Here is a 70,961-nt window from a genome sequence, read left to right as displayed (position 1 = left end):
AAGACTGTTAGGGCATCACACACACGCACACATACACACGCCCAGACACACCCGCACGCACGCACGCACACACGTACGCACATACGCACACACGCCAACAGCTGCGCGCGCGCGCGCACGCACCCACACCACGCCAAAGGAGGACTGAGGCAGGAATTTTGGCGAATATACCAATTTTGATTTCTCTTCACCATGGCAGGGACTAAAGGTTGGCGAGTAGGGGGTGGGAGGGGGGGGGTTGCGAGGGACCGTAGTAATCCGTCAGCGCAGCACTAACAGGCGCCCCCCCCCCCACCCAACACATTCCAGACTGCGCATTCCCCCCCCGCCCCCCGCCGCCCCCAATCAACTCTAAAAGGAGTTCCGCAAAAATATATATATAATAGCTATGTATAATAAACACAAAACCGAATAGGTTCAATCGAAAAATACAAAATACGCGAGAGCGACGGCAATCGGAATACATCTTTGCGGGGATTTTTGCTCAATCGGTGGAACGGCTCTGGCCACTTCCAGAGCGCAGCGTCCCGAGGTTCGCCCGACCGACCGCGCGTTGCCGCGTCGGCGGCGGCTCTCGGTCTCGTGTTGGTGCGCGGCTGCGCCGCACCACCACCCCCCCCAGCCCCGCTAAGTATGGTGCACAGCCCCGGCAGTACGGCCTACAGCCCGGCGTAAAGCCCGGCGTATAACCCGGCAGTACGGCGTATAACCCAGCAGTACGGCCTACAGCCCGGCAGTATGGCGTATAGCCCGGTAGCCAGTGCCCGGGGCGATGGTGTGGGCGCTAGATGGGGTTCTTGAGGATGCGTCCGAGACGAAAGTCGTAGACGCGACGGCACAGGTAGACGAGGCCGGGGTTGGCTCGGTCCGGCAAACAGCGGTGGGGGGGGGCGACGCGTGCCGGCAGTGCCGGCACCACACCCGCCGAGGGTCTCGCCAACGGATTCGCCCGCCGCCCCGACTCCTCGCGCTGGCGAACCTCGGCCTGGAACCTGCGAGCACGGGTCGGGGAGCGGGGGTCGGGGAGCGGGGGTTGGGGAGCGGGGAGAAGCGGGGAAGAGAGAACGGCGAGAGTGGTTAGACGTGGCGGGGAAGGGAGAGGATGGAAGGTCGGTGGGCTGAGCGACACGAGTGGGACGTTTTGTTTTTGTGTTTAGTTTGTTGTCCTCATTGCACCGCACCGGTCCACACGTAGCACTGCACTGCACCGCACAACGCACTGGTCTACACATTGTATTGCCCTACACAACACACCATATGGCACACGGCAGATTGACAGTTCTTTTGTGTTTCTTCCATTTGCGAATAATCGCACCAACTGTCGTCACCTTCTCACCAAGCTGCTTGGCGATGGTCTTGTAGCCCATTCCAGCCTTGTGTAGGTCTACAATCTTGTCCCTGACATCCTTGGACAGCTCTTTGGTCTTGGCCATGGTGGAGAGTTTGGAATCTGATTGATTGCTTCTGTGAACAGGTGTCTTTTATACAGGTAACAAGCTGAGATTAGGAGCACTCCCTTTAAGAGTGTGCTCCTAATCTCAGCTCGTTACCTATATAAAAGACACCTGGGAGCCAGAAATATTTCTGATTGAGAAGGGGTCAAATACTTATTTCCCTCATTAAAATGCAAACCAATTTTTTTTCTGGATTTTTTTTGTTGTTATTCTGTCTCTCACTGTTCAAATAAACCTACCATTAAAATTATAGACTGATCATTTCTTTGTCAGTGGGCAAACGTACAAAATCAGCAGGGGATCAAATACTTTTTTCCCTCACTGTATGTACGGCGTGAAAGAAGTTCGACACACATACCCCGTACATAGTGAATGGACGACCGTGGCCGACTTAGAAGGGAACGCAGAGCGAGGGAGAGAGAGGGAGAGAGATAAAAACGGGACAGACGTTGTCCAGACGGTCAGGCGAGGTGGGGGCAAGGGTCGTGTGGGCGTGCGGAGAGCCACCTGCAGTACTCCAGGTAGGTGAGCACGTAGCACTTGTCCTCGATGCAGGCCACGCTGTTCTCGTCCTGGTGTCGCGACGCAAACACCTCGTTCTGTGGGCGGCCAAGCAGAAGGGGGTGGGGACGGACAGCACTGCGTCGGCTGCGGCGTACAAGCGAGCAACTTTCTCCCGGCTCCCACTTCGTGTCGTCTGGGTTGTTGTTACCGCGCGCGCGCCGGGGCCGATTTTTCTTCGGGGGAACTGAAGAGAATTCTGGGGTGGGATCGGTGACAAGAAGCTCCCGGCGCATGGTGGCGGCGGTGTGGGTGGGTGGGGCGGAATGTCTCGACGACGGCAAAACAACCGCGCGGCGCGAAAACGCGACGGAGAGACACGTACGTACGGCAGAGGTCGCAACCGGGTACCCGATGCCAGTACCCTACCCGATACCCGGCTACCCGTACCCGGCCAGGTACCCGTTTGCGACCCTGGTGCGGACGGGTACGGGTAGGCCGTGAGTCACTGGTGAGTAACCGTTTGTCACTCATTTCCCAACGTCTTGTCTCTTCTCACGATTCAAGTTCCTAGAATCAACCCACCCGCGCCTGCAACATGGCTTCATCCCAGAGGTCGCAATCAGGTACCCGATACCCGTACCCGGCCAGGTACGGGTAGGGTACGGATACGGCCGGAAACGGGTACGGGTACCCGTTTGCGACCCTGGTGCGGCCGGGTACGAGTATGGGTAAGGAATCAAAACCCGTTTGCAAACTCTGAGGTACGGCAGCGCCGTGAAACGCTAAAAGGCCCTTCGGTCGCAATCTCCACCGCACATGGGCCCCGGGGGGAGAGAGAGCCTCTGGGCGCGCTCAGCGCACAATGGAAGGGGAGGCAGCGATACTGGGGGCATGACGGTGAAGGCGGCTGTACGAGTCGCAGGCGAGGAGGAGGAACGGCGCAAGGTCGTGCGCGGGGAGAGTGCGTGGAGGGAGAGTGGCGAGGAAGGGAGAGCGAAGGTGGAGAGAGAAAGGAAGGAGGGAGGAGGAAGATACGTAGGGAAAGTAAAGTCGAGAGAAAACTAAACTATTTACTAAATTGTTTTTATTTTTATTTTACGAGGCAAAGCCCACCGAGCTACGTAGCTATTTTTCAGAAGCGACCTGGTCATCACAAACGATAGCTTAATGGATAGACGACAAAATACTCGAAACGCGCGATGTTGATTCTAAATGTGGAGGGAAAAACCGGAGGACCCGGAGAAAAATCCACGCGACCACCACGGGGAGAGACACACGCAAACTCAAAATATACAGCAGGCGTCAGGGCTGCGATAAAACCCACGACTTCCTGTATACCAGGCGAGGTAGTTAACATCTCCTAGCCACCGTGATGATGATGATGAGAGAGAGAGAGAGACGCAGATTCAAAATATACAGCAGCAGGCGTCAGGGCCGCGATCGAACCCACGACTTCCTGTATACCACGCGAGGTAGTTAACATCTCCTAGCCACCGTGATGATGATGATGAGAGAGAGAGACGCAAACTCAAAATATACAGCAGGCGTCAGGGTCGGAATAGAACCCACGACGTCCTGCACACCAGGCGAGGCAGTGAACATCTCCTTGCCACTGCGACGATAGGAGGAGAGAGGATCAACAAGGGGGGGGGACGGACACAGACGGCAAGTCGAGAGAGAAGAGAGAGTGGGACAAAGCGTCAGGTAAGGAGAGAGTGCAAGGGAGAGAGACAGGGTAGATAAGGGAGAGCATAGACAGGAAGAGGGAGGTGGGGGGGGGAGGTGGGTAGGGGTGGTGCGGGGGGGGCGGCCGTACCTCGCAGTGCTGGCCAGGAACCCTGCCACCCTGCGTGTGCTCGGGGCGGTAGTACCACAGCAGGCTCATGGTGAGCTCCCCTGCACACACAAACAGCACCACGGTTCCCCCACTAAAGCCTCGCACGATGCGATCGGCACGGGTGCGGATGTCGGGTGCGAAAGACCTTCAACATACACACCATAAGTACGAGCAATCCTCAAGGGCAGAAAAGCACATAATGGTGTGTGGGTTTATTTGTGGCTCGCCTAGTTGTTTTGCCGTGGCCATAGCGCCAGTTTAGCAGTCACTTTAGTACCTGTTAAGCCGTGGTTATTTCACCGGTTTAGCCGTAGTTATTGCACCGGATCACTCCCGTTAGCCACGGCTACCGCACCTGTTTTGGGGTCGTCCCACAGCGCCGAGATCTTGGCGACGTACGGCAGGCACTTGCGACGCGGCCCCGACCTCAGCAGCACGCAGTCGCGCACCGCGATGACGTCACCGCCGCGTCGGACGGCGCCGTAGCAGCGCCTCGGCACCAGCTCCAGTTCGCCCTGCTCCCCAACGGAGGCACGGACCACGCTGCGTCATCACCGATGACCACGCTGCGTCATCACCGATGATCAGGGGCGGTTTCTTCATTAGGGCGATTGGGCGACGCACCACCAATGTCATTCAACCACAGAGTCACGCTAGCCGTCACTGTGCCACTGGATATAGTCCAATCAGCGTCATGTCACGTTCTGTAGAGTACCGCCTCTTTTTGGGCGATTTCACTCCGGCTGAGAATCGCCCCGAGTGGCCCCATAGACTTACATTCAAAGATGTTTTTTTTCGACCGGGGGGCGCTGCAATGCATTCTCTATGGCTTCCGGGAGGGCTCGCCCTAACGTGCTTACGTCATCATACGTAAGCACGTTTCATCCAACAATATAATTTGTCGCCACCTAGTGGAATCTTTAATAAAATAAACTTGAGTGGATTGTATTAATAGTGAGTATAGAAACAAAAAAGATGTATTGTAAGAGTCACTTTATTTTTCATTAATATTAAAGAAGTGAAGTTGCCTTTACATGCTTAAGCTGTTAATTTATCCATTGCATGGGTGGACCTTATCCTTATCAATCATCCAGACATTTGCCCCCCCTGAGAGAATTTGCAGGAGCCGCCACTGCCGATGACCACACTGCGTCATCACTGCAGCAGCAGCAGTGGCGGCTTTTGGCGAAGCAGTCGAACAGAGACGGTCGCCGCGTCGCGCGCCAACAAGATGCGCTGCTTCCGCGGCCGTCTGGAACGCTCTTCCTTCCGAGCCACTGGAGCTGTGCACTTCTAAATCATCGTCGAGATTGCCAAACTCATTTCTTTAGACCTGCTTCTTCTGTTTAGTTTATTGTCCTTTCCCCCGTACCTCTCCAATTAGCACCGTTGCCTACGTACGGTGTGACAGAAGTTCAACATACATGCTCTTGCAGGGGCAGGACGTGGCAACTTTCAGGAAATGCAGAGTACAGATCGTTCTCCTATAACGTCGCAACTAATGTACTTGGGAACGCATTTTTGTTATGGATCTAACGCGATCGAGTGAATGGAACTACGTCGCACGAGTAGCAACAAGCGTTTGTGCGGCTGCCTCGGCGAAGCATCATCACACGAGGCAGTGGGATGCTGCTGGATGCTTCTAGATGCTTCTAGATGCTACCCACGCGCCTCGCTCTTTGTTCGGCCTGCGTACACATCTCACGCGTTATGGCGGACTGTGCGCTTTACCCTATATTATATGTCACCTATTATCACGAGATTTTCCCACAGCGCAGTGTTCTCCAGGAGTGCAACTAATATCGCGTTATAGGTGTGCCAAGCGTTTAAAAGGCGATACCTAGGAGGGTGGGTAACAGTTCTGAATTCAATTACAATGCTGTCCTTCGTAACATATCGCAATTTCAACATTATTGTAATTTAGACCAATAAATCTGTTGCTCCAATCATAATTATACGTGAACCAAGGTCATGATCATGAATCGCATCGAACCGTGCACGCGCTGGAAATTTTAAAGTTTATTCAAATCGATGTAATAGCCGCCAACGCATACGGTTTTACCTCGTATACTTGTACAGGGAAATTGAGTTTTCATGTCCATACGGACTTTGTAGGATGAACGTTGAAATTTCTAAGGGCACGGGGTGACCAATAGGGTCTGACTTGGTCTGTAATAAGGTAGGCACTGATAAGGGGTTGACAGGTATGCGATATTGCATTTAGTTATACTGTAATTGAGTAGATGGCACTGCACTCGGCAAAACAAATATCTAATTGCTTGCTCAAGAAAGAATTCTGTTTTTGCAAAAAATGTGAAATTACTCAACTGACTTTAATGGAAAGAGTTGTTATTTCTTCATAAAGGAAAGCCCAGTCAATGTGCATGTGTGCAAGTAAATGATGCATAGACAAAGCTCCCCCGTATAACCTTAACAGACTGTTTGGGCAAGGGCCGTTAGCGAGCACCTATGAAGGCCGGCACGGCACACGAGGGGGTGTGGGTGGCCAGCACCACGCCCGGCCGCCTTTGTCTCCCCAGTGGCGATGTTCACTACACATCGCACCAGGTACGCATTTGAGGCCGAGTCGACCTAGGGGAGGCTCCAGGACCGGTTCAAATATTCGTCACTGGAGGGGGAATCGAATTCGGGACACCGGGTTCGTAGCGGAGCGCACTAACCGCTACGCTACCTGGTGGCCAGGCGTGGTGCTGGCCACGCAACTCCTCATGAAGGCCGGCACGGCACGGCACACAGGTGCTACTCGCTAACAGCACTTGCCCAAACAGTCTGTTATAAGTCTATTAAGGGGGATCCTTGTCTTGATGTGGCCTCAAAGTGCACCTGGTATGGCACAAACGCTGTCATGGCGTCACCAGTCGTGAAAGGCAGTTATTGTTGTGCGCGTGTGTGGGTTGCGCGCGAGGTGTTTTGTGGGGTGCGTGTGGGTGCGTGTGGGTGCGTGTGGGTGCGTGTGGGTGCGTGTGGGTGCGTGTGGGGTGCGTGTGGGGTGCGTGTGGGGTGCGTGTGGGTGCGTGTGGGTGCGTGTGGGTGCGTGTGGGTGCGTGTGGGTGCGTGTGGGTGCGTGTGGGTGCGTGTGGGTGCGTGTGGGTGCGTGTGGGTGCGTGTGGGTGCGTGTGGGTGCGTGTGGGTGCGTGTGGGTGCGTGTGGGTGCGTGTGGGTGCGTGTGGGTATGTGTGGGTGCGTGTGGGAGCATGTGGGTGCGTGTGGGTGCGTGTGGGTGCGTGTGGGTATGTGCGGGGTGCGTGCGGGGTGCGTGCGGGGTGCGTGCGGGGTGCGTGTGGGTGCGTGTGGGTGCGTGCGAGTGCGTGCGGGTGCGTGCGAGTGCGTGCGAGGTGCGAGTAGGCGTACCGCCACGTAGACGGCCTTCTCGTAGGCCTCCCCGACTGGCACCCAGCCGTTGGTCTGCCTCCGTGCCGTGTAGCTCAGCGCCACCTCGCACACCAGCGACGCCGCCGACGCCGACGCCGCCGCCGCCGCCGCGCCCCTCGCTCCCCGCATGCCCCCGTGCGAGCCCCGCTTGTCCGCACCCCGGCCGGCGCCCGCCCTACTACCGCCGACGGCCGGTACGAGCAACAGCCCGGTGCCCGGGTGGTCCCGGCCGCCCGGTGACGGCAGCTCCGGGTAGGGGCTGGCAGGGATCGACCGTGCCGGGTACAGGGCCAGCGGCCGCGGCAAACCCGACGCCGGGCGGGCACTGGGGTGCCGCGCTTGCGCCGCACGGCAACCGTAGCCGCCGTGCTCCTCCTCATTGTCCTCGGTGTCCTCGGGGTGCGAGTGCTGCTGTTTGTGTTGGTGGTGGTGATGCTGCTGGTGGTGGTGCCGGTGGTGCTGCTGGTGCCGACGGTGGCGGTGGTGGTGCTGGTGGTTCGTCCGCCTGCCGTCGGAGCTGCCGTTGGCGCGCGTGCCGTACACGACCGACTCGGCGTGCGGCAGCTTCACCAGGCAGACTCGCGCCGCCCGCGGGTCCACGGCGCTGCCGACCGCCGCCTTCCCCACCGGCCCCGCGCCGGCGCCGGCCTCCTCCCCGACGCGGCACCCGCACCCACACCCCCACTCACGGCAGGGCTCGCACGGCGCGTACGACGGAGCGGCGCTCGCCGACGGACGCGGGAACCGCACCGGCGACTGCCGCCGCTCTCCGGCGTGGCCGCCGCCCGCCCTGCCGGCGCCGGCCGAACCCGGGTTGGCGCGCGTCGCCCGCCCGCCCCGCCCGGCCGGCCTGCACGGCTTCGCCGGGGCGACGACCGAGGGGCCTGGATCAGAGCGGGAGCGCACGAGCTCGCGGCCGTTGGCGCCGCCGGCACGGCGCGGGCGCTTGCGCCGACTTGCGGCGCCGGCGTTCTTAGCTGTTCTGCTGCCGCGGGCGTCATTGCCGCCGCCGCCGCCGCCCCCGGCGCCGCGCCGCTTTGGCGCCATCCCCCCGCGGCCGCAGCCCCCCGCCGCGCCGGAGCCGTCCAGGCTGCACTGGCGGCGGCTGCGCTTGGCCGGCGGTTTCACCGACGACGACGACGACGACGCCAGGTTGGGCAGGTCGCGCTCCAGGAGGGCGGTGACGAGCGCCTCAGCGTTAAGACTCGCCAGACGGCGCTTGCGCGGCTCGAAGTAGAAGTGGCACGGAAAGAGGTCCCAGGAGCCCTGCTTGAGAACGAGGACGTCGCCCTCGGCGCCGCCGCCGCCTGCCGATCGTCCGCCACCCGGTTCCGCTGCCGCGCCCTCCGGGGCCGCCTCGCTCGGAGGCCCTCCTGCGCCCGTGGACGCGACGGCCACGGCCGTCGTTTTCCCGGGGCGCCAGGACGCGTTCCGCGCGCCGCGCCCGCTCGCCGCGGCGGCCGTGGCAACGGCGGCCGGCGCGGGCGAGGCCGTGGAGGCGGCCGTGGCGGCGGCGGGGGCGCGGCGAGGCGGTGCGGCGCGCCGGGCCGCCGGCGCCGCGCGGCACGGCGGGGCCTCCAGGCCCAGCATCGCGTCGTGCGCGCGCTCGGCGGCGGCGCTGGCGGCGCTCCCCGCCAAGCTCTCGGCGAACTCCAGGCCGGGGGCGTAGTCGCCGACGGAGGTGGCGGCCGCCGGGGCCGCGCCGCTCCTCTCGTCGCCTTGGGGAGGGGGGGGCCCCTCGCCCCCCCAGCCTGTCTCGCCGGTTGTCATGGAGACCGGGCAGTGCTGCAGCGATGCCATGCCTCATAGGAATCTGAAAGGACCGGCAAGAGGGTTTGCGGGCACAGGTGAAGGGCGTTCGCGCGAACGTGTGATAACAGCAACTTGGTATTATACGGCTGCCCCCTTGGGGAGCAGCAACTGACCCCCCCCCCCCCAGGGAGCAGCCACTGCCCCAGCCAGGGACCTCCGGCTGCGCTGTCCTTTGACCCTACGGAGCACGGTTGCTGCTGGAGGCGACACGCAGGTTTGCACCTCGGTGGCAGAACAAACGCCGCACCCTCTCTTCCCCTCCCCGCCAAAGAGAAGGGAGCGCGCGGATCGCTCACTTCTCAGGATGCTCGCTCCTCGCGCCTCCCTGCACGTACGTTGCCATGCGGCGAGTCAATTGGAGCACACCGGGGCTAGTGCTGACGCTGTTTCGTCAACGCTGTTCCAAGCTTTCGATTAGGCTGTGCCAGCAGTGCACTGGAAGCGGTCGATGGTGCTTCCGTAGCGGTGACAATTTTTGTTACGTCCCTTGTGGCGCTGGTTCTTAGAAGCTTCAGAAAGCTTCTACAAGCCACACATCTTCTGGGCACCTCGCTCAAAAAACACTAAAACGCCGGAGACAATAGCGGAGGAGCCAAGTCATGTGGGGGTGGTGCATCACTACCTGTTCCTAAGATTTATTAAATAACTAGCATGGATGCTATTAAACTATTTTTTATTTTACTCGGTAAGGCCCCGCTGAGCTATGGAGCTCTTTTTCAGAAGCGACCTGGCTATCACAAATGGTAGCTCTACGAAGTGGCTCATCAACACGTGGACATTTACAGCAGACAAATACTCTAAACGCGCGACGTCGATTCTAAACGTGGAGGGAAAAACCGGAGGACCCGGAGAAAAACCCACGCGACCACCACGGGGAGAGAGACACGCAAACTCCAAATATACAGCAGCAGGCGTCAGGGGTTGGGATCGAACCCACGACCACCTGCATACCAGGCGAGGTAGTTAACATCTCCTAGCCACCGTTGACGCCCCATAGGTGCCCAGCCACAGATCTACTTGCGATGGACTGGAACGTGTCGGGCGGCCACCATGTATCAGAGGTCGCAACCAGGTACCCGATACCCGTACCCTACCCGATACCCGGCTACCCGTACCCGGCCGGGCCGGGTACGGGTAGCCGTTTGCGACCCTGGTGCGGCCGGGTACGGATATTGACCCTGGCCAATGACCGAGCAACCCAACGTTCCTACCAGCTCCCTCCGCAGGAATGTGTTCAATACCGCTTACTTTGTTTGTTCTTCTTCCGTTAAGCTTTAACTCTTGTGGCGCTACGTTGTGGAAGCTGAGCAAATGCGATTTCAATTGTTTAAGGAAGCAAGTCCAAAAGCTGGACATTCAAATACTGAATCCCGAGCCCCACGTGCCGAGGGCACTGCGACGTCACTGCGCGTCACGTGTTGCCTGGGGGAATAAGGGGGCAGCACCTGAGGCGTCACCCACGTGCACACGTCACTTTTACTGGTGGAGAAGGGCTGGGTGGGGAGGGGAGGGTGGGGAGGGGCTGGTCACCCCGTGGTGCCCTTATAAAACTCAACGTTTAACCTAGGAACCACCTGGTTCCACCAGCCCACAGGGGATTATTGTGTCCGTCCGTCCATCGTGCATCCAAAAATGGGAGGGGTGGGGTTGGGTGGAGAAGGGCTGGGTGGGGAGGGGAGGGTGGGGAGGGGCTGAGTGGGGCTGGGAGGGGGGTGGGAGGGGTGGGGAGGGGCTGGGTGGGGAGGGGCTGGGTGGGGAGGGGCTGGGTGGGGCTGTGAGGGGCTGGGTGGGGAGGAGCTGGGTGGGGAGGGTGGGGTGGGGCTGGGTGGGGGGTGGGAGGGGTGGGGCTGGGTGGGGAGGGGCTGGTCACCCCGTGGTGCCCTTATAAAACTCAACGTTTAACCTACTCACGCTGGCTTGTGCCCGCCCTCACAGTCGGGCATATTTGCGGAGTACACCACGCCGCCGTTGACCCTGGCCATTGACCGAGCAACCCAACGTTCCTACCAGCTCCTTCCGCAGGAATGTGTTTAATACCGCTTACTTTGTTCGTTCTTCTTCCGTTGTTTGTTCTAATTTGCCCCAAAATGCACGCGTTGACCACCACTGGTAGGGCCCAAAATGTATGGGGAGGAAAAGACTGAACGGTGAATGCTAACAAAATAAGACTCTGTATTTGTGTTTTTATGTTTTACTGCGACAAACCCATACCTGTCAACCCCGTATCAGTACGCCCTACCTTACTACAGACTAATTCAGACCTTATTGGTCACCACGTGCCCTTATACATCTCAACGTTCATCCTAAAAAGCCCCATCACAAGGGAGAAACACAAACAAATAGACAATCACCACTACGACACTCACCACTAGTGCACTCAACACTACACTCACCACAAGTACTCACCACTGCATACCTGTCAACCCCTTCATCAGTGCCCTATCATACTACAGATCAATTCAGACCTTATTGGTCACCCCGTGCCCTTACAAATCTCAACGTTCATCCTACAAAGTCACATCAAACAAACGGACATAAAAATGTTTTGCCCGTATTAAAACGGCTGTACGCCCGTATGGACCTGCAAACTAAATTTCCCTGTAAACGAATACGGGTAAACCGCATGGCTTGCCAGGTATGTAAACCTATACTACGTACTTAGTTATATTGCGTGACCAGTACTTTGGTCTGTGTAGTCAAAGGGGTTGACGTCATCTCCAAGGTGAGTGGAGGGTGCCTTCGAGATGACGTCTTCACTAGAAGCAGCACAGCATCTGGCAAGTCTAAGGGACATTTGTTTTTGGCAGTATCAAAATGTTGACATTAGAAGAGTAGGCTTTAGCCTTTCTGGCACATGAAATAGGTGTTAAGATACTAATAGGGTTTTTCCCCTTTTTTTTCTGGCAACAAAACTGACACCTTTTGCATGGAATCATGTTTACATTAACCACAATACTTGCAGTCAAATGCAAACAAAAAACAATACTCTAATAACTTATGCATTGTCCTTGAAACTGATTGGTCCACACCAGAGACAGCTTTCTTTAGAGCCTAGTCTCAAATGGTGTTCGACCAGATGACGCCAAAAGGCACAGAGTATTGTTTTTGGTTTGCATTTGACTGCGAGTATTGTGGTTAATGTAAACATGATTCCTTGCAAAAGGTGTCAGTTTTGTTGCCAGAAAAAAAGGGTACAAACCCTATTAGTATATTTTGGTACTGGCAAAGGAGGTCCCATGATGAGGTGTTAAGATGTTCGAACAAATCGATACCTATTATAAGACATCAAGTCTGCATTAAACACACATAGCAAAACATGCAAACAAATATGATCTGATAATACATGCATTGTCTTTGGAATTGATAGCCCTACACGAGGAACAGTTTTCTTTATGGGATTGCCTCACCACCGGTGTTAGACCAGGAAACGCCAAAAGACGAACACTACAAAGGCAATGCAAATATTAACCCCATAACCTCGGGTTTGTCAAAAGAACCAAAGAGTAACCTCGGGTTGTTTGGATATTTTTGCCACATGTGTGGTGAATGCAGACTTGATGGCTTGCCATAGGTAACTACTTTGTATTTGAACATATTAACACAACTCCTGCTTTATTGCCAGAAAGGGGTAAAAACCTATTCTTCTTATTTGGCAAGTCCTGTAACCACGTGGTTCTATCTCTGCACCTCACTCCTTGTGCATCTGCTATCTCTCCCATCTTTCCTCAACACACCTCTCATCTCTGATAACATCACTCTCGTATCTTTTATATCTATTCCCCCTCCTATCTTACAGAGGTCGCAATCGGGTACCCGATACCCGTACCCTACCTGATACCCGGCTGCCCGTACCCAGCCGGGTACGGGTACGGGTACCCGTTTGCGACCCTGGTGCGGCCGGGTACGGGTAGACCGTGAGTCACTGGTGAGTAACTGTTTGTCACTCATATCCCAACGTCTTGTCTCTTCTCACAATTCAAGTTCCTAGAATCAACCCACCCGCGCCTGCAACATGGCTTCATCCCAGAGGTCGCAATCGGGTACGGGTACCCGTTTGCGACCCTGGTGCGGCCGGGTATGGGTACGGGTAAGGAATCAAATCCTGTTTGCGACCTCTGCTATCTTATCTAAATACCTCAACTCATTCTCATGTGATTATGTTTGTCACCTACATATTCTTCTAATTGCGTCTCCTTTCTATTCTACCTCATCTGGTTAGATCTATCTCCTACCTCTTTTGGATCTATTGTGAATATATCCCTCTCTTTGACAACTTTTAAAACACATCTATCTTCTACTGCTTCTGAATAAATCTCTCTCCTATCTCTTATAATAATACATCTATCCTAATACATTTTATTTCATATGAATGTATCAATATTCAAACGTCTTCAACATTGTCTGAAAATCTCCCATCACCTTCCTCTTGTATCTCATCTACTACTAAACTATAAACCAGTTTAACTCCTATCCTGATACATCTCCAACCATCAACTCAATCTTGTTTCAACAGATCCATCAATAATTATCGGTTCCTCTCTTCTATCGCACCCGGATACAACTTTTAACATATTCTTTTTTTCTGGTTAACTCTCCAATAAGCTCGCTATTTTCAACGCCATCAAAATAAACCCGTCACATCGTTAAATCACGTTGACCCTTCTTTGATCCCACCTCTCTAACCCACCTGTATATTTTCTCCCGCTTCACACACACATACACACATCAGTCTTTTTCCTTCGTCTGTAAATCGCCTTGACATCCCTGCGTATATGACACGAGATCAAAACGGATCATTATTATCTCTTGCGTCGCATGAAAAAGCTAGTGTTGCCTACAACTACTCTCATCTCACTACATCAGTACATCTCAATGACTCGCCTACACCCGTCGTTTTACAATTCCTCTTGCCGTGCGTCCACATCTCTCATTTTTGCATCTCTCTGCATCCATCCGTTGTCCACGTCTCTTGCAGATGTTGCCGCATCTGTCGTTTCGCTACATCCATCCGCTTTTCGCCTCTCTCGAAGATGTTACTGCATCTCTCATCCGGTGCGCCTTGTGACCATCACATCTCTCGATTCTCTTGTTTTCACCTCTCACCTGGCCGTGCCCGTATTTCGTCTTGGGGGTCAAATGCGACCAGATCGTTATTGAACGTATTAAGTATTTGCTTCGAGTGCACCCTTACAAATAACCACGCTGCACTCTAACCTTGAGCACCTCACATTTTATCCTTAAAACACCCTGCGCACAACTAACTCTGCAGCAACTTACCATTAACCCGTCATGCGCTTTAACCTTACAACACCCTGCACAACTAACTCTGCAGCACCTTACCATTAACCCGTCATGCGCTTTAACCTGACAACACCATGCACAACTAACTCTGCAGCACCTTACCATTAACCCGTCATGCGCTTTAACCTGACAACACCATGCACAACTAACTCTGCAGCACCTTACCATTAACCCGTCATGCACATTAACCTTACAACACCATGCACAACTAACTCTGCAGCACCTTACCATTAACCCACCATGCGCTTTAACCTTACAACACCATGCAATCGTTTCTTACCACCCGACCACTTGCCTCCTAAACCACCCTGCACCTGAAGCTTGCACCAACACGACTGGTCTTTTTACATTTCACTTGTACTCAAAACTCAAATCAGCCTCAGCTACCACACGGAAAAAGCACCCTGTATTTCACCTTAAAACACTCCGCGCTTGATCTTTAACCGGTACCGACCCAGTACGCAGAACCTGCTGGTGCCAACAAGTGTCACAGAGGCACCCAGCAGTGGCAGATGACGGTGGCAACACCGCCACCAACACCGAGTGCCAATAAAGACCCCACTGACCGTGGCAGTCTGCACCCATCCTGAAAGGCGTGCGTTGAGGAACCACAACCGCTCTTTGGTAAATAAAACCCATAAAACTTGACACACCTAGTGACACTAACCCAAACCACCACCCACCCCCTCGCTAACACCGAGGCATCGGAACTAATTTCAAACCCAGCATTGCCATGGGACGTGTCAACAATCATTTAGCGGCACAGCAATTTCGGCCGGGCAGCTATTTCACGACAAACGCTCCCCACACGCACACAATTTACGAACACGCACGTTGAGCGAAAACGAACCCGTCTCGACTTGCATCGGTGGTGTCACAATTTATCTTTTCCCAACTCACTCCGACACGCTCTCTGCATCACACTCTGTGCCACTAATGTGCAACTACTGAAAGTGTGCGTGTGGGTGGAAAAATATATTTAACAGCTCATCGGATTCCGACAGGATGAATAAATATTCCGATTCGAACGATTCTGATTAAACACACGGCGTCAAACGCTGTGCTCCTGAAAACTGTCACCCCCTAAAGACTGTATCGTGTCACCCTCTGTGTGTCGCCCTCTGTGTGTCACCCTCTGTGTCACCCTCTGTGTCACCCTCTGTGTCACCCTCTGTGTCACCCTCTGTGTCACCCTCTGTGTCACCCTCTGTGTCACCCTCTGTGTCACCCTCTGTGTCACCCTCTGTGTCACCCTCTGTGTCACCCTCTGTGTCACCCTCTGTGTCACCCTCTGTGTCACCCTCTGTGTCACCCTCTGTGTCACCCTCTGAGTATCACCCTCTGAGTGTCACCCTCTGTGTGTCACCCTCTGAGTGTCACCCTAACCCTCTCTACACTCCTGATCCTGGCAGTGTCACCCTCTGCCGCATTTCTATCTGTCACCAACACGACTGGCCACAACTCCGCGCCACTAACACCGATAGACACACAAAACACACACACACACCCCTCTAGCTTGGCTAACGATGTCACCCACAATCTGTGCCACTAATACTGCCGGCACGTGGCTTGCCACCGTTCACTCCGCACCATTCTGCCACAAAGACAAAGACCCCCCCCCCTCCACCGTGTAGCCTCAACAGACTGTAGGGGCAAGTGCTGTTAGCGAGTGGCAGCACCTACGAAGACCGACACGGCACACGAGGGGGGGGTGGGTGGCAAGCACTACGCCCGACCGCCTTTGTCTCCCCAGTGGCGATGTTTACTACCCACCGCACCGGGTACTCACTTGAGGCCGAGTAGACCTAGGAGGGGGGAAAAGGGAGGCCCAGGACCGGTTCAGATATTCGCACGCCGATGTTGACCGCGAGCTGAGAATCGATCTCGGGTTCGTATCTCGCAACGCCGCTTACACCACCACACCACCACCGCTCCCCATACTCTTGCCACACGTACCGTGTCACTGGAACACGCTCTTACCTCTCCCCCACACACAATCTGTGGTATCGACAGGCAACACTGTGGTATCGACAGGCAACACTGTGGTATCGACAGGCAACAGTGGTATCGACAGGCAACACTGTGGCACTGCCAGAGCATCACTCTGTGTGCCGCTAACACCGTCAGTGACGACGCCCTTGACAGTCCACCAAATCTGGTGTCACAAGTGACACACGCTGCAAGCACCGTCACAATGTGCCACTACCACTGTGCCACACTCGCCCCCAAGTCTAAATTACTACCAGAGTCAAGTCACCGTGCCACACTCACACCATGTGCCACACCGTGCCACACTCACGCCATGTGCCACACCGTGCCACACTCACGCCACGTGCCACACCGTGCCACACTCACACCACGTGCCACACCGTGCCACACTCACGCCACGTGCCACACCGTGCCACACTCACGCCACGTGCCACACCGTGCCACACTCACGCCATGTGCCACACCGTGCCACACTCACGCCATGTGCCACACCGTGCCACACTCACGCCACGTGCCACACCGTGCCACACTCACGCCATGTGCCACACCGTGCCACACTCACACCATGTGCCACACCGTGCCACACTCACGCCACGTGCCACACCGTGCCACACTCACACCACGTGCCACACCGTGCCACACTCACGCCACGTGCCACACCGTGCCACACTCACGCCACGTGCCACACCGTGCCACACTCACACCACGTGCCACACCGTGCCACACTCACACCATGTGCCACACCGTGCCACACTCACGCCATGTGCCACACCGTGCCACACTCACGCCACGTGCCACACCGTGCCACACTCACACCATGTGCCACACCGTGCCACACTCACGCCATGTGCCACACCGTGCCACACTCACGCCACGTGCCACACCGTGCCACACTCACGCCACGTGCCACACCGTGCCACACTCACGCCATGTGCCACACCGTGCCACACTCACGCCATGTGCCACACCGTGCCACACTCACACCACGTGCCACACCGTGCCACACTCACGCCACGTGCCACACCGTGCCACACTCACGCCATGTGCCACACCGTGCCACACTCACGCCACGTGCCACACCGTGCCACACTCACGCCACGTGCCACACCGTGCCACACTCACACCACGTGCCACACCGTGCCACACTCACACCATGTGCCACACCGTGCCACACTCACGCCATGTGCCACACCGTGCCACACTCACACCACGTGCCACACCGTGCCACACTCACGCCATGTGCCACACCGTGCCACACTCACGCCATGTGCCACACCGTGCCACACTCACGCCATGTGCCACACCGTGCCACACTCACGCCATGTGCCACACCGTGCCACACTCACGCCATGTGCCACCACTGCTGCTGCGCCACTCCCACCACCAATAACTACGGCGCGTGTGGCCACGTGAACCTCTCTGTGCCACCGTCACCGTGACACATTCACACCGTGTGCCACACCATGTGCCACGGCATGTGCCACGGCATGTGCCACACCATGTGCCACGGCATGTGCCACGGCCTGTGCCACGGCATGTGCCACACCATGTGCCACGGCATGTGCCACACCATGTGCCACGGCATGTGCCACGGCCTGTGCCACACCGTGTGCCACGGCCGACTCCCGTGTCACGGTGAAGCCGCTACCGTCCAAGCCGCCTTCGTCCCGGGCCCTGGGGCAGAGCCGCCACCACCACCCCCCCTACACCCCCCCACACCGCCCCCCCACACCGCCCCCCCACACCACCACCGCCCCCCACACCACCAAAACCACCACCCCCACACCACCCCCCACACCGCCCCCCCACACCACCCCCCCACACCACCACCGCCCCCCACACCACCAAAACCACCACCCCCCCTACACCCCCCCACACCGCCCCCCCACACCGCCCCCCCACACCACCCCCCCACACCACCACCGCCCCCCACACCACCAAAACCACCACCCCCACACCACCCCCCACACCGCCCCCCCACACCACCCCCCCACACCACCACCGCCCCCCACACCACCAAAACCACCACCCCCCCTACACCTCCACCACCCCCCCTACACCCCCCCCACACCACCCCCACATCACCACCACCACCCCCCCACACCACCACCCCCGCAAGCCCCCCCCCACACCACCACCCCCCCAAGCCCCCCCCCCACACCACCACCCCCCCAAGCCCCCCCCACACCACCACCCCCCCAAGCCCCCCCCCCCACACCCCCCACACCACCACCCCCCACACCTCCATCACCACCCCCCCTACACCCCCCCACCACCGCCCCCCACCACCAGCCCCGTGTCTCCCGCCCCCCTCTCGGCCGCGATCATCACCAACCACCCACCACCACCATCATCATCGCAACAACACCCCCTGCTGCTAACCAAGCCGAAGCCACCGCTGCTGACGAACAACAACAACAAGAAGAACAAGAAGACGATGTTAACGATGTTAGACAACCACAACGACGACGACGATGATGATGATGTTACCCGCACCTCATCGCTCAGCGCTGCCGCCCGCCCGCCATGTTGTGTCGCGTACAGTGGCGTCACGCGGCACCACCACCCCGCTCCGCCCTTATATAACAACAATAATAATTATATAATGCACACACACACACACACACATCTTTATTTAGTTTTATTCTTCTTAGTCTTCTTAGTCTTCCGATTACCGCCGCTAACTCGCCAACACTTGGCCATGAGACACGGCGGCCGTGTGCGAGGTTCAACACCTACTTGGGGTGATGATGATGGTGGTGATGGTGGTGGTGATGGTGATGATGGTGGTGGTGATGGTGGTGGTGATGGTGATGATGGTGGTGGTGGTGGTGATGGTGATGATGGTGGTGGTGATGGTGGTGGTGGTGATGATGGTGGTGGTGATGATGGTGGTGGTGGTGGTGCTGATGGTGGTGGTGATGGTGATGGTGGTGATGGTGGTGGTGGTGATGATGGTGATGGTGGTGATGATGGTGGTGATGATGGTGGTGGTGCTGATGGTGGTGCTGATGCTGATGGTGGTGCTGATGGTGGTGGTGATGGTGGTGGTGATGGTGATGATGGTGGTGGTGATGGTGATGATGATGGTGGTGATGATGCAGATGGTGGTGCAGATGGTGGTGCTGATGGTGGTGGTGATGGTGGTGATGATGGTGGTGGTGGTGATGGTGGTGGTGGTGCTGATGGTGGTGGTGATAGTGGTGGTGGTGATGATGGTGGTGGTGGTGCAGATGGTGGTGGTGATGGTGGTGATGGTGGTGGTGATGGTGGTGGTGGTGATGGTGGTGATGGTGGTGGTGATGGTGATGATGGTGGTGATGGCGATGATGGTGGTGATGGTGGTGATGATGCAGATGGTGGTGCAGATGGTGGTGCTGATGGTGGTGGTGATGGTGGTGGTGATGGTGATGATGGTGGTGGTGATGGTGATGATGATGGTGGTGGTGATGGTGGTGATGATGCAGATGGTGGTGCAGATGGTGGTGCTGATGGTGGTGGTGATGGTGGTGATGATGGTGGTGGTGGTGATGGTGGTGGTGGTGCTGATGGTGGTGGTGATAGTGGTGGTGGTGATGATGGTGGTGGTGGTGCAGATGGTGGTGCTGATGGTGGTGGTGGTGATGGTGGTGGTGGTGCTGATGGTGGTGGTGATGGTGGTGATGATGCAGATGGTGGTGCAGATGGTGGTGCTGATGGTGGTGGTGATGGTGGTGCTGATGGTGGTGGTGATGGTGGTGGTGGTGCTGATGGTGGTGGTGGTGATGGTGGTGGTGATGCTGGTGGTGATGATGGTGGTGGTGATGATGGTGGTGGTGGTGATGATGGTGGTGGTGGTGGTGGTGATGGTGGTGGTGGTGATGATGGTGGTGATGGTGGTGATGGTGATGATGCTGGTGGTGGTGGTGATGGTGGTGATGATGCTGATGGTGGTGCTGATGGTGGTGATGATGGTGGTGGTGATGATGCTGATGGTGGTGATGATGAGAGCGGGCTTACGACGCCTTGGAAAAGTCACGCTGCTGCTGAGGCTTCTGCTTCTTATGCTCCTCCTTCTTCTTACACTTCTGCTGCTGCTCTTACTGCTGCTGCTGCTACTTCTGCTGCTGCTCTTACTGCTGCTGCTACTTCTGCTGCTGCTCTTACTGCTGCTGCTACTTCTGCTGATGTTCTTACTGCTGCTGCTGCTACTTCTGCTGCTGCTCTTGCTGCTGCTGCTACTTCTGCTGCTGCTCTTACTGCTGCTGCTACTTCTGCTGCTGTTCACTCTCCTGCTCCTACTTCTGTTCCCTCTCCTGCTGCTGCTGCTCCTCCTTCTTACACTTCTCCTGCTGCTCCTTCTCCTGCTGCTGCTTCTTCTTGTTCTGCGCCTTCTCCTGCTGCTACTTCCTCTTCTGCTTCTCCTCCTTCTGCTGATTCTGCTGCTGCTCCTGCTGCTGCTCCTGCTGCTGCTTCATCCTTAACTGGCACGCCGAGAGCTACTCTTCTCTCGCCCTCTCTCTCTCTCTGTTGATATATTTGTTATATTATTCACATTTACGTACTCCTGCTGATCCAACGACTACTTGCAACTACTACTACTGCTTACAACTACTTACAACCATTAAAACTTGCTCCTGCCGTGTTATTACTGTGGCCACCAACGCTTTGAAGTTGCACGCATCTTGTGTTTTTTTTAATGTAGCGTATGTGTATAACAATACCGTGTTAATATAAAGAGATCTAATAGCAAACGAGCATGCTTGTACATTGAATATCACGGCCACGTATCGAATCATACGGTCCTGTACTGAATACTACAATCTTGTATTGAATACAGTCCTGTATTGAATACTAGTCTTGTATTGAATGCTACGGTCCTGGATTGAATACCAGTCTGGTATTGAATACAATACTGTATTTAATACTCCAGTCCTGTATTAAATATCACAGTCTGGTATTGAATACCAGAGTCATGTATTGAATACATCAATGTATTGAATACTACATCAATTTATTGAATACCACAGTCCTGCCTTGAATACATCAATGTATTGAATACTGCAGTAATGTATTGAATATTACAATCTTGTCGTTAAAACTCCAGTCCTGTACTACCAACTGCAATGTGCCCTGAACCCACGTTGGCACCATGCACTTTCAACACAGTACGTTTGTATTCAAGTTCATTTATTAGGTATAGCCCTGTGAGCCATTCAGCTCTTGAATCGGGGGCAACCGCAACAAACAAAAAACAAAAACATGAACAAAAACATCTTAAAGTGAATATGTGACCAAGTGCAAACAGAAAATCCAAGAAAAGACAGCAAAAATATTGCAGAAATAACACCGTACACCAACGCTGTGTGCAAAAATCCCAGTGGGATGCAAGTCAAACAACAACAGCAACCACAAGACAGCTTAGATTAAGGCCATCAGTCTAACTCTGTACTCTGTTACCACCATCACCACCACCACTAACTACCACAACTCCTGCCGTGTTACCATCACTACCAGTGTAAAATGAACGCACTTTGCAAGGTTTTAACAATACATTTTGTTTGAGTGGTGACAATATTTTCAGGCACTAAATGCCACTTAGGTTTACTATATGCATGCGGTCCATAGTTTGGGTTGCATGTCCACAACTACACGACTATGGCTTGTCTTTAATGTATCTCTGTGGCTCTCTGTGTCTCTATGAATCTCCAGGTGTCTCTATATCTCTTGATTAGTATTATCTTTTTGTCACTATGGGCTTGATATGCGGCCCATAGTTGGTTTTGCATGGCCGAAATCGCAATGCGTACCCCATTTTCCATTCACGCAGTGGATGTGGGGAATCGTGGAATGTCAAGGGCAGGCGATGTGCCACGTTTGTTTGGGGCTCCAACGAGGTGTTTATTCTGCAAATGCATGGTTGCCGCAGTGGCTAGGAGATGTTAACTACCTCGCCTGGTATAGAAGAGGTCGTGGGTTCCACCTGCTGTATATTTGTAGTTTGTGTCTCTCTCCCTGTGGTCACGTGGATTTTTCTCCGGGTCCTTCAGTTTTTGCCTAAAAATTTAGAATAAATATCACGCGTTTAGAGTATTTGGTTGCTATACATTTCCACGTGATGATGATGATAAGCCACTTCGTTGAGCTATCATTTGTGATAACCAGGTCTCTTCTGAACAAAAAGCAACATTGCTCAGTGGGTCCTCGCTGGTAGAATAAAATCAGGTTTTAGGTTTATTCTGGACGTACCTGTTGATCCCACTGATCGCCAAGCAGCGTTCTTCCGGATCTGGGTGAGATACAAATGCTGGCAGCCAAGGGTCAAAGTTGACCCCCCATGCACTTGCATAATAGTGTAATATCTGTAACTGCTATTAGTATGAAATGAACGCCTTTTAAAGATGTAATGGAAAACGACATTTGTGCATGATCTAATGCCACGGTTTAACACGTATAGGCTTTCGTGATCACTTTAAGATGTTTTCTTGTTCATGTTTTTTGTTTGTTACGGTCGCACCCGAGTCAAGAGCCACATGGCTCACAGGGTTATCTTATATATATCAAATAAATGAAAACTGAAACTTAAGACCGATATAGGACTTCTTCACAATTCTGCCTAATCGCCTGACGAAGCTGGTTGTTGTAATCACCATGCACGGTATTCGAATTGTAAATGGTGTGGGTTTACTCTCCAACACACCAGTTTGCAGAAGTATTAGCTAATGGGCACGTTTCGTTTACGTGACAAACCTCACTTCTATTTAAAGCTTTCGTGACTGCAGGGATTCATATTCTTGGTTCTTTCGGTAAAGTCACGTCGAAGGGAAAAAATAAAAATAAAACAAAATTCTCACGACGTTTCGATTGCAACACAAGCAATCATCATCAGGTGTGAAATCCACAGCAAGAAAATGTTCTTGATGCAGTCGAAACGTCGTGAGAATTTTTATTGTTTAATATTTTTATTATTTTATTATTTCCCTTCTACGTGACTTTACCGAAAGAACTAAGAATATAAACGTCACTTCCTTCCTTAAATAGTAGGTGCGATGACGTCACTTTGTGTGGCGTCATCACGTGACGTCACGCGGTTCCTGCCAAATGTTCCCAATCATTGCGACCCAGCGGTTAAATCGACTTGTTTCGCTCATTGAACAATGCCCTTTTTTTTACACACACGTAGAGTTATACATTTCTTCAAATCTTTATCCGACGCTTGGGCTCGTCATCGGTGAAGCGAGTACGCTTATACCCTACACAGTAATTCGCCTCCGGTTGAGTGTGACGCCAGAGCGAATAGAAAGCGGGCCAGACCCCGGTACCCCAGTTAGAAATCTTGTACTCTTAGGTTTTTTCGGTAAAGTCACGTAGGTAAAACGAAAAAATGATAATAAAAAATAAGAAACATGATAATAGAAATATATATAATAAAATATTCTATTTTAATTTTTATTATTTCTTTTTATTTTTACCTACGTGACTTTACCGAAAACACCTAAGATTATGAATCCTTGCAGTCACGAAAGCTTCAAATCTAGAAATCTCGTGACCGCGATTCTCCCGCTTATGTTGTCACCATCATGGTCACCATCACTCAAAGCTCACACAGAGCCCGGAGATCGCTCGCAAACGGTGGAACCAACGCGTTCCGACCGTCCAGATATAAACACCCACATTCGAGACCCACAATCCTCGTCCCAGTGCCGGATTAAGCTAATGCGGGGCCCTGTAGCAAATGTTATAAAGGGGCCCTAAATTAAAAAAATATTATAACACAAATGTTTAACTTGCATAGTAAAGTAATTGCGTGTTTTCGTTTGCTATACAGCCAGATATACGGCAAATCGCTAACCTTAAACACGCGGTCGTTCATAAAAGTTGAAGGCGGTATAGTACTGTAGTAATAGAGCAAGTGCAGAATCACTGAAGCGGAATTTATAGCTTGAGAGCATTTAGCAAGTGCCGGGCCCGTAGCTACATATGTAGCTACTTTTTCGATTTAAAGCTTTCGTGACTGCAGGGATTACTCTTCTTGGTTCTTTCGGTAAAGTCACGTAGAATGGAAATAATAAAATAATAAAAATACAACATAATAACATTTATTTTTATTATTTTACTACTTGTGCTACGACGACAATTATCCGGCAATGCCTCCTCCATCTCGAAGTGGTGGTTTTAACCACCAACCCCATCAGAACATCGTTGCCATCATCAACGTCAAACCAGGCCAATTAATGTGCACATCTCCCTTGATGAGTGGACAATGAAAGACGCTAGCCACAGTCGCGTGCGAGAATGGTCACGTAGCCCAAACTACGGGCCACATAGTTACATCCTTATAGACACATATAAATCTTTAGACACACATAAAGATATACATTGAGAGACTAAACCTCGGAGATGGATACGTTTCGCACCGTACGTAGCCAACAGGAAAGGACAACTACACATAAAAAACACTTGTAAAGTTGAGTTTTAAATCTGGATTTAAAATCGCATATCTCTCGAGACCCATAGAGATGCATAAGTAAAAGTACTGTACTGTGATTATCGCCATGAGTTCTAGATTTGAAGCTTTCGTGACTGCAATGATTAATATTCTTGGGGGTTTTCGGTAAAGTCACGTAGGAAAAAAATTAAATAAACGTCGTGATTTTTTCTTTTATTTTTTCTTTTAATTAAATTTTTTCCTACGTGACTTTACCAAAAAAAACCAAGAATATTGTCGCCATGGTCCGGATATCTTGTGACCCCCCCCCCCCCCGGACATTTTAATTTTAATCTCTAAAAACGTAATGTTTTATAGTAATGTTTATTTATAATTAAGCGATCTAACACCCAAAAAAACAACCTATATTATGTACAGAAAGTGACACTTTAATATCTCTCTTTGGTTCTTTCGGTAAAGTCACGTGTAAAGAGAAAATTATAAATGAAATACTAGCATACGACTTTAATATCTCGCAGGAATTGTCAGATGTGACGGGGTCAACTTTGGTGGAGGGCCTTAGTGCAGCAGTGGATCGAACACGGCCAACGACGATACATTAATAACTTGTATCGAGTTAAACTTGTGCTACTATAAGGAACGAGAGCGAAATAAACATTACTGTTTTAGTGCTTAGGTTAACAATGACATTGGTAACCAGAGTGGGCCATCCCTGCCCCTTCCCCCCTCCTCAACCATTATATATACGGAGTGGTATCTCCTGCAATCTCTCATTTACTTGATACAGCTGTCGGGATGTGACGGTTCCACCTGAAGACGGAAGCTTGTGTTGCTTCCGAAACGTCGTGATTTTTATTTTATTTTACTTTTATTAATTTTAATGTTTTACCTACGTGACTTTACCGAAAAAACCTAAGAATATGAATCCTTGCAGTCACGAAAGCTTCAAATCTAGAATTGGTAACCACTTAACGCTTAGCCTACGTTACTTTAAAGTGTGGTTGAACGTTCACTGCGCGTTACATTTCGCTTCGCATTGACACATCACCACCACCGTGTTACTACAATCATTAGATTCGTTCGAATGTGATTATTACAACGGGTGTTTTAATACTATATAATTTCACGCTTAAATGTAACATTTTTATACTGTTGTATTTATCGTTGGCGCCAGGCTGTATCTTGGCGTTAAGCACTCACAGTATATATATAAAAACACAATACATCAATATTATTGCGTATACTGTGATTTTTTTTTTAAACACGTGTTTTATAAAGTTTTTTAACACGGTACAATAATTATACATCTAGGTGTAATATTGATATAATTGTTTAACGCGCGCTGAACATTAACATTCATTGCGGTACAATTATTCTTATTTGACAATAAAAGTAAAATGTTAATTGTTTATGCGTTTTAAAATATAGTACGATATATTGCTAATACAACTAAAGTACAGGAATATATGAAAAAAATCACACTGAATATTTTATATTACGTTAGTAGCTGGCGTCGTAGAAACCGACAAACGCCTCGCAGATTTAATCTATTACATTTGTTTAAATAATATCAATTAAAACTAGTTAGCATTATTAATTAAAAGTAAGTATTTTACGTATTTGTTTTAACGGTGCAGGCCGCTTTATCATCAAATAACATTTACCACCCGTTATCAATACAATTATTATTACCAATTTGCTATTAATACATTGATTTAATTCTTTACGTTTTACCTTTATGCATTTCGTGTTTTGACAATTAAAACACATTTATTTAACGTCAACACGACATGCATCCAGAAGGAACACCGCTTCACAGACCTGGTGTAAGATTACGACGGCACTCGACTACAATGATAAAATGTGAAGTTATATAATTAACCATTAATTAAATTAGTACATCGAGTGCAATTATTAAATTACTGCGCAAGCTCCAGTAACGTGACTCAACGCGTTTATATTCGATTGTAAACTGCACCGTCATCCTGAAGTTTATCTTAAATTTGTTATATTTATAATTTACAACTTTAAGGCTATATTTAATTACGTGGATAAATCATTTACTATTTGAATAACGTACCTAATGGCGCGCCGCACACCCCTGCAAAGGTTATGTTATCAGTAACACTTTATTGAACATTAGGATTACAGTTTTACTATTTTATTAAAAACCTTCTTTATTTAACTTAATTTCGTGATTATTGAACAAATTTGACCTCTTAAATTTGCGTGAAACGATAAAGCCCCGTCACCTCACGCCTCTAGTAAATTGTATTGCTATATAATACATTACTATATGTTACGAACTTTATTAACCGTATACATTCACCTTTTGAGTCTCTTTAATTCTGTTGCAACATTATAAAGTGCATCTTCTTGGTTCTTTCGGTAAAGTCACGTAGAAGGGAAGTAATAAAATAATAAAACATAATAAAATAATTCTCACGACGTTTCGGCCACAACGCAAGCAGCCGTCTTCAGGTCTGTCGGGAAGACAGAGTCTGAATGAACACCACCAGGCTTGGAGCGTATACTTAAGCTGGGTTGGAGCGGGAAGAGCGCCTTGACAAAATAATTTTCATATCAATAGGAATTTAATGTTTTATTTTAATGATTTTAATATTTCCCTTCTACGTGACTTTACCGAAAGAACCAAGAAGAATTAAAAGCTTGGTTAAATTTCTTGGTTCTTTTGGTAAAGTCGAAACGTCGTGAGAATTGTATTGTTTAATAATTTTATTATTTCCCTTCTACGTGACTTTACCGAAATAACCAAGAATATGAATCCCTGCAGTCACGAAAGCTTTAAATCGAAACTTGGGTTACATTTGTTCATTTTGTTGTCCTTTGCTTACCCCTAACCATACTCTGTACCCCTATCGTATAGTTTGTAGGTGTGCATTCTAGATTTGAAGCTTTCGTGACTGCAAGGATTCATACTCTTAGGTTTTTTCGGTAAAGTCACGTAGGGGAAAAAATAAGTAATAATAACTAAATAAAAACATTTCTAATAGAAATAAAATAATAAATCACGACGTTTCGGAGGCAACACAAGTCTCCGTCATCAGGTGGGACCGTCACAGCCAGATTTACTGTATCAAGTGAGCTTACTACGACACTCACTTGATACAGCAAATCTGGCTGTGACGGTCCCACCTAATGACGGAGACTTGTGTTGCCTTCGAAACGTCGCGATTTATTATTTTATTTCTATAATTTTATGTTTTACCTACGAGAGTTTACCGAAAAAGCCTAAGAGTATGAACCCTACATGCAATCTAGTTAGTAGATACTACATTAGTGGCTACTGCTGCCACTAGACAATGGCAGATACTGCCATTAGCTGCTACTAGTTGGTAGATCCTACAACAGTGAGTAGATACGACTGCCAGTCGATACTACTGCCACTATCGTACGTAGGGTGTGTAGGTATACAGGGTGCTTCAAAAAAATGTGAACACTTCGGAGAATTTGCAACACCACCACATGTGCCTCCGGGCTCTGGAGACCACCTGGAGAAGATTCCAGGCGTAGCGTTGACAATGATGGCGAACAAGTAGAGACTGACTTTTTGAATCCATTAACATTACTTTTGTTATCGTGATTCAGTGTATCATGCGTTCCATTAAAAACGATAGTCCCATATAAGTGTTACCATTTTACTGGTAGGAACCTCCTGGTTACACCAGCCCACAGGGGATTATTGTGTCCCAGGGAGGGGCTGGGTGGGGAGGGTGAGGCTGGGTGGAGGGGCTGGTCACCCCGTGGTGCCCTTATAAAACTCAACGTTTAACCTACTCACGCTGGCTTGTGCCCGCCCTCAGTCGGGCATATTTGCGGAATACACCACGCCATCGTTGACCCTGGCCATTGACCGAGCAACCCAACGTTCCTACCAGCTCCCTCCGCAGGAATGTGTTTTGGAAGCACCCTTTACATGCCTCCAACATTTTGGAACCCTGTTGAATCAACTTTTTACCCCCACATCTGGTGGTGGGGGAGGGGGGTCCACTTTCTATAACTTTTAGATCCAGGCCCTTCTGAAAGGCTCTCATAATTTAGTTTGACGGACAAACGGAACGCCGGTCTTTAAAAAAAATATAGATGCATTGTGAGTATTTTTAAATCCTTTATATTAAGTTCGCTTGCTTGCTTGCTTGCGTGCTTGCTTACGACCGTGCAAATCTTTCGGTCGTTTTTTAACCCACTTCCCGTGATCCAATCGAGCTGACATTTTGCACACAGACTCGTTGTGCGAGACAGTTAATGTTCTTGAAAAAAAATTCCAAAATTTTACACTGTTTAGGGAAAACAAATTAAATATTTAATTACCAATTGCTTAATACTGGCAGACAATCATCTGACCCATAGGTGGTAGCCATCTCAAGCCAGAGGACGAGAGGACACTAGCCGCCACGCATATAAAGGATTTATAGTGAAAAATGTTGTTTTTACTGGTTATACTTATTCTATTATGAATGTCCATATGATGGGGGCCACTTTGTTGAGCTCATCATTTGCGGTAGACAAGTCGCTTCTAAAAAATAAATAAATATCCGAGTGGGTTTTGCTTGGTAGGATGGGGATGGTTTAGTATTGTCTTTGTTTGTGTTTGGGTGATTGGTTTACCTTTCTTGTACTCTGCACTAATATCGTGTTTGTGTACTGTTTGTTGTTGGAACGCTCTTACCCTGTGCCCCTACTGGACATTTGTGAGAAAAAAAAAAGCTCATCAGATTCCTCCTGCAGTGTAAATATGATTCTGCGAGCGAGTGAAGACTGACTGTGTGGTGGTGGTGGGTGGTGGGTTAAAAATCGACACTATTGTTGACACTTTATTTCGCCGTTCTCAAAAAAAAAAAAATCTCAAGACAACTAAACGCATTGTGTGTTGAACAGCACCACGTAACAAAACAAACGAACACAAGGCAGCACGGACACACGCGAGATGTGGGCCACGACAGAGCAGCAAACACGTGGAAAATATTAGCATCATAAACAAAGTTACCCATTTTTTATAGACAAAGATCCCCCCCTCCCCCCGTATAGCCTTTATAGACTGTTGGGGCAAGTGCTGTTAGCGAGCACCTATGAAGGCCGGCACGGCACACGAGGGGGATGGGTGGCCAGCAACCACGCCCGACCGCCTTTGTCTCCCCAGTGGCGATGTTTAAACACCACACCGGGTACTCGTTTGAGGCCGAGTCGACCCTAGGGGAGGCCCAGGACCGGTTCAGATAGAATCGTCGCCGGTGTTGGCCGTGAGCGGGAATCGAACTCGGCTCGCTGGGTTCGTAGCGCTAACCGCTGCACCACCGCTCCCATCTTCACACGCACATAAACAGAACGTCACGCGAACTCGACTAAAGTTTCCAAAGTCTTAAATAGAAGTGCCTTAGACATACAATTAAAACTCGTCCTCTTTCTTTACATAATTCACATCATAAGTATAATTCTTTGAACAATTAATTTTTATATCCATTTTCAGCCCTCCTGTTAATTCACTGCTGGATTGGTCTTCTAATGATGCAGTCTTTTGGCGAATGATGGGCGGGCGGGCGGGGGGGGGGATAGGCAAGCCCAGGCAACCGGTTCAAACATCACTCGCCACTGATCTTAGCCGTGACTGACCACTACACACCCCCACGACGCTCCACACAAAACAAAAATAACAATATCGTCTCGTGGAATATTTTTTTGTTAAAGGTGACACATATGTTATAGCCATCAAATGTAGAGATCATCTTCTTGGTTCTTTCGGTAAAGTCACGTAGAAGGGAAGTAATAAAATAATACAAATAAAACATAAGAAAAAAATTCTCACGACGTTTCGGCCACAACGCAAGCAGCCGTTCACCTGAGGACGGCTGCTTGCATTGTGGCCGAAACGTCGTGAGAATTATTTAATGTTTTATTTTTATTATTTTATTACTTCCCTTCTACGTGACTTTACCGAAAGAACCAAGAAGATGCACCGATGTGACCCGCTGACAAAGGAGTGGACGATGACCGCGTACGTTTTTTTCCATAACGTCATTTTTTTAAATCTCTACCCCTCTATTGCACCCCCTGCAGTGTCGGAGACACGGGACCAGCCTCGTCAAGTCTCCGCACACGTTTACTTTCGTGGGGGGGGGGAGGGGGGTTACGCTCCCCCCTCCTCATTTCAAAGACATTAACCCTCGCCCTCAACTGGGCTAGGCAGGTCTCCAAACTATTTTGTAAATTCCACATCCTTTGTGACGTGGGCACCCCCCCCACCCCCTCCCTGAGTCTGTCCTCAAACGAACCACCGCCACGTCAATTCTCGCAATGGCTGGCAGGCGGATCGCCACTCCGGTGCGAGTCAACTAACACGCGAATTTACCCCCGGGGGGGGGGGGGGGCATGATTTGAACATCGTGACCTTGCCCAGCTGCATGTCAGATATTAAAAACGCGGCACCGTGCGCGTATTCTCGCTCGTACGCAGAATTTTCACTGCGACGGACGCTCAAAATGAAGGCAATTAGCCAAGCGTACAAGTAAGCGGACAAAACGTTCTCAAGACGCGAATGACGAGATCCTTCGGAAGGCCCAACACGCCACCACCACCGCCACCGGCTTCACCAAAATAAAAGCCAGGGGTTGTTATTTTTGTTTTGCCGTCGCCAAGAGAAAGTGCTCAACATTCGCCCCGACTTGCCTCGGGCCGAGAGGTCTCTCCCAAGTCAAGCAAATTCTCGTCAACTTTGCGTTTGTAGAAAGTGCGACAATTCTTTAGCAGGCTGCTCTTCAAGACCTTGACATTTCAGCTGGCATCTGCTTTCTTGCACGGAGGCTGACCTCGCGAAAGAATGCAAACATGTTTTTTGCCAAGCGGCCTTCCTCAAGAAACTCTATCCTTCTTTAGAACGCTTTCAAAGAAACGCTGACCTGGTGGTTGTGTTATGATGACGATATGCATGTTCGTGAGTAGCGTAACAATGGTGTAATGGTGATGCAACGAAAATGATGGTGGTGGTGGTGATGATGGCGACGATGATGATGGTGTTGTAGTGGTGTGATGATGGCAACGGTGGTGTGTCCGCGATGATGTTGTGATGGTTTGATGGTGGCGATGTGTTGGTTATGTTTGTGGATCTGTGTTGACAAACGTGTGCACGTCTGTTTGGATGTGTGCGTGTGTGCGTGCGTGACGTGTCTGTTCTACAGACGTCACTGCATCTCCACGCGTGTAAAAATACGACCGTGCAAACCCCACAGCAAATACCGCACGCACACAAATATAAATATCCCCCATATAACCATTAACGGATTGTCGGGGCAAGCATCAAAAGTCGGAAGGGCACAGGAGGGGAGTGCTAGAGTGGGTGGCCAACACCACGCCCCAACGCCGCCGCCAACACACTGCACCGGGTACCCAATTGAGGCCGAGTCGACCTAGTGGGGGGGCCCAGGACGAGGTTTAGAAGTTTTGCCGCCGCTACTGTCGGGGTCGCGAGCGGGGAAACAAGTTCTGGGGGTCGTGGCGCAGCGCGCTAACCGCTGCGCCACCGCTCGTCGCCCCCCACGTCCGTCGTTTAACGCCGGTGCCGCTTGCAAGACCACGCACGCCGCCCCGTCACGGCGGGGCGCCGTCGCAGACGTCGACGGCGCAGAACTTGAGGAAGCGCGAGGCGTCCAGGGCGGGGCACTGGCTCACGCCGAGCCACGCCGGCGCCGAGAACTTGGTGTAGGAGGAGCGCAGGCGCGACGACTGCGCTGCCAGCACGAGGCTCGACATGCGGTGCATGCAGCGGTACAGCAGGCGCTCGCTGGTCACGTGGGTGGGAGCGGGGGGGAGGGGCACGGGGTCGGCGGAGTTACGGCGGACACACGGAGAGGGAGAGACGGAGAGAGAGAGACTCTCCACAGAGAGGTGTCCGTGAAAGACAGGCACAGCAGGCACAGTAGGTACAGCAGGTCACATGATGCACGGGCAAGGTCACCGTTAAGGTCAGATTCACTACGGAGAGGTGTCCATAAAAGACAGGCACAGTAGGAACAGTAGGTACAGCAGGTCACATGATGCACGGGCAAGGTCACCGTTAAGGTCAGATTCACTACGGAGAGGTGTCCATAAAAGACAGGCACAGTAGGAACAGTAGGTACAGCAGGTCACATGATGCACGGGCAAGGTCACCGTTAAGGTCAGATTCACTACGGAGAGGTGTCCATAAAAGACAGGCACAGTAGGAACAGTAGGTACAGCAGGTCACATGATGCACGGGCAAGGTCACCGTTAAGGTCAGATTCACTATGGAGAGGCGTCCATAAAAGACAGGCACAGTAGGAACAGCAGGTCACATGATGCACAGGTCACATGATGCACGGGGGTATGGCCAGAGTGACCATCGACACAGCGAGACACAGGCACAGCAGGTCACGTGATGCACGGGTCACATGATGCACGGGGGTATGGCCAGAGTGACCAATGACACAGCGAGAGACACAGGTACAGGTCACATGATGCACGGTCACCGTAATGGTCAGTGGCCACGGAAACAGAGAGACGTTCTCTGGAGACGTGTCCACGACACGCAGGCACAGCAGGTACAGCAAGCACGGCAGGTACAGCAATCACAGCAAGCACAGCAGGCACAGCAGACACAGCAGACACAGCAGGCACAGCAGACACAGCAGGCACAGCAGGCACAGCAGGCACAGCAGGTACAGCAGACACAGCAGGCACAGCAGACACAGCAGGCACAGCAGGCACAGCAGGCACAGCAGACACAGCAGACACAGCAGACACAGCAGGCACAGCAGACACAGCAGGCACAGCAGGTACAGCAGACACAGCAGGCACAGCAGGCACAGCAGGTACAGCAGACACAGCAGGTACAGCAGGTACAGCAGGCACAGCAGACACAGCAGGTACAGCAGACACAGCAGGTACAGCAGGCACAGCAGGTAAGCAGACACAGCAGGTACAGCAGGTACAGGCACAGCAGACACAGCAGGTACAGCAGGTACAGCAGACACAGCAGGCACAGCAGGTACAGCAGACACAGCAGGCACAGCAGGTACAGCAGACACAGCAGGTACAGCAGGTACAGCAGGCACAGCAAGCACAGCAGACACAGCAGGTACAGCAGGCACAGCAGGTACAGCAGGCACAGCAGGCACAGCAGGTACAGCAGGCACAGCAGGTACAGCAGGTACAGCAGGTACAGCAAGCACAGCAGGCACAGCAGACACAGCAGGTACAGCAGGCACAGCAGGCACAGCAGGTACAGCAGGCACAGCAGGCACAGCAGGCACAGCAAGCACAGCAGACACAGCAGGCACAGCAGACACAGCAGGCACAGCAGGCACAGCAGACACAGCAGGTACAGCAGACACAGCAGGCACATCAGGCACAGCAGGCACAGCAGACACAGCAGACACAGCAGGCACAGCAAGCACAGCAGACACAGCAGGCACAGCAGACACAGCAGGCACAGCAGACACATCAGGCACAGCAGGTACAGCAGGTACAGCAGACACAGCAGACACAGCAGGCACATCAGGCACAGCAGGCACAGCAGGCACAGCAGGCACAGCACGTGCTCTCTGGCACACGCAGACATGAGACAATCGTAGACACATCCATAAACACTGGCACACACACACACAGTATATATTATATATACACACAGTATATAAACACGTGTCCATAAACACACACACGCAGGTGATGAACACAGGTAAACTTGGGTCGACAAACACACACGCAGGTGATGAACACAGGTAAACTTGGGTCGATAAACACGGCTTCACGGAGACGCTCGGAGACATGTCTGTAAACGCGGCCATAGAAACACGTGTCAATAAACAAGCACACAGATATATACGTCTCTCACCTCTACGAGTGTTTCACTCGCTCACCTCTACGAGTGTTTCTCTCTCCCATCTACGAGTGTTTCACTCGCTCATCTACGAGTGTTTCACTCTCTCACCTCTACGAGTGTTTCACTCGCTCACCTCTACGAGTGTTTCACTCTCTCACCTCTACGAGTGTTTCTCTCTCCCATCTACGAGTGTTTCACTCGCTCATCTACGAGTGTTTCACTCTCTCACCTCTACGAGTGTTTCTCTCTCCCATCTACGAGTGTTTCACTCGCTCATCTACGAGTGTTTCACTCTCTCACCTCTACGAGTGTTTCACTCGCTCATCTACGAGTGTTTCACTCGCTCACCTCTACGAGTGTTTCACTCTCTCACCTCTACGAGTGTTTCTCTCTCCCATCTACGAGTGTTTCACTCGCTCATCTACGAGTGTTTCACTCTCTCACCTCTACGAGTGTTTCACTCGCTCACCTCTACGAGTGTTTCACTCTCTCACCTCTACGAGTGTTTCTCTCTCCCATCTACGAGTGTTTCACTCGCTCATCTACGAGTGTTTCACTCTCTCACCTCTACGAGTGTTTCTCTCTCCCATCTACGAGTGTTTCACTCGCTCATCTACGAGTGTTTCACTCTCTCACCTCTACGAGTGTTTCACTCGCTCACCTCTACGAGTGTTTCACTCTCTCACCTCTACGAGTGTTTCTCTCTCCCATCTACGAGTGTTTCACTCGCTCATCTACGAGTGTTTCACTCTCTCACCTCTACGAGTGTTTCACTCGCTCACCTCTACGAGTGTTTCACTCTCTCACCTCTACGAGTGTTTCACTCTCCCATCTACGAGTGTTTCACTCGCTCATCTACGAGTGTTTCACTCTCTCACCTCTAAGAGTGTTTCACTCTCTCACTCTACGAGTGTTTCACTCTCTCACCTCTACGAGTGTTTCACTCTCCCATCTACGAGTGTTTCACTCTCTCACCTCTACGAGTGTTTCACTCGCTCATCTACGAGTGTTTCACTCTCTCACCTCTACGAGTGTTTCACTCCCATCTACGAGTGTTTCACTCGCTCATCTACGAGTGTTTCACTCTCTCACCTCTACGAGTGTTTCACTCTCTCACCTCTACGAGTGTTTCTCTCTCCCATCTACGAGTGTTTCACTCGCTCATCTACGAGTGTTTCACTCTCTCACCTCTACGAGTGTTTCACTCGCTCACCTCTACGAGTGTTTCACTCTCTCACCTCTACGAGTGTTTCTCTCTCCCATCTACGAGTGTTTCACTCGCTCATCTACGAGTGTTTCACTCTCTCACCTCTACGAGTGTTTCACTCTCTCACCTCTACGAGTGTTTCACTCTCCCATCTACGAGTGTTTCACTCGCTCATCTACGAGTGTTTCACTCTCTCACCTCTACGAGTGTTTCACTCGCTCACCTCTACGAGTGTTTCACTCTCTCACCTCTACGAGTGTTTCTCTCTCCCATCTACGAGTGTTTCACTCGCTCATCTACGAGTGTTTCACTCTCTCACCTCTACGAGTGTTTCACTCGCTCACCTCTACGAGTGTTTCACTCTCTCACCTCTACGAGTGTTTCTCTCTCCCATCTACGAGTGTTTCACTCGCTCATCTACGAGTGTTTCACTCTCTCACCTCTAAGAGTGTTTCTCTCTCTCTCACCTCTACGAGTGTTTCTCTCTCTCACCTCTACGAGTGTTTCACTCTCTCTCCCCTCTACGAGTGTTTCTCTCTCTCTCACCTCTACGAGTGTTTCTCTCCCTCTCACCTCTACGAGTGTTTCTCTCTCCCCCTGTCACCTCTACGAGTGTTTCTCTCCCCGTCACCTCTACGAGTGTTTCTCTCCCGTCACCTCTACGAGTGTTTCTCTGTCTCCCCGTCACCTCTACGAGTGTTTCACTCTCTCACCTCTACGAGTGTTTCTCTCTCTCCCCGTCACCTGTACGAGTGTTTCTCTCTCTCCCGTCACCTGTACGAGTGTTTCTCTCCCCCCTCACCTGTACGAGGAGTAGTAGCCGAGCGTGTCGTTCCACGCCGTCTCCCCGTCGACGATGCCCATCACGCCGTGCCGGTACTCTAGCGTCACGTGCCGCGCCAGGCACAGTGCACCGGCCGCCAGCTGCATGGCGCCAAACGTCACCGAGTCGACGTCGCTCAGCGACAGCTCCATCAGGTACGTGGACAGGAAGGTGATCTGGCTCGTGTGGTCAGGGGTCAGAAGTGGGTGGGGGGTGCGGGAGGGGTGGGAATCGCAAGGTCAGAGGTCGGCACTTATAAGACCGTCCTGACGACGACCTCGTTAACGACTAATCGCTTAACGACGGGCCTCCACAGAGCACAATGTGTAGTGTATAGTAGTGTATAGTGTAGTGTACAGCGTAGTGTACAGCGTAGTGTATAGTGTGTAGCGTAGCGTATAGTAGTGTATAGTGTAGTCTACAGCCTAGTGTATAGTAGTGTAGAGTGTATAGTGTAGTGTATAGTAGTGTATAGTGTAGTGTACAGCGTAGTGTACAGCCTAGTGTATAGTAGTGTAGAGTGTATAGTGTAGTGTATAGTAGTGTATAGTGTAGTGTACAGCATAGTGTACAGTGTGTAGCGTAGCGTATAGTAGTGTATAGTGTAATGTACAGTGTAGTGTATAGTGTAGTGTACAGTAGTGTATAGTGTAGTGTATAGTAGTGTATAGTGTAGTGTATAGTGTAGTGTATAGTGTAGTGAAGAACCAGTGGTATCTATATTTGCAGAACGTGAAGAACCAGTGTGGCATCTACATCCACAGGAAGGAAAGAGCGTTTCAGACGGCCGCAGAAGTGCATCTGAAAGCGGCGCGCGACGCGATTGGGGGATCGTACGGAGCAGCAACTTAACCGCGCGAAGATAAATGACTCCCGACACTCAAGCGTCAGAACAACAACAACGGTTTGCTAGCCGGCGCCGTGTAGCCTCAGCAGACTGTGGGGGCAAGTGCTATTGTTGAGATTATTTAGATATATTTTTCACTAGAAATGTCCAAATGATAGGGGTCACTTTGTTGAGCTTATCATTTGTGGTGGCCAGGCAGCTTCTGAAAAATAAGTTAACACCTCGGTGGGCTTTGCCTGGATGGATGGGGATGGTTTAGTTGTATCTGTATGTTTGTTTACCTTGGACTTTGCACTCCTATCGTGTTTTTGTACTTTTTATGCGTTCTGACCCCGTGCCCCTACTGGACATGGGATTCCTCCTTCAGTATAACTACAGATTCCGATTACGTTAGCGAGTAGCACTTATGAAGGCCGGCACGGCACATAAGGAGGGTGTGGGGGGGTGGGTGACCAGCACTACGCGCCCGGTCGCCTTTGTCTCCCCGGTAGGCGTTGTTTTTACGCACCTCACCCAGTCGACTCAGGGGAGGGCGCCAGGACCGGTTTTGGAAATTATCGTGGTGTCAACGGTTGTTGGCCTGTGAGATCGGACGGACGGACGGACAGGGGGATCGTCGGGGTTCGGGGGGGTCATTGTGTCCGTGGGTTCGGGCCTGAGCGCGTACCTCCTGGCAGGCGTCCGACAGATGCAGCAGCACCTGCAGCAGGTGCAGCGGCTGGACATAGTAGAGGCTGAACTTGAGCCGCTCCAGCAGCAGGCGCTCCATGCGCAGCAGCTGCTCCTTGCGGTAGGTGTGCTCCATCAGGTAGCACAGCATGTGCACCTGCCAGGGGTCAACACGGGGAGCGGTGGGGGGCTCAGCCGAGGGGGTCGGGGGTCAGGGGTCAACGACGCGCCTATCCGCGGGATTCGTCGCGGCTCGCAGGGTCCGTGCCGCGAGCTGCTACGAACCCGGCGACCCGGGTTAGATTCCCGCTCACGGCCAACACCGGTGACGATTATCTGAAACGGTCATGGGCCTCCCCTAGGTCGACTCGGCCTCAAATGAGTACCTGATGCGGCGTGTAGTAAACATTCGCCACTGGGGAGACAAAGGCGGCCGGGCGTGGTGCTGGCCACCCCACCCCCTCGTGTGCCGTACCGGCCTTCATAGGTGCTCGCTAACAGCACTTGCCCCAACAGTCTGTTGCAAGCTACACGGGGGGGGGGGGGGGGGGGGGGTGTTTGCCTTGCCTCTGGCACGGAGCTCTCCTCCACCTTGCAGGCCACGTAGAGGCACGTCATGCCCAGCAGCTGCAGCGTGGGGACGTGCAGCTCGGCGACGCGCAGGTACGCGTTGAGCAGGTACACGGCCAGGTACAGCGTCTCCTCCGACATCTCAAAGTACACCTGCGCTCACCGTTGCGCGCGCACGCACGCAGCCACGCGGTTACACGGTCGGGCAGCCTTCACGCGTCCCCGTGCCGTCGCGCGCAACCACCTGCCCCGTGCGCCAGTCCGCAAAGGACGCAAGCTGTCAAATGCGTCGTGAACCACCGGGAAAAGCCGTCAGCGCGGGTGCCGGCTGTGCAGGGCGCCAGTGGTCAGCCGGCCCCCGTCACGCGTGCGCTCACCTGCACCTGCACGAGCCAGTCGACGAGCAGGCCTCGCATGCGCTGAGTCAGCGCCTGGGGGACGTCGGAGACGCGGAACTGCTGGTGCTGATGGCGCCGCTGTAGGGTTGGCGGGGGAGGGGGCGGGGGGCGGGGTGGTGATGGTGGTGAGGTGGCGCTTGGGTTAGGTCGCTTAAAAATATACAGTGATACCTCGGTTCACGAACTTAATTCGTGAACTGACTCTGGTCGCGAACCGAATTGGTCGTGAACCGAGGCACATTTTCCCATAGGGTTCAATGTAAATCCGGTTAATCCGTTCTGACCTTTTTTTTTGGTTTCTGAAGCACAAAACTATGAAACAAATTACAATACACATTAGTACTGTACAGTATAGTAATGTATAAAGAGAGAACACTAACCTTGCTTGAGATGACTTCAGTAAGCACTCAAACGGGTGAACTGTACAATACAGTAAGTACAGTATTGTACAGTACAGTACAGTAGTACAGTACTGTATGTGCTAAAAAGCACACCAAAAAGCAAAAAGTCACTTAAAGTGTCTTCACAGTACTCACAGTACTTCTTTCTGTGTCTCTTCTTCTCTCCACGATCTTCCTACAGGAAGTCACGACCACGTGACAGCCTGGAAATAGCATTAAAATGGCCGCGGCTCCTGTTCGTGAACCGAAGCGGAGTTCGTGAACCGGAGCATATTTTTATGAACTTTTCTGTTCGTGAACCGAGTTGTTCGTGAACAGAAGCGTTCGTGAACCGAGGTATCACTGTAAATGTGTCGTTAAAACCCGCCACCACCCAACACAGCCAACTAGAGTAGAACCTCGGAGATCGAACGCACCAGAACTCGAACAAATCGGTGTTCGAATGATCTTTCCGAAAAAAATTTGCCCCGGAAACCAAACGAAATTCGGAGGTCGAACGGGCAATCGCGACTTGAAAGAACCTGTACGGCTGAGACGCGTATGGCCAGCGTGCATGACGCTTGCCTAGACAAAGGTTTTACCACCTCCTCCTCCTCACCACCTTCCACTCAAGCCATCAACTCTCCTTACTACAGGTAAAGTGAAGTTCAATGTTCTTTTATTTCATTTATTCCATTTATTTATTGTTTCTTGTTTTTTTGTATGATTTTATGCATGTAATTACTGTAAACTTCGTGTAAAAAATGCTTTATAATGAGAGATTTCTTGTGTCTGGAACCAATTCATGTCATTTACATTAATTCTTATGGGGAAAATTAATTCGGTGTTTGAACAAATCGGTGTTCGAATGGCCTTCTGGAACGAATTAAGTCCGATCTCCGGGGTACCACTCTAGTAAGGTTTGTCACGTAAACAGAACGTGCCAATTTGTCACTAGTACAGGACTAGTGTGTAGTGTATAGTGTAGTGTATAGTGCAGTATACTAGTACAGCACTAACCGGTGTGTTGGAGCGCAAAGCCACAACATTTACAATCTGACTACTACGTTTCGCCAGTAATTACAACCGGCATCATCAGACGACAGCCAGGTCTGCATGTCTCTCTCTCTCTATCCCCGTGGTCGCGTGGATTTATTTCTTCTCTCTCCGGGCCCTCTGGTTTTCCCCCCTCCTCGATCAGAATCGACGTCGCGCGTCTCGAAGACTATCTCGTCCGCTCAGAAATTTCCACGAGACGACGATGACGACGGCGGACGAGCCACCTGGGTGAGCGATCGTTTGCGATAACCAGGTCGCGCTTCTGAAATAAGTAATATTTAAAAATACTTTTTTTTTTAACTCGCTTTAATGAAATGCACCGTACGAGTAATGGCAAAACTCCACGACTCCAGGAAGTGGCCCCGAAGCTTGCCATAACGTAAGGGGCGTGGTGATTTACAGCCAACGTCAGTTGAGCGTGGACAATTAGACCCAAGCCGAAACATATGATATAAAAAAAGATTGCTTCAAAATATACATTTTATTTTTAATGGTAGAATATAGTATTGTCAGCAGTACGGCATACGTATACGAAGTTTGCAGTCGATACGATATTGGGAATACGGTTCGAATTGAGTTACAAGATTTTTGGATACGACAACACACAGAGCAAGCAGTATGACATCGCTATTTCCAGTTTGCAGTCGATAGCACATTGGGAAGTGTGTACAAATTGAGTTACAAGATTTATTTTTTGACGACAGCGTGGCGAGGGTGGCGCGGCGCACCATCATGTAGAGGTAGAGATCGTTGGCGTAGTTGGCCTCGGAGCACATGCCCAGCTGCTGCAGCGTGAGCGCCAGCTCGCGGTGGCGGTCGCGCTCCTGGGGCCTCCCGCCTGGCGACGTGCGAGCGTCGTTGAGCGTCAGCAACTGCATGCGCGCCAGCGGGTCGCTCCCACCGCCTACACGCGCACGCACACACGCACACACACATGGACACACACACAAGGGGACACATGCACACACGGTAAGACAGCGGATGGGTCACACTGCCTACACACACAGGGACACAGACGGACACACACACACGGGGACACACACACGGACACACACACACGGACACACACACACGGACACACACGGACACACACACACGGACACACACACACAGACACACACACACAGACACACACATAGACAGACACACAAGGGGACGCATGCACACGGACACACGGTAAGACAGCGGGTGGCCCACACCGCCTACACGCGCGCGCACGCACGCACACAGACAGACACACAGACGGATACACAGGGACGATGACAGTGCACGCTCGTCGACGAGGTCACCGAGAGGTGTCGCCGTTCATCAGCGGCGAGCGGCGGACACCGCCCACCTTGCGACGACGACGACGACGACGCGACGGCGGCAGGAGTGGGCAGCGGCAGCAGGGGTCGGAGGTCGCGCGACACGGCCGAGTGGGCGTCGCTGGACGACACACGGCGGCTGCATTTGCGCGCCGGCGCCGGCGGGGCCCCCGCGTCCTGGGCGCAGGCGGCGCCGCTGCCGCCACCGCCGCCGCTGCCGGCGCTGCTGCCGGCGGCCTGCAGTGGGGGCCCCACCATGGGGGTGCAGAGCTGCCGATGGAGAAGAACAAAAAAGTCCGGGGTGGGGGGAGGGGGCAAACAGGCGGGGGGGGGGGGTCATCCCGTTGGTCGTTGTCCACACCGAGTCGAAACCAAACCGCGATACGTCCGCCTCGTAGCACTTCTGAATTTGGCTCGGTAGGGAGGGGGCCAAGCAGGGCCAGGCTAGGGGCAGGGCTATATAAGACACATTCATTGGCTTCCGTAGTGGAATCCAAAAAAACCTGGAGGCTCTTGACCCATGCCAGGGTGGTTGGGCACAGCCCCCCCGGCATGGGTCGGCTGTGCAGTGGAAAAAAAACGTGAAAGATCCTCGGTGTAGTTGGATAGAAGGTTGTTGGGGCGAGTGCCGTTAGCCCTTTCCCGTTTTGAGGCTGCACGTTGCAGGGTGGGGTGTCCCGTTCACCGCCGAATCTCGGAACGTGGGAGCGGCTTGGTGAAAATTGTATTTAGGGAGGCGTAGCGCCATTGTTTTTTTAAAGACATTTTACTCAAGACTTGAAGTTTTCGTGACTGCAAGGATCCATACTCTTTGGTTCTTTCAGTAAAGTTACGTAGGTGAGAAAAAAAAGATTTCATTTTATTATTTTTATTATTATTATTTTTCATCTACGTGACTTTACCGAAAGAACCAAAGAGTACATTTTACTCACCGCAGAGATCCAATATTTACAAGACCGCAAACTGTGCCAACATGGCCTCCAGCGCATGGCCTTGTGGGAGCCTCGGTACGGATTTAATTTTTTCTTCCGGTTTTCGTTTTTATGACGTACACGTACGTACACGTGTACGTCATCGGAACGGGAAAATGTTAACGTGTGTGTGTGTGTGTGGGGGGGGGGGTTCCGAGTGTCGTGCCTGCGTCTTCTTGGGACGCCGTCTCCGGTCCTGGCATCGTCGCCTCGCTGCGACGCTGCCAACGTTGCTGACGCTCCTCAAGGCCACGCGCCGCTGACCCTGCACACACAACGCACCGTTACCCACGACACACACGCGTGCACATCAGAGGTCGCAACCGGGTACCCGATACCCGTACCCTACCCGATACCCGGCTACTCGTACCCGGCCGGGTACGGGTACCCGTTTGCGACCCTGGTGCGTCCGGGTACGGGTAGGCCGTGAGTCACAGGTGAGTAACTGTTTGTCACTCATTTCCCAACGTCTTGTCTCTTCTCACAATTCAAGTTCCTAGAATCAACCCACCCGCGCCTGCAACATGGCTTCATCCCATAGGTCGCAATCGGGTACCCGTACCCTACCCTACCCGATACCCGGCCTGGTACGGGAAGCCGGGTATCGGGTAGGGTACAGGTACCCGTTTGCGACCCTGGTGCGGCCGGGTACGGGTAAGGAATCAAAACCCATTTGCGACCTCTGAAAGACCCCGACCACCGGGGTGGGTTTCGGGCACTTGGCTACCGCTGGCGACAATGCAACCTTGCTGCCTTGTTGGGCTCTTTTGTTTGCCTCCCGTGGCCAAGACGGGGGGGGGGGGGGGGGAACCCTTCGCGCGCTGGAGTGCGGTCATCACAGCACCACCACCACCACCACTGTCGTCGGGGTGGGTGGTCGTCACTAACACAACCCCGACCATGCGCGCACTTTGAAGTGCGCAATGATAAAATGAGTAATATTTTAAAAACTTTGTTTTAAACACGCTTTAATGAAATGCACCCTACTCGTAATGGCAGAACTCCACGACTGCAGGAAGTGGCCCCGAGGCTTGCCACAATGTAAGGGGCCCGTGGTGATTTACAGCCAACGTTAGTTGAGCGTGGACAATTCGACCCAAGCCGAAACATAGCATATAAAAATGAATGTTTAAAAATACTTTATTTTTTTATTTTTATGTCATCAGTATGACATACGTATACCAAGTTTGCAGTCGATACCACATTGGGATGTGGGTTAAAATTGAGTAAAATAAAAGCGTAAAAAAATTTGACATCGGTGGAACGACGCCGGAGGTTTTTTTTCCTTCTCTCGCATATCTGCACACAGACCGCAAGCCAATTCACGCGGACGTACACACACACACAATCATAATTATACACACATGTCCAGTCATGGGCACCGGGGGTCACAGAACCAGCAGTCCAGCAGCACGTGCACCACTCGTGCACACGCGGTAACAAAGACAAAGATGCCCCCGTATAGCCTTAACAGACTGTAGGGGCAAGTGCTGTTAGCGAGCACCTATGAAGGCCGGCACGGCACACGAGAGGGTGTGGGTGGCCAACACCACGCCCGGCCGCCTTTGTCTCCCCAGTGGCAATGTTTACTACACCAGGTACTCATTTGAGGCCGAGTCGACCTAGGGGAGACCCACGACCGGTTCAGATAATCGCCACCGGTGTTGGCCGTGAGCGGGAATCGAACCCGGGTCGCCAAGTTCTTAGCGCGGCGCGCTAACCGCTGCACCACCGCTCCCCCACGTGGTAACGCACGCGCACACAAAAACAAACATCCCCCCATCGCCACCACCACCAACAAATCCGTGTTGAGCGGCTACCTTTGAAGACGTCACCACGCGTGGAGGGGAGGTGGGGGCTGCCCTTCCGTCTGCCCAGTGGTACCCGTTAACGCCACACGCATCGCGACCAGGTACAGGAACTCATCTCAGGCTTGAGATCTACCGCTCGAGGGTCGGCCTTGAAGAGGGGGGGGGCCCGGACCGTCGACACAACAGCGTCGGCCCCGCCAGCGGGAATCGAACTCGGATTTGTCGCCGACACTGCCATGCGCTAACTACTGCGCCACCGCTCGCGTAACCACCCCAAGACCCCCTTCCCCCCCCCCGTATCGCCTTAAACAAACTGTTTAACGCGTAGTAGACTTTCGCGACCAATATCCATAATATAGGTTTGTTTGGGGGTTAGATCTCGTAAATGCGTCGTTCAACCCGCCACCACCCGACACAGGCAATCAGTAAAGTTTGTCACTTAAACAGGTATGTCGTTCAACTCGCCACCACCCAACACAGGCAATCAGTAAAGTTTGTCACTTAAACAGAACGTGCCATCATAATACGAGCTTTTTTTGGGGTTAGATCAATTAATAGCGTCGTTTAACCCGCCACCACCCGCCACAGCCAATCAGTACGGGTTCATCACGTAAACGTGCCAATTCATTACTAGTACAGCAACACCGGTGTGTTGGGGCAAGGGCTGTTCGCGAGTAACACATCTCAATTCCACGCCCGGCCGCCTTTGTCTCCCTAAGCGGCAGAGTTTTACACACCGCACCAGGAATCTCGTTTAAGTCCAATCGACTTAGGGGAGGCCCCTGGACCGGTTCAGATAATCGTCACCGATCCTGGCCCGCGATCGGGAATCGGAAATTGGAGAGTTTAGCGCGCTAACCGCTATACCGCCCAACCACAACAACAACCGCCATCCGCCACTAAGTGGCGGTGACGTCACGCTTGTGCCAGGCTATGTGCACACACACACACCACGCACATGGGGCAAACACGCGGCCAACACCACACCTTTCCGTCCTTGTAATAAGTCTGCTCGCTTGACCACTCCGCGTTGAAATTCACGGCGTCCATGATCCCGCGTGCGCGCGAACGCGTTTCACAGGCCCAATGGCATATCCAGACGATGTCCGTGGTTCTTTCCCCTCAATCGGAACCACCCCCCTCGGTGTGTTGCTATTTATTTATTTGTGCAACTCAGGTCGGCGGGCGTCCGAGTCTTGGTTTTTGCTATTACGGGACGCCACGTGCTCGCCACGTGGGTGGGGGGTGGGCGCCGCCATGATGGCGGCCATAACCCCACGCTTTATAGAGGCGAGGTACGGAAGCCGGGCCCGGTGGGTGAAGCGCGATTCGTTAATCGGGCTGATGATCAGCACCACGCTGGCAGCGTTTGGGGCCATCCATTTAGTCGGTACGCAAAAATCTGTCAAAACTTGACCCCTTCTCCCCCTGCCTCTGTACGCACGCGAACTCTTTACACCGCCCCCCCACCCACATGCGTACGTACGCCTGACGCACCCCCCCCCTCCCGAATCCTATAGAACGGCCGATATTTAATTTACGCAGAAACGATCAAGGATTAATAATATTAACGTGTTTAAGCAAACGGATAGTCCACCGCCGGACTATTTAACTCGTTTGAAGGCCAATGTAGACAAATTATACTGGTAGGAACCTCCTGGTTACACCAGCCCACAGGGGATTATTGTGTCCGTCCGTCCGTCGTGCAGGGAGGGGCTGGGTGGAGAGGGTGGGGCTGGGTGAGAAGGGGAGGGGCTGGGTGGGGAGGGTGGAGAGGGGCTGGGTGGGGAGGGTGGGGTGGAAGGGGAGGGGCTGGGTGGGGAGGGTGGGAGGGGTGGGGCTGGGTGGGGAAGGGCTGGTCACCCCGTGGCGCCCTTATAAAACTCAACGTTTAACCTACTCACGCCGGCTTGTGCCCGCCCTCAGTCGGGCATATTTGCGGAATACACCACGCCGCCGTTGACCCTGGCCATTGACCGAGCAACCCAACGTTTCTACCAGCTCCCTCCGCAGGAATGTGTTTTAAGTCGGAGTTTTATCAAGATTGGGCGAGGCGGCAAAAATGTCAACCAAAACGGTGCCCAGAACACGCCAAGATAACGCCACACAGCAGTGGAGCCTCAACAAAGTAACACGTTTGCTCAGCACTGTCGGTATGGAATTTTATTTTGACATTAATATCTTACAGAAGAAGACGGGGGTTTTTTTTTGGCGTATCAGTGGCTCCTATCCCATTTGGGCGTGCGTTCAGAAACGCAATATTGGTTATTGGAAGAAAAAAAATCGAACAGTTGAGCGAAAAAATGCGTGGTGCGATTGCGCTGATATGAGAGACGGAGAAGAAGAACGAGTGGATTGGGGGGCCCGTCCATAAATGACGTCACGCACCTGGGGGGGGGGGGGTGTCAGAAATTTGTGACGAGGAGGGGGGGGTTGAGAAATGTGACGTCACATCAAAATGCGCAACTTTAAATAAATATAGACAACACGTTCTACTTAATTAAATAGACTTTTTAATAAATGTTTTCTCCTACAACATCAGAGTGCAGCGGCATATTAAATACGCATTACAATGACAATAGTTTAAGGCGATTTGAAGCTTGTATTTTATTGGGGGGGGGGGCAGAGCTTTGTGACGTCATATTTGAGGGGGGGGGGGTCTGACTTTTAGTGACGCCGTGTGACGAGGGGGGGGGGGGGTCAAAAATCGTCCAAAATCGCGTGACGTCATTTATGGACGGCCCCTTGGGACGCGGCACTTACCAAGGGACGGTGCCCTGTGGTTGAGACTAACAACGGAGCGACAGCCAAGGGGGAGAGGAGGGGTGAAACGCTGGGAGATGGAGTTTGTTTAAAGTCAGTTTGTGTGCAGGTGACGGTAAGGTGGAGTACGCACAGTCATCGACTTACGAACGCAATTCGTTCCTTGGAGACCCGTTCGCAAGTCGGAACAGAGAAATCTGCTGGATATTTAAATGCACAATACCGATACCCGACCATTCGCCACTAGGTGACGTCACCACGGCGCCTGTGCCAGGCTAGGTGCACTTTGAGGCCACGTGAAGTGTTGAAGGCTCGCTGCTGACAGGAGGAGGTCTCGGGACAGACCCAGCAGGTGCCACGGGTTGGCTGAGATGACCGGTAGATGCACCACCAGCTGTACCCCCCTACTGTGCCAGGCTAGGTGCAGGAGGTCACGGGACAGACCCAGCAGTTGCCATGGGCTGGCTGAGATGACCGGTAGATGCACCACCAGCTGTACCCCCCTACTGTGCCAGGCTAGGTGCAGGAAGTCACGGGACAGACCCAGCAGTTGCCATGGGTTGGCTGAGATGACCGGTAGATGCACCACCAGCTGTACCCCCCTACTGTGCCAGGCTAGGTGCAGGAGGTCTCGGGACAGACCCAGCAGGTGCTACGGGTTGGCTGAGATGACCGGTAGATGCACCACCAGCTGTACCCCCCTACTGTGCCAGGCTAGGTGCAGGAGGTCACGGGACAGACCCAGCAGTTGCCATGGGCTGGCTGAGATGACCGGTAGATGCACCACCAGCTGTACCCCCCTACTGTGCCAGGCTAGGTGCAGGAGGTCACGGGACAGACCCAGCAGTTGCCATGGGCTGGCTGAGATGACCGGTAGATGCACCACCAGCTGTACCCCCCTACTGTGCCAGGCTAGGTGCAGGAAGTCACGGGACAGACCCAGCAGTTGCCATGGGTTGGCTGAGATGACCGGTAGATGCACCACCAGCTGTACCCCCTACTGTGCCAGGCTAGGTGCAGGAAGTCTCGGGACAGACCCAGCAGTTGCCATGGGCTGGCTGAGATGACCGGTAGATGCACCACCAGCTGTACCCCCTACTGTGCCAGGCTAGGTGCAGGAAGTCACGGGACAGACCCAGCAGTTGCCATGGGTTGGCTGAGATGACCGGTAGATGCACCACCAGCTGTACCCCCCTACTGTGGCAGGCTAGGTGCAGGAAGGTCTCGGGACAGACCCAGCAGTTGCCATGGGCTGGCTGAGATGACCAGTAGATGCACCACCAGCTGTACCCCCCTACTGTGCCAGGCTAGGTGCAGGAGGTCTCGGGACAGACCCAGCAGTTGCCATGGGCTGGCTGAGATGACCGGTAGATGCACCACCAGCTGTACCCCCCTACTGTGCCAGGCTAGGTGCAGGAGGTTTCGAAATAGACCCAGCAGGTGCCATGGGTTGGCTGAGATGACCGGTAGATGCACACCAGCTGTACGCCCTATTCTGCCAACTTGCTGTATTTTATCCGCCTGCCGCTCCACTCGTTGTTGTGAGTGTCGCACCTCTCTGTCCTCTGTTGTTGCTGGAGGGCGACTGCCTCCAATTGCCCAGTAGCAGCAGCAGCAGCAGCGTCCTTCACGAACCTCCTCCACAGAGGCCGATCTTGACACTGCTGGTACCGGTCATCGGCAAGTCCACTCAGCTCCACGTCCTCCCGTACCGCATTTAAATGCCCACACGCACGAACACTCGAGCACCAGGATGACTCGGTTACATCTCGCGGAGGATCGCTCAGTTGAACGAAAATAGTGCACATATAAAAAAAATGTGCATTGACGGCTGGGTTAATAGGTTTATTTTGTGAGCATTACTTGTGCACCACTGCCAACGCAGCGGTAACAGCAGGGTCACCAAATAAACATTTTTTTTTACCAGGTCTAGGCCCCACAGAGCTACTATTTAGCTCTTTTTCATAAACGACCCTGGCTATCACAAATGATAGCTCAACGAAGTGGCTTGTCATCATCATCACGTGTAAATGTTTTGCAGCTGCCAAATACTCCACGCGACCACGGGGAGAGAGAGAGAGAGACATGCAAACTACAAATATACAGCAGCAGGCCATCAGGGTCGGGATAGAACCCACGACCTCCTGTACACCAGGCGAGGTAGTTAACATCTCCTAGCCACCGTGATGATGAGAGAGACACACAAACTCCAAATATACAGCAGCAGACGTCTGGGTCAGGATCGAACCCACGACTTCTTGCATACCAGGCGAGGTAGTTAACGTCTCATAGCCACCGTGATGATGAGAGAGACACGCAAACTCCAAATATACAATTTTGATTTTGAATATCTTTAATATACCGCAGGAGTCAGGGTCTGGATCGAACCCACGACCTCCTGCATATCGGCGAAGGAGTTAACATCTGGCTCTAAGTAATAATTATTAACCACATTTGCATCCAACGTAAGCCAGTCACATCAACATACGCAGCCTGCTTCCTCATTAACATAGAACAACACGGCATGGCAAATACTCTTCGGTTTTTTTTTCGGTAAAGTCACGTAGGTAAAAATAAAAAAATAGAAATATTAATGATTAATTATTTATGCATCATTTTATTATTTATATAAAAGAATGCTTTTTTTTTGTTTCTTTTTTTTACCTACGTGACTTTACCGAAAAAAACCTAAGAGTATGAATCCTTGCAGTCACGAAAGCTTCAAATCTAGTTATCGGGCATGGCAAACTCCATCATCGCACCTAATTAGCATATTCAATCTTAATTTTTGGAGCTTTCGTGACTGCAGGAATTATTCTTTGGTTTTTTCGGTAAAGTCACGTATAAAGATAAAAGAATAAATTAAATGTATCTTCGTGATATCTCTATGTATCTTGGTGATATCTGTCTGCTTATATGTCTGTCTGTAGTTTTCTGGTTAGATTCTATATCGCTATTTCATTACACCTGATGATGATTGCTTGTGTTGCAATCGAAACGTCGTATGCTATTATTTAATTTATTCTTTTATCTTTATATACGTGACTTTACCGAAAAAAACAAAGAATAGCATATTCTTAGGTGTTTTCGGTAAAGTCACGTAGGTAAAACATCTAAAATAATAAAATAAAAATAAAGATCACGACGTTTCGGAGGCAACACAAGTCTCCGTGTTGCCTCCGAAACGTCGTGATTATTTTATTAATTTTGATGTTTTACCTACGTGACTTTACCGAAAACACCTAAGAATATGATTCCTTGCAGTCAGGAAAGCTTCAAGTCTAGAAAGAATAGCATATTCAAATGAGCCCACGTGACGCGCGCGCGTGAATTAGCATAAGTCCGTGGCGGCGTGCGTTGGGGAAGGGGGGGAGGGGTATAAATCTCGCGAGAGGAGGCGCGAAGTCTCGCGAGATCTCGGCTCCGCGAGGGCGCGGAGGCGGCCCTCCTGTTACATCTCCGACTCAGCTTCGTCCACCTCGTCCACCTTCTCGTCGTCGTCGTCTTGTGCCCGCGTCGCTCGGTGCGGGTCGACGAGGAGCTTGCAGGAGAGAGAGAGCGAGAGAGAGAGCGGAGAGAGAGAGACACAAAGGCGGACGCGGTAGGCCTCGCCTCTACACAGCCTCCCACTGCCCGCGGTTACAAAATAAGCCTGAGGCCTACTTGTGCCGGGCCCTCTGGCTTAGAGAGAGTTTAAAATATCCACATCGCGAGGGACGTTGAGCCTCTCCTCCGTGCGTGACTTCTTCTAAGTTGCTTGTTAGTCTGTCGAGGGGCTCACGTCACGGCGTGGGTTGTGAGGTGTGTGTGTGTGTGGTGAGGGTGGTGAGGGTGGTGGTGAGAGAGCGATGCTTGTGGGTGGGGTCCTCCCTCTGTGCTTTGCTAAACACTACACGCTTGTGGTGGTGGTGTTGTTGTTATTGATTGTTTTGTTTACCCTCTAGAACGGCACTTTGTGTTGTCAATCCACTGCACTAGGGCCTTCTCCCGGCACACCCAACCCGCCTTGCCTGTGGGGGGCCTTTCGACCATACTTCACCACGCTGGTCAGTGCGCGTAGCGTATAGCAGTGTATAGTTTAGTTTATATAGAAGTGTATGTGGTGTATACTAGTGTGTATTGTATACAAGTGGTGTTTGTGTATAGTAGTGAAGGGAGGAACCCCATATCACCGGTTCTCGTGTATTGATGGAGCCGGGGGTGCAATAGACGCCGGGAGCATATATGTAAGTGCAGTACAATAATGGAATTGTTTTCTACCTTCTGTTGATAACGTTAGTCCCCCCAGCAGCCTGTAGATAACAACCTGTGTGTGTGTGTGGTGGTAGTCGCCCCTCCCAGAAATTTGCAGGCCCAGTCCTCTGCTTGGCTTCCAATCTGTGGCGAGATGTTAACTACCTCGCCTGGTATACAAGAGGTCGTGGGTCTGACCCTGACGCCTGCTGCTGCTGTATATATTTGGAGTTTGCGTGTGTCTTTCTCCCCGTGGTCGCGTGGAGTTTTCTCCCGGGTTCCTCCGGTTTTTCCCAAGCACATTGAGACTCGTCAAGAGTGTATTTGGCTACTGCTCTAAGTTTCCACATGATAAGCCACTTGGCTGAGCTATCATCTGTGGCCAAGTCACTTCTGAAAAAAGAGCTGCATAGCTCTGGACCTGATAAAAAAATTAAAAAAAATTTGGTTGTTGGTATCTGACGAGATCGAGCACTACCGGGGTGGGTTTGGTCATCTGTATTGTTGTTATTGTTGGGGTTATTCTGCTTGCTTAAACACTGTCATACCCTAATTCTTGTTTTTCTGCGCGCGTGCGTGCGTTATAACGGTTGCACGTATACAGGATGTGCTTGTGTGTCATTGCCATCGTAGCGGTTTGTTAAACAGAATCTCCATTTACAATCATAATTGTTGTTTGTGAGCGTGCGTGGCGTGTGACCACTGTTACTGCGCCGTGCAAGAGTGCGTTTTGCGTGGCCGTGCTGCGTCAACGATTTATCCGCTGCTGGATGACCTCGATGTATCATCTCACAACCTGCACACGTCCCTACCAACTAACTTGCACGGTGATCTTGGCATCTACTGCCCACGAAACCCCTTTATGGAGACGTATCCTGCCCAATTTACGTTTCCTAAAGATTCTTCACCTGAGGACGGCTGCTTGCGTTGTGGCCGAAACGTCGTGAATTATTTGATTATGTTTAATTTTTATTATTTTATTATTTCCTTCTACGTGACTTTACCGAAAGAACCAAGAAGATGAATCCCTGCAGTCGCGAAAGCTTTAAATCGAAATTCGGTGTTGTGTTTTGGGGAATTTTATTTGGCCGTCTCGGCATTGAACTTTCTCTTGGAATTCCAAGCATTCCCCTCCACGCTTGCTTGGCGCACTTTTTAGATCTTCTCATTTGTCATTGTCCATGTTTTTTAAGATCCCTATGTCCTGATAGGCAATACACACACATTGCGAAAGTTATTCGTCAGGCACCTTTGTCCGTTATTGAAAGCGTACGCGACCAATATACTCAATCCTGATCTTACTCTCCTTGTTATTTCCTCATTTTGATCAGTCTGCCTTCCATGATCGACCCAGATATGTAATATTCTGGTAGTTTTTGCAGTTGTCTCTACAATGATTATATTTTTGTTAAATCTACTTGTACTTGACTTTTGTTTTGCTCGGATTTATTTGAAGTCTCACTTTAAAGCCTTCTAAAGTTCTTCCAATCGTTTTTTTCTAAAGATCATTCACTATCGCTTCTAATGCCTGTCTTGGGTGAATTTTCAGCGGTTTATACTGTTGCCACGTGTCATTTAAACCTTTCTTTTTATCCAATCCGGCGTTGGTGAGTGAAAAGCCTCGTCGGACTTATCTTCTCACATTGTTTTCGTGTCACTGTCCCTTTTCGCTGTTGCTGATCCTGGTTTTTATGAATTGATTTTCAAGTTCTCTAGTATTTTTTTAAGGTTTGTGTGCCAGAGTTTGGATGACTGCATGTTTCCACTGAAATGAATGCCTTTCATAGCCTGCTAAAGCCAAGTTTAATGGTAATTATTTATATTTTGTTTAACATGTTGTAGGAGGCTTTCGCTACCAATAGTATGATGCTGGATGCAATTACCAGCGAAACGTCGTACTCAAATTGTAAATGTTGTGGTTTCACGCTTCAACACACCGGTGGGCTAAAGCAGTGAACTAATTTGTCTTTTGTCAACGTGACACTTTTTGACTGATTGGCCGTGTCGGGTGGTGGAGGGTTACGACACATTTATAAATAACGCGATCTAAACCCAAAAACGTTGATTATGGACACTTTTATATTTACGCAATCTTACCAACAACGAAGAACTCTCACGAATTTATATTCGGTTGTATTTTAAAGAATCTTGCCGATTTTCGTGAATGGTCGAAACCCCCTTTGCTCAAACCAGCTCGTTCTTCCAATCGGTTTGCCTCTAAATTGACCATTATTTAGTTCCCTATGATCATCAGAACAGTTTATCTTCTTGTGACAGTGTGACCGCCATCCTTATGCCCCCCCCCCCCCCCCCCCAATACGCACGATTTGTAATTGCGCAATGTTGTGCCTTATCATTAAAGGCCATTGGCGACACTTGGTACAGCAACGGTACAGATTGTTGGTGTGTGACCACGACACTCGTTAAGTCGGCATAGCCGCGGCATGTGTGGTTGTCCTGGCATATAACGAGGCTTTTTGGGACCCTCCTGAATATTGAAGGTTCCTCGCCCGCAAAGCTGCAGAACGATGCAGAACGATGCTGGCTCGTAGCTACCACACTGCGCAGAAACTGCACGTGCCAAGGCAGCAAGCCCAGCATAGTACTGCAACCGCTGTACGTAACGGCTGCAGGTAAAGTTTTAGGTTATGGTTTTTAGAACATTTCTTCGTACTTCTTGGTTCTTTCGGTAAAGTCATGTAGAAGGAAAGTAATAAAATAATAAAAATAAAACATAATAAAAAATAATTCTCACGACGTTTCCGCCACAACGCAAGCAGCCGTCCTCGGGTGAAGAACCAGGTCTGTCGGGGAGACCGCGTCTGGGGCATTCTTAAATTAGCCTGGTATTCTGAGGATCCTTAATATACCGGAGTTTGTGTTATACCGCGTACATGATTATATTGTTGTGCAGTAGCCAGACCACTGGTTGGCTGTGACGCACTCTGCACCAGAGCTGAGCATTGTCAGCAGTCCTACCTCTCGTGTCTCTCAGGCTTCCTGTCCTCGGGCTCGTAGCGTCTCCATCGGAGACGCCGAGCTCGCACCGCTGGGATGTCCGCGGTTGGAATCTGTGTTTTTTTTATTTTATTTATCCGCCAGTGATTTTAAACAAGGTTCTCAAGCCGTAGGAGATGGTCTCGGTCCCGTCACCGGTACAGTAATTGCACTATGAAAACAATTGCAATGCTGGTAGCTTGCTTATGCGTTTTTGTTGGCAACCCTCTCCTTACAAAACGTGAACGCTGTCCAGTTTCACTTCTTCTTGGCTGGCTGCTCACATTTTATTTCCGCACACGTATTCTGTGCCGCCTCCTCACATCCACTGCCCTCGCATCTCGTTCCACCGCATCCTTGGATCTCACCCTCTGCTCCCTGCACTGCACTGGTGGCATCTCCACAGTCCTTCTAATCTAAGGGTCTCTGTGTGTGTGTGAGTTTATCAGTGATTTTTTTTTTGGTTTATGGATCTCTTGTTTGTGGGTCTCTATGATCTCCATATCCTCTATTTGCATCTACTTCTTTGTCTGTTCTAAAACAAGAGCCCAAACCTTCTAAGTCTTCCTTCCATTATCTTCGGCATGTTAGTTGACACCTGCTGAGTGTCTCGCTTCTCCATTCACCGTCAGGTGCGAGACCTGCGAGAGAAAGCAGTAGGGGACCCAGCCTTGCCCGTGTCATTGATGTGACCTATGTTGGGTGTGCGGGTGTTTTTTTTATGCGGTCGGCTGTTGCTCCTTTTAGACCGTTGCCAGGCTGTTGTGGGCACACATCCCGAGCAACGGCGGGCAATGAATGGGTGGTGGTTTTCCTACGCTGCCACTAAAAAGATGAACATCCGTGGAGGGACACGGGCAAGGCCGAGTCTCCTATTGCCTTCTGACAGGTTGGCCAAGGTCACTCGAGGAAAGTAATACTATTAGGTGACTTGAATGTCGGTGAGTGCATAACAATATTTGATCGTTGGGAGTGATTGGGAGCTACATGCCATCATTTATATCGTTATTAACAGCAGGTTGGGAGATGTATGCGCAGCTCGTGGGCTCTCAATTAACGGTGTGGTGTTTGATCGCCGATGGTGCATGATCACAACATCCTGGATGTACATCAGACCAGACTACTTTTACCTGCCAGACTGTAAGGGGGGCAGAACTGTCAATGTGAGCCCACGTCAATGACGCCATTGATATTTTGTGGAGCTGATCTGTCTCCCCCCCCCCCCCCCCCCACCGTAAGATTAGGCTGCCATTCTCACACTAGGCGGTGAACATCCACCTAGGATCCCATTTGAAACCTGCAATCGCCTCGTTCAAGATCGGCTTTCGATATGCTGCCCTTGGTATCTTCCCCTCCCACGTCCCGAGGAACGTGAGGGAGAAATGGGTGAGCTTGAAGAGGGGGAGTGGCTCTTGCTGCTGTTGTGGCAGTGCCAGGCAACTGTTGGACACCTCCCCTGGCTGACGAAGCTGCTCCAGCGAGCCGAGAAGTCGATGCCCCCCCCCCCCCCTTGTGCACCGTTTTGATGGTCCAACAATGAGGACTTGTCACAGCCATCGGTCAGATAAAACAAAAAAATTTTATTTCACCAGGTAAAGTCCACTGAGCTATTGTATCTCTTTTTTCGGAAGCGACCTGGCCACAAACGATAGTTGAATAAAGTGGCTTATCTGGAAAATGTATAGCAGCCAAATAATCTAAAACGCGTGATGGTGATTCTAAATTTGGAGGGGAAAAACAAGAGGACCTGGAGAAAAAATCCACGCGACCACGGGGAGAGAGACACCGCAAACTCCAACTATGAACGCGGTTGCCACGGCGGTAAGATGTTAGCTCCCTCGCCTATTATGCAAAAGGTCATGGGTTCAGTCCAGACCCTGATGCTCGTTGTATATTTGCAGTTTGCGTGTCTCTCTCCCCGTAGTCACACGGATTTTTCTCTGGGTCCGGTTTGTCCATCCACATTTTAAAAACGTGTTTCTGGATTATTTTGCTCCGATCAATTTCCACGTGATGATGAACCACTTTGTTGAGCTACGATTTGTGATGGTCAGGTTGCTTCTCAAAGTGCTCGGTAGACCTTATCTTGTAAATTAAAAATAGTTGAGCTTTGGTTTAGGTTTGGGTATTATCTGCCACTGGTGATGGCGGCGGTAGCCACCAATTGAACGGGTTGTCTTGCCCCGTGACAAGCTGGTGCACTCCGTGTCTCCGTGTGTTTTCGGAGGGAATGCAAAGACTCGCTTACTTCCTCGTTGCTTTCCCTTAAGTGCATTTCATTGTACCGTATGTTTTACCCGATTTTTATCTTGGATTTAGTTTTGTACGATTTTGTGATACCCCCTTGAGTGGGGTTTATATTTTAGATTTAAGATGAAACCTTCAAACCGTTGTGCCCCCTTTGCACACCTAATGTACATGTTTGTGTGCATATACTATGCGTGTGTTTTTGTAAAGCTACCAAAGGTCCTGGTTTGGCCAGGTATAGTTTCTGAAAGTCTGTCCCGTTTTATTCCTGAAGCAATCATGAAAATCACGATTTTTTTTTCCCCCACATTTAACATTTTCTGGCTTCTTGCTTGACCGCGTGATACAGGGCAGTAGGGGTTGGGGCCATTTGACCCGCTCGTGAACACCGCTTGTGACAAGCAGTGAGGCCAATGACTGTGGGTGTTGGGGCTGGGAGTTTAGCGGGTGTGCAGTTTTTTAAAGTGGGCAGTGCTGATGGGAGGGCCCTCTACATAACCATGTGTCATGGGTGAGCTTCTTAAAAATGTATGGTCTCTCTATGCATGTATGTGCGTATGCAATGGTTGGTTGTGTGTGGGGGCACAGGAGCGACGCTTGCGACCAATGAGCGGAGCCCCAGGGTGGCTGAAACGCAGCGAGTAGGCACACGAAGGCGAGGCACAGGTGGTGCATCGGCCAGTTATCTCATTCGGTCAATCTACGGCTCCTGGGTCTGTCCCCGTGACGACCTGCCAGCGGGCGTTCGACACTTCACGTGGCCTTGAAGTGCACAGACGCCGTGGTGAAATCCCCACCACTTAATGGCGAATGGCGGTTGTTGTTTTGTTGTTGTTTTTGTTGTTGTATAGCTGCATTCGTTTGTTTCCTTGTGCGCCGTCACCAACCCGTAGACTTGCGCGTGATCGGCGACACGGCGCGTTGACGGGGGCGGTTGCCGCGCGGCCCGGCGCCTCCCAACCATGACTGAGGTCGGCATCGTGAAGGAGGGATGGCTGCAGAAGAGAGGTGAGTTGGCGAGGTGGGGTCCAAAACCCGATGTTGCACCAAAAAAAGTTACAAATCGTAATGTCGGTCATGAAAGGCTACGTGTTTAAAAAATTTATTGAAAGCTGATATTGTGGTTGCGAGGTGTTAACTACCTCGCCTAGTGTACAGAAGGTCTTCGGTTCAATGCCCACCCTGTGGTCATGTGGATTTTTCTCCGGGTCCTCTGGTTTTTCTCTCCACGTTTTACAATGAACGTACGTTTAGAGTTTGGCTTCTATAAATTTCTGCATGAGGTATCATTTGTGGCCAGGTCGCATCTGAAAAAGAGCAACATGACTTTAGTGTGCCTCGCCTGGTAAAATAATGTTTTTTAATAGTTTAGTTTCATTTAATTTGCAAAACTTGATATTGTATCATTGTGAAATTATATCGTATGCGGGGAGGATGAGCCTGGCGCTTGACTCGCGTGTGTGTACACGTGTGCGTGCGTGCGCATGTTCCCCACGCTGCCCGCCGTGCAGGAGAGTACATCAAGACATGGCGCGCACGCTACTTCCTCCTGAAGGCAGACGGCTCCTTCATCGGCTACAAGGAGAAGCCTCAGGTGGCGGAGCAGCAAGACCCCTTGAACAACTTCTCCGTGGCCAGTGAGTTGCCGGCGCTGTGCCAGATGCCAAACCGCTTCCGCCTGTGCCCTTAACTGCATGCAGGGCCCCCGCTCCAGCTGTCGCTAGTGCGGTGCGACATTCATTGACCGCGATGTGTGGTTAAAAAAAAGTTACTTTTTTCTTGAATCGTATCGTGACAATTTGTGGAATTGCAACGGAAGGAATGGTGGTTGTTGCCTGCTTCTAAACGTATCTGGTAATGCTGCCCTATCGGCCTCCTCCTGCACAGCAGCCCAGACATTCGTTGAATTTATAAGAGCCCAGGATGTTAGCCGTGTTCGGCGATCGAATACGGGTCGCCAGGTTCCTAGCGCAATGCCCTGACCACTGCGAGACTCCTGCTCCCAAGATGTCACAGATGAGTAAATACACATTCGTCACGGCGCAAACGAAGCCCTGCAATGTCGATGCAACGGCACGGCCAGCGCAGAGAAGATGTGCATACCCTACCCTACCCGATACTTAGCCCTACCGGGTACAGGTACCCGTTTGCGACCCCTGATGTGGCCGGGTACGGGTACGGGTAGGCCGTGAGTCACTGGTGAGTCACTGATGAGTCACCGTTTGTCACTCATTTCCCAACATCTTGACTCTTCTCACAATTTAAGTTCCTAGAATCAACCCACCCGCGCCTGCAACATGGCTTCATCCCAGAGGTCGCAATCTGGTACCCGTACCCTACCCGATGCCGAGTTTCGGGTAGGATACGGGTGCCTGTTTGCGACCCTGGTGCGGCCAGGTACGGGTACGAAATCAAAACCCGTTTGCGACCTCTGATATGAGGCGCAGAGTACAAATGCGAGTCCAGACAAAACGAAGCGGAAGATTAAATCCTTACTCGAATGGACACCCCGAAGTCGTGACGATTCATTAAATTGGTTGATTTTCAACTGCCAAGCAAACTTTGGATGCCAGCGACCTGGGTTGCATACCTGGCCATGTGCATAGTGAGTGTCTGGCAACTGCCTCATCCGGGTTTCCCTTTCAAATCCCTTTTGCAGCATCGTGCACGAATACGCACTTGGGCATTGTGCAGTGACAACGAGAGCAATCGTCGTCAGGGGTCACCTTCGTCGTGCCGATGCGATGCCTGCACCGGGTTTTCTTTTGCCGGCCGCGTTCGTTTCGTGTCGTAGGTCCCAGGTAGAAGCGCGTGACGGACGGGTATCGTCTACGGGCCGTTTCGAAGTATCGGTTCTCCCGTGTGGGCGTGGATACCCGTACTGAACGAAGTTTGCGGGGGCCATCGGTTCCCTCACAGTTGTCGTAGGATATCTGCGTGTCAAAACGATCAGCCGGTGCGGTGCGGCGTGCGTGCCGAAACGGGTGTTGTGGCACGTGGTGCCGGTCGAAAGGGGCGCCCTCTGACCGCCGCGTGGCCGTGTGCGCGTGCTCGCAGAGTGCCAGCTGATGAAGACGGAGCGGCCGCGGCCGAACACCTTCATCATCCGCTGCCTGCAGTGGACGACAGTCATCGAGCGCACGTTCCACGTCGACACGCCCGATGAGCGGTAGGCGCTCCGCCCGCTCATTCTCTCGAAATGTGCGCCGACTCGCGCACGCGCTCGCCTACTCCGTCGCGTGGCGTGTGTGCTCGCGTGGCGTGTGTGCTCGCGTACGCAGTCGTTCGCTTGGTGAAACGCCGAGAAGGCGACGCACGTGGTCGCACGCCCGTTGGCTTGCCCGCGCAAACGTTCACGCGTTCGCTCGAACGCGCGCTCGCGTTTACTCGCTTGCGCATTCGGATATTTGCGGGGTTTTTTTGCGGTTCGTGTTTCTAACTGGGTGGGCGGTCGCCCCGTTTTCCGCATGCGCGTGCCGCACCCCGCGCCGCCCACCGCCGCTGCGCCAGGGAGGAGTGGATGCGGGCGATACAGACAGTGGCTGACCGGCTGGCGCAGCAGGAGGAGGAGAGGATGGACGTGACGGCAAGCCAACCCAGCGAGGGCCCGTGCACCGAGGGCATGGAGACCTGCAGCACACGGCCCAAGCCACGCGTGGTGCGCGCACACGCACGCACATGCACACGCACACACGCACAAAGACAATGATCCCCTATTTAGCCTTTATGGGGGATTGATAGGAACCTGCTGACTGGAGCTATGCACGAGATTGAAAACTCATTTCTGTAGAACTGCTTTTTGTGTTTGGTTGTCCTTCCCTCGCACCTCTGATTTAGCGCGGTTGGCTTCGTACGGTGCGAAAGAAGTTCAACGTGCATGAAAACTATATTGGGGAACGGCACGAGCGCCTAATGAATGTCGACACTGCACATGCGCGCAGACGCATACGTACGCACGTACCTACGCAAGCGCACGCACGCAAGTGCATATGTATCCGAAGGCACGCGCACATAGACATAATATGCACGCACGTTCATACGCACTCAAGTGTGCGCACATAAGAATGCACACGTAGGCACACGTATGAACACACATGCATGTGCGCATACACACGCTTCTGCAATGGTCCCATCTATAGCATGCTCGCTCGGTAGCTCAATCGGTAGCACGCCGAAATGTACATCAGCTCGAAGCACGCTGCTGGCATGCTGACCTCCTGCGTGTCTTGTGTTGGTGTTCGGCAGACGATGAACGACTTCGACTACCTGAAGCTGCTGGGGAAGGGCACGTTCGGCAAGGTGATACTGGTGCGGGAGAAGGCGACGGGGAAGTACTACGCCATGAAGATCCTCAAGAAGGAAGTCATCGTGGCCAAGGTGCGCGTGGGGCCCTCGTGAGTTCGTGTGTGGGTAAAACACGGCAGGTTGGCACAGCTGGTGCATCGGCCCGGTCATCTCAGTCGACCCGTGGCACCTGGGCAGAGGTCGCAATCGGGTACCCGATACCCGCACCCAGCCGGGTACGGGTACCCGTTTGCGACCCTGGTGAGGCTGGGTACGGGTACCTGTTTGCGACCCTGGTGAGGCTGGGTACGGGTAAGGAATCAAAACCCGTTTGTGACCTCTGCACCTGGGTCTGCCCTTGTGACCTCCTGCCAGCGGGCGTTCCGACACTTCACGTGGCCTTAACGTCACATGGCCTGGCACAAGTGCCGTGGTGATGTCACAACCACTTGGTGGCGCATGGCGGTTGTTGTGGCGATGAGAGTGTGCGGTGGCGCAGTGGTTTTAGTGTGCTGCGCTACAATCCCGGTCACCAAGGTTCGATTCCCGCTCGTGGCCAACACCAATGACTACTATCTCCCCTAGATCGACTCGGCCTAAAATGAGTACCTGGTGTGGTGTATAAACATCGCCAATAGGCGGCCGGGCATGGGGCTGGCCACACATCCCCCCTCGTGTGTGCCGTGCCGCCCTTCATCGGTGCGTGCGGACAATGCTTGCCCCAACAGTCTGGTAACAGCTATACGGGGAATCCTGTGTCTTGTTGTGTGAATTGGGTAGTTTGTTTGTGTGCCTTTTGTAGGTCATGCAGTTGTAGACTCGGTGTTTTCCGTGTCGTGTGGTTGTAGACTCGGTGTTTGTCGTGCGCTTGTAGACTCGGTGTTTTCCGTGTCGTGCGCTTGTAGACTCGGTGTTTTCCGTGTCGTGTGGTTGTAGACTCGGTGTTTTCCGTGTCGTGTGGTTGTAGACTCGGTGTTTTCCGTGTCGTGTGCTTGTAGACTCGGTGTTTTCCGTGTCGTGCGCTTGTAGACTCGGTGTTTTCCGTGTCGTGCGCTTGTAGACTCGGTGATTGTCGTGCGGTTGTAGACTTTATGTTTTCCGTGTCGTGCGGTTGTAGACTCGGTGTTTTCCGTGTCGTGCGCTTGTAGACTCGGTGTTTTCCGTGTCGTGCGGTTGTAGACTTTATGTTTTCCGTGTCGTGCGGTTGTAGACTCGGTGTTTTCCGTGTCGTGCGGTTGTAGACTCGGTGTTTTCCGTGTCGTGCGGTTGTAGACTTTATGTTTTCCGTGTCGTGCGGTTGTAGACTCGGTGTTTTCCGTGTCGTGTGCTTGTCGACTCGGTGTTTTCCGTGTCGTGCGGTTGTCGACTCGGTGTTTTCCGTGTCGTGTGCTTGTCGACTCGGTGTTTTCCGTGTCGTGCGGTTGTAGACTCGGTGTTTTCCGTGTCGTGCGCTTGTAGACTCGGTGTTTTCCGTGTCGTGCGCTTGTAGACTCGGTGTTTTCCGTGTCGTGCGGTTGTCGACTCGGTGTTTTCCGTGTCGTGCGGTTGTAGACTCGGTGTTTTCCGTGTCGTGCGGTTGTAGACTCGGTGTTTTCTGTGTCGTGTGGTTGTAGACTCGGTGTTTTCCGTGTCGTGCGCTTGTAGACTCCATGTTTTCCGTGTCGTGCGCTTGTAGACTCGGTGTTTTCCGTGTCGTGCGGTTGTAGACTCGATGTTTTCTGTGTCGTGCGGTTGTCGACTCGGTGTTTTCCGTGTCGTGCGGTTGTAGACTCGATGTTTTCTGTGTCGTGTGGTTGTAGACTCGGTGTTTTCCGTGTCGTGCGGTTGTAGACTCGATGTTTTCTGTGTCGTGCGCTTGTCGACTCGGTGTTTTCCGTGTCGTGTGGTTGTAGACTCGGTGTTTTCCGTGTCGTGCGGTTGTAGACTATGTTTTCCGTGTCGTGCGGTTGTCGACTCGGTGTTTTCCGTGTCGTGCGCTTGTAGACTCGGTGTTTTCCGTGTCGTGCGCTTGTCGACTCGGTGTTTTCCGTGTCGTGCGGTTGACGGGTGTCGCCTGTGTGCGGGTGCTCGTTAGGACGAGGTGGCGCACACTCTCACGGAGAACCGAGTGCTTCAAAGCTGCCGACACCCATTTCTCACGGTATGGAAACTTTAAACCATTTAAACGATCAGCAGATCAGGCCCGCTGAGCTTTACAGCGCTCTTTCAGAAGCGACGTGGCCACAATTGTTAGTTCAACGAAGTGGCTTATCGCGTGGTCATTTATAGCAGCCAATTGCACTGAACGCACGTTGATTTAAATGTGGGGGGAAAAACTGGAGGACCCGGAGAGAAATCCATGTTTAGGGTGGGGGGGGGAGGGGAGAGAGACTCACAAACTCCAAATATACAGCAGGTGTCAGGGTCGGGATAGAACCCACCACATCCTGCATACCAGGCGAGCTTGTTGACATCTTGGCACCATGGAGCTCGCAGCTTTCGAATCCGAGGACTCGTCCAACATTTAAAATGTTTTTTTTTTTATTCTCTAAAGTTGCCTGTACGACGCTGAACAATCGCGCAGTAATCTAAACTTGTGTTCATAGCGAGTCATTCATTGTTGCCCCCTTTTACAACAAGGATGGACGGATGATGCATGAACTCTTTCAACCGATGGTTGCAAAGTGTTTAAAAAAAATAGTCAACGGCTCTTCCTCCAGTAGCTACACACGTTGGCTGTTTCCTGTTTTGTTCCGCACAACTGTTTATTGTGACACTTCAGCGATAAGAATAAAAGGCTCGCGTGACTTCCATGCACTCCGTCTGCGATATCACTGCCGCACGACTGCAGTGCTTTCTTACTGGTAGGAACCTCCTGGTTACACCAGTCCACAGGGGATTATTGTGTCCGTCCGTCGTGCAGGGTGGGGCTCTGGAGAGGGGAGGATGGGGAGGGCCTAGGTGGGGAGGGGTGGGGCTGGGTGGGGAGGGGCTGGTCACCCCGTGGTGCCCTTATAAAACTCAACGTTTAACCTACTCACGCCGGCTTGTGCCCGCCCTCACAGTCGGGCATATTTGCGGAATACACCACGCCGCCGTTGACCCTGGCCATTGACCGAGCAACCCAACGTTCCTACCAGCTCCCTCCGCAGGAATGTGTTAATAGCGCGCTGTAGTGACGTCCACTGGAGTGTGCGTTTAGCTGTTGTGGAACAGCGTGGCTGGCCTCACCCGTGGGGTGGGGGTGCAGCACCTTCTTGTCCAATGTCACCTCCCTCCCCCCTTTTTGTAAAGCCTGGCACCTGGGCCTCGGTGTAGCCGTGCCCTCATTGTTTGTTGGTTCCCCGACCCCCCACCCCACCCTGCAGTCGCTCAAGTATTCCTTCCAGACGCACGACCGCCTGTGCTTTGTCATGGAGTACGTCAACGGCGGAGAGGTGAGGCTCCGGTGTGCGTGCGCTTGATGTACGAGTGCCGTTGGGGAGCGGCAGCACGGCTACCACCACACTGCGCCACGATCGCGGGGACTCTCGTTCGTTTCGTGCTCGTGGCCAATATCGGCGATGAAAATCTGAAACGGTTCTGTGTCCTCTTCTAGATTGGTTCGGCCTTAAACGATCTCATGGTGCCGTATTAAATCATCGGCACTGAGCAGACACAAATGTGGCCGAAAATGGTGCTGTCCACACCCTCTTGTGTGCCGTGCTGTCTTTCATAGGAGTTCGGTAACGGCAATTCCCCCAGCAGTGTAGTGCATGAGTGATGTGTGGGAGCGCTAATCCTGCAGTGTGTGTGTGTGTGCTACGTGCCTTTTGTGCTCTGCGCCGCCCGACCCCACAGCTGTTCTTCCACCTGTCACGCGAGCGCGTGTTCTCGGAAGAGCGCACGCGGTTCTACGGCGCCGAGATTGTATCGGCGCTCGATTACCTCCACACCGAGAAGAACGTCGTCTATCGGGACCTCAAGGTGACCTACTCCCTCCTCATTCTCGTCCCTCGGCCTTTTGGGCCGTGACGATTTCCTGCACGGATATCTCCGCGCACCGCTCTGTTGGGGCACACTCGACAGCGGTGGAGTTTGCCGCGCTGCCGCCTAGTAGTGGATTCGCACGAGGGCCTTGGTGTCCTCACACGTGCAACGTTTTTATTAAAGCGCTCCCGTCGTCGTTAAGCCAGCGGAGGGAGGCCGTGTCGGCACGCCGGCGGGGAATTTGAAGACGGGAACGGTGGCAGTGTTCGCCCCTGGGTCCGCTTGCTCGGTGGTATCTCCAGGACACGATGGGCAGGTTTTCCCGGTTCACAGCAGCAGGCAGAGTAAAACCGGACGCAGTGCCGCGGGTCCACGCTACTTTTACAGCGAAATCAAATAAAACCGGTCCCACTTAATTTTTTTATTTTAGTTAGGGGGCTGAAAATTTGATTCCTTCCTCCGTTGGGCACCTGCTCACAATCTCCTCCTCCGTCCGCTTCACCCCGCACCCCCGATGCTGAAGCTTGAGAATCTGATGCTGGACAAGGACGGACACATCAAGATCACCGACTTTGGGCTGTGCAAAGAGGGCATCACGGACGGCGCCACCATGAAGACCTTCTGTGGCACTCCCGAGTACCTGGCGCCAGAGGTGTGTCACTGGACCCCCCCCCCCCCCCCCCGCCAACAGCCTGTTTGTCAGAGTTATTCTTGCCCCCGAGTCTCCATGTCACCGCTCACTTGTGTTCGTGTCGTCGTGTTCCTGTGCCAGCAAGTCTCGTGTCTCAGTGTGACCATGCAACCGTGTCTCAGTGTCTCCGTGTTTTTCACGTCCGCATGCGTCTCTTGTGTCATCAGGTTGCCGTGTTCTTGAGCAATTTTCATCCCCATGTCTCTGGGCTTCCTTATTTCCGTGTCGCCATGTCCCCAAGGTCTGTTTGTCTCGGTGTCCCCCAGTGTTCGATTGGCCTTGTCTGCCCCGTACATTAATGTGTCCATGTATCCGTGGCATTGTTTATCCACGCGTCTATCTTCCCCTGTATCTGTCCCCGTGTCTTTCGGTCCAGATTTATCTGTCCCTATCCCTGCTACCCCTAACCCTAATAATCTCTCGTGTTATGGGTGTGCATGCGAATCCTAACTCTACCTCCTAACCCTAACCCCAGTCGTGTCACCCTATTCCCAATTATAACCTCAGTCCTAACCCTCTCCCCCTTACTGTGTGTGTGCATCCCCAACTCTCCTTCCTAACCCCCCCCCCCCTCAACACTCTTGCCTTGCTGTGTGTGTTCCTATCTCTACCCCCTCTCTCCCCACACCCCACCACCACCACCCCAACTCTCCTTGCTTCATCTCCCCAGGTGCTGGAGGACAATGACTACGGGCGAGCGGTGGACTGGTGGGGCCTGGGCGTGGTCATGTACGAGATGATGTGCGGCCGCCTGCCCTTCTACAACCAGGACCACGAGAAGCTGTTTGAGCTCATCCTCATGGAGGACATCCGCTTCCCGCGGACGCTCTCCAACGACGCCAAGGCCCTGCTCTCCGGCCTGCTCCTCAAGGACCCCAAAAAGAGGTGGCCCCACGGCACGCCGAGGCGGGAGGGGGGCCCTGACCTCGCCGTCGCCGCGTAGGGGGCATGGATGGGGGGGGGGGGTGCCCACCGGTTGAGGCCGTCCAGGGGTTGGGCTTGACTTATTCAGCTGCTGTATGAATTTCCACGTGATTGATGAGCCGCTTTGTTGAGCTATCGTTTACACGTCCAGCTCTCTTCTAAAAAAGAAGCAAATAGATCGGTGGGCTTTACCTTCTAAAATAAAAAGTGTAAAAAAAATGAGTGCTTTGCTTACCTTTCCTAATACTTGCACTCAATCGTGTTTTTTAAAATTGTTTGTTGTGGTAACGTTCTCAACCGGCCCCGACTGGACATCTGTGAAAAAGAGTTTTACAGCTCATAGAATTGCTCAAGTTATCGCTAAGTGTTTTGCTGAAGATTCCGAGTCTGACACCCGAGATGAACAACATGCCCCACGTGTAGCCTCCTGGCGGCTGGTTGAGCGTTTGTCTCCGCCCTCGGCTGCCGTTTGCACGCTGCTCCTGCTGCGGGTGTCTCCCTCGCTCCGTGCGGGAGTAGATGTCTTCCAAAAAAAAAGTGGGCCCACAAAACGAAATCGCACCACAGCCGCCTGCCGAGTAGCACGAATCGCTACACGGACGACATCCCGCGTCTGACCGTGTGCGAGGTGAATTCAGACGGCATGGAGCAGATAAATAATAATAATTTATAGAGCGGCCTTAAAGAATCGTTCTCAAATATACCGCGTATACGTACGCGGTATTTAGCCGCGTAATATCTACGCGAAATTGCAGGACCGGTTCAGGTATCACTCCCTTCTATCTTGTCAGCAGTGGTTGTGAATCGTACTCGGGTGGTGTGGTTTGTAACAACTTGCCGTTGCCCCAGAGAGTTATGGGGTGGATGCCACTTGAACAAGTAGCCGGTATTTATTTTGCGGTGCGTGTGCAGTGCGGTGACCTCGCGGTGTTTTGCGGTGCGGTGACCCCCTCGGTGTGGCGTGTGTGCGGTGCCGCGCAGGCTCGGAGGAGGACCCGATGACGCCAAGGAGATCATGAGGCACAGCTTCTTTGCCGGCACCAACTGGCAGGATGTTTACGAGCGCAAGGTCGGTGCGGGCGGCCAGAACCGTGCGGTCGCGTTGGGGCCGGGCGTTCGGTCATCGTCGTCATCAATCGTGGCTTGCTATCGCTCCTCTCGAACGAGCTAGACCGGACGAATGAAACTCTTGCTACGGAACTGGACGGAGCAAATGAGACGTACGGTACAGATTCATCGTTGTTATTTTTACGGTCTGTTCGTCTTGCCGAGCCAGGCGACAAAGCTGCTCCATCCGCAGCAGCGCAAAGTGAAGGCCACGAATCCACCGCCGGGTCTGGCAACAGGGGTCACTCGTTGATAGTTTACGGTATAGTCTTAGTCGCTAACATGTCTCTGGAGGGCAGGTTGTGGTCACTTTCGCTAGCGGGTGGTGGGGGGGGTGAGCGTGCTGGGCCCGGGGCAAATCTCACCGCGTGTGCCCTGCCGAAGTATTACGTCTTGACACCGTGACGTCAAAAGCCTGGGCCCCCCAGAGCGTGGGGCCCGGGACGGTTTCCCCAATTTGCCGTGCACCCCAAGGGGGCGGGGGGGGGGCGGCTCTTGACGTTGATCGCCAGGCATAGAGGTTGGCTGCACACGGGAGCCTGTCCGGTGTAGAAGCGGATGAGACTGGTGCAAACGGACGAGGTGGAACTTGCGTAGAAATCGGTAGAAGCGAGAAAAACTATAACGCTTCGATGAATATTGTAGAGGTTATGGTTACAGCCCGTTTTAAAGAGAAAGATCCCTATTTTTTTTATCGTCTTTAACAGACGACCTGGGGCAAGTGCTTGTTCGTGAGCACCGAATTAAGGCCGGCATGGCGTACGTCTTTGTCGTGGCGATGTTTACACACTGCACCAGGTACTCATTTGAGGCCGAGTCGACCTAGGGGAGGCCCAGTACCAGTTCACACAATTGTTACTGACGTTGGCCATCGGCGGGAGTCGAACTTGGGGGGGGCAGGTTCGCAGCGCAGCGCGCTACACCGACGCGACCGCTCCCCACACGTAAACACACACTCGTGTTCGGTATTGTACTCGCACGCACACACACGACGCACGTACGCCAACGTATTAAGGCAGTGCACGTGTCGCTCTGTCGCCCCCCCCCCCCACTCACCCCGTGTAGCTGCCACCCCCCTTCAAGCCGCACGTGACGTCGGAAACGGACACGCGGTACTTCGACGAGGAGTTCACGGCACAGACCATCACTATCACGCCGCCAGACCGATGTGAGTAAGCACCTTCATCGCCACCATCGCCACCATTGCCACCATTATCGCCACTTAATTCCCACCGGGCTTTACTTTCGTCATCACCGCCAGCATGCCACCAGACCGACGTGAGTGGCATCATCATCATCGTCGTCGTCTTTTTCTCCACCATCACCATAGTCAACATTACGCTGCCCAGCTGTTATGAGTGACAACACCACCACCACCACCACATCTACCACCAGCACTGCCACCGTGCCCGTGTATTTGTGTCTAAACCCCTCCACCACCCTGCCCTCTCCCCACCTCCGCAGACGACAGCATGGAGTCTCTCGACAACGAGCGGCGGCCCCACTTCCCCCAGTTCTCCTACTCGGCCAGCGGCAACCAGTAGAGCCGGCGCCCGGCAGCACGGCACACACCGGGATCTTGCCGGCTCCTCGCCTGCGACCACACCTCCCCACCCTCCCGCCCCCACTCGGCCAAACAGCACCGACCCACCCTCCCATCTACGCCCCCGGCGTCGACACCACGGAATGCCGTAAATACCCACGCCGTGCCGGACGGGGCAGCTGGCGGGGGGGGGCGGGGGCGACCTGGGGATGACGACAGTTGAGGGTGAGGTGGGCACGGTGGGTATGGGGGGGGGGCAATCGTGGCACCATTTGCCGCAGAGGTTCGTCCCAGGCGCCCGTCGGGGGAAACGGTTGTCCGCACGAGGCTGTGTTCGGTTTTCGTTTTTTTATTTTTTTGTTTTTTTTACTTTTACACGACACGTGTGGTTTTTTTTTTGTGGTTTTGTTTTTTAACTGGTCGGTGGGCACTGGGAAATTGAGCCCCCCCCATCCCCCCCCCAGGGTTGTGTTAATGGCGGCGGCGGTGGTGGCACGAGTGGACGCGTGGACAAATAGCAGAGCAGACGGTGGGTTTGTGCCGTGTGGGTAGGCAGCGTGCGCGACAACAAGAGTTCTTCCAAAAACGACGACAAGAAAAAACGACACCCCGTGCTTTCCCATTGACAGCGATCGCGCTCCTTCCACAGCCACCGCTCGCACAACCACAGTGGCGATTCTAGCACACGGTCGTCTGCATGGGGGTGGGGGGCCGGGGGTGGGGTGGGGGGGGGGGGGCCACCGAGCAGGCAAGCGCGACTATCTCACTGTGGTGGGGGTTTCCCACGCCCCTCCGCACACTCAATGCAAACCGTGGCGAGTTGGATCTGACTGAGAGGTCCGGTCCCTGGGTTGGGGGGGCGGGATGTGGGTGGCTTTGGCGGTGGGGGGGGGGGAGGTTCCTGTGTCGACCGTGCAGCCGCTGGTGGAATCTGTCAGAAGGAAGGAAGAGATGGCGGCATAGGGGAGGTGTGGGGGGTGGGGGGGAGGTTTCGCGTTTGCGAGTCGCCGCCACCTCGTCAACTTGAACTCCAGTGCCTCCCAAGCATCCCAAGAAGTTGTCTCTGAATTGAGGGGCACTTGATGAAGGGGGGAATGGGGACAGTCGGGGGGGCAGGGGTGCACTGCTGTTCATTCAAGGGTCCCGTACCCCGCCAGGAGCCCCCTGGTAGAAACCCCACTGTGGCAACGGCCCCCCCCCCCCCCATCATGGGAACACTACCGTTACGACGCCGCGCGTTACGACGTCGGCACCGTTTGGCGCGCTTTGCGCGAGCGTTGAACTTTTTGTTTGTTTTTTTGTAAACACTACGGCGGGGGCGGGGGGGGTGGTGGAGCCTTCGAAAGGCCGAGCCTCTGCGCTCTGACGGTCGCGTCCACCGGATGACGTTCACCGGATCAAGTTGTCGTAGAAAAATGAAAAAAAGGCAGGAGAGAGAGGCGGGAGAACACGGAAAAAAATCCTAATTTTATACATTAGAGTTAATCTGTGACGTTGCGTGCGTAACTATATAAATATACAAAAGTTATATCTGTATACAGTATATATATATCACTAAATGCAGCCCGTGGCTCGGAGCTTATTTTTATGAGTTGCTGTAGGGGCGGGGGG

General features: G+C 52.3%; 3 protein-coding genes across 6 annotated transcripts in view; 1 reads left to right on the top strand and 2 right to left on the bottom strand.

Moving 5' to 3' along the window:
* Positions 1 to 18,831, bottom strand: part of LOC133356270 (bromo adjacent homology domain-containing 1 protein-like) — a 19,662-nt gene extending 831 nt beyond the window's left edge. Inside the window, exons 1-6 of the mRNA XM_061573691.1 lie at positions 18,787 to 18,831; positions 7,168 to 9,001; positions 4,151 to 4,310; positions 3,775 to 3,854; positions 1,962 to 2,053; positions 1 to 992 (exon numbers count right to left, since the gene is read on the bottom strand). The exon at positions 1 to 992 is cut by the window's left edge and continues 831 nt beyond it. Of these exons, the coding sequence (XP_061429675.1) occupies positions 785 to 992; positions 1,962 to 2,053; positions 3,775 to 3,854; positions 4,151 to 4,310; positions 7,168 to 8,988 (2,361 nt within the window). The 5' untranslated portion in view covers positions 8,989 to 9,001; positions 18,787 to 18,831 and the 3' untranslated portion in view covers positions 1 to 784. The remainder of the gene's footprint in view (positions 993 to 1,961; positions 2,054 to 3,774; positions 3,855 to 4,150; positions 4,311 to 7,167; positions 9,002 to 18,786) is intronic.
* Positions 18,832 to 32,320: 13,489 nt separating this feature from the next.
* Positions 32,321 to 45,663, bottom strand: LOC133356212 (G2/mitotic-specific cyclin-B2-like). The gene is made up of 9 exons (XM_061573588.1): positions 45,601 to 45,663; positions 42,969 to 43,067; positions 41,861 to 42,101; positions 41,253 to 41,428; positions 39,065 to 39,163; positions 38,685 to 38,840; positions 38,116 to 38,274; positions 36,581 to 36,777; positions 32,321 to 32,513 (listed from the first exon to the last, which is right to left on the bottom strand). Exons 1-9 carry the CDS (start codon positions 45,661 to 45,663, stop codon positions 32,321 to 32,323), a joined length of 1,383 nt encoding a protein of 460 aa, XP_061429572.1.
* Positions 45,664 to 50,793: 5,130 nt separating this feature from the next.
* On the top strand, positions 50,794 to 70,074 carry LOC133356301 (RAC-alpha serine/threonine-protein kinase-like). Of its 4 annotated transcripts, none has more exons than XM_061573745.1 (15): positions 50,794 to 50,977; positions 51,355 to 51,422; positions 57,747 to 57,861; positions 58,365 to 58,490; positions 59,911 to 60,022; positions 60,364 to 60,511; positions 61,099 to 61,230; positions 63,212 to 63,277; positions 64,485 to 64,553; positions 64,957 to 65,082; positions 65,609 to 65,737; positions 66,447 to 66,661; positions 67,682 to 67,769; positions 68,873 to 68,975; positions 69,272 to 70,074. In XM_061573745.1, the coding sequence occupies exons 3-15, from the start codon at positions 57,816 to 57,818 to the stop codon at positions 69,349 to 69,351; spliced, it is 1,440 nt and encodes a 479-aa protein (XP_061429729.1). In that variant the 5' UTR covers positions 50,794 to 50,977; positions 51,355 to 51,422; positions 57,747 to 57,815; the 3' UTR covers positions 69,352 to 70,074. The 4 variants fall into 4 exon arrangements, with proteins under 4 accessions (XP_061429729.1, XP_061429728.1, XP_061429727.1 ...); XM_061573744.1 differs by having other exon boundaries at positions 51,321 to 51,422; XM_061573743.1 differs by lacking the exon at positions 51,355 to 51,422.
* Positions 70,075 to 70,961: the final 887 nt, after the last annotated feature.

Source organism: Lethenteron reissneri, chromosome 53 (genome assembly GCF_015708825.2).
Source record: "Lethenteron reissneri isolate LAM-NWPU_2019-01 chromosome 53, ASM1570882v1, whole genome shotgun sequence".
Lineage (NCBI taxonomy): Eukaryota > Metazoa > Chordata > Hyperoartia > Petromyzontiformes > Petromyzontidae > Lethenteron > Lethenteron reissneri.
This window is presented reverse-complemented; position numbering and strand designations above follow the sequence as displayed.

Bases quoted from the DNA above. Each gene is read 5' to 3' on its own strand.
- LOC133356212 (XM_061573588.1), bottom strand. From the start codon at position 45,663: ATGGACGCCGTGAATTTCAACGCGGAGTGGTCAAGCGAGCAGACTTAT. The intron at 41,429-41,860 runs GTGGGCGGTGTC...GTGCGCGTGTAG, and splicing joins GTCGTCGTCGTCGTCGCAAG to GCGGTGGGAGCGACCCGCTG. The intron at 36,778-38,115 runs GTACGCGCTCAG...CACACGAGCCAG, and splicing joins TGTCGGACGCCTGCCAGGAG to ATCACCTTCCTGTCCACGTA.
- LOC133356301 (XM_061573743.1), top strand. From the start codon at position 57,816: ATGACTGAGGTCGGCATCGTGAAGGAGGGATGGCTGCAGAAGAGAG. The intron at 60,512-61,098 runs GTGCGCGCACAC...GGTGTTCGGCAG, and splicing joins CACGGCCCAAGCCACGCGTG to ACGATGAACGACTTCGACTA. The intron at 63,278-64,484 runs GTATGGAAACTT...CCCACCCTGCAG, and splicing joins GCCGACACCCATTTCTCACG to TCGCTCAAGTATTCCTTCCA.